General features: G+C 42.3%; 1 protein-coding gene across 2 annotated transcripts; it reads right to left on the reverse strand.

Annotated features, from left to right (window-relative positions):
• Window positions 1-8,936: 8,936 nt before the first annotated feature.
• Window positions 8,937-42,187, reverse strand: hdac11 (histone deacetylase 11). 2 transcript variants are annotated; one of them, XM_084030857.1, is made up of 11 exons: window positions 41,966-42,187; window positions 41,421-41,480; window positions 41,159-41,307; window positions 38,050-38,150; window positions 35,081-35,197; window positions 29,923-29,965; window positions 27,602-27,678; window positions 26,660-26,722; window positions 19,037-19,133; window positions 17,133-17,311; window positions 8,937-13,327 (listed from the first exon to the last, which is right to left on the reverse strand). In XM_084030857.1, exons 2-11 carry the CDS (start codon window positions 41,453-41,455, stop codon window positions 13,085-13,087), a joined length of 1,104 nt encoding a protein of 367 aa, XP_083886983.1. In that variant the 5' UTR covers window positions 41,456-41,480; window positions 41,966-42,187; the 3' UTR covers window positions 8,937-13,084. The 2 variants fall into 2 exon arrangements, with proteins under 2 accessions (XP_083886983.1, XP_083886982.1); XM_084030856.1 differs by having other exon boundaries at window positions 41,914-42,187.
• Window positions 42,188-72,089: the final 29,902 nt, after the last annotated feature.

Consider the following 72,089-nt stretch of genomic DNA (forward strand, 5'->3'; position numbering starts at 1 on the left):
TGAGGACAGTGGAGTTTTTGGCCAACTGCTTTTTTTATTGATTTACCTTCTGCTTTCAACATTCTTCAGAAATGTATGTCAGCCCTGCAATTATCAAGTGGTATCACTCATTTTTAACAAACAGAACAGAGCAGGTTAAGGTCAATAATAGTCTCTGTTAAAAGCTGAGCTCCTCTATGCCTTTTTACACAGTACACAAATCATCTCTCATCCAGGCACTCGCATAATAATAGAGCCTTTTGCAACTGATGTCATAATAAAAACATGTGTGACGTTTTGCCATCCAGACGATCTAGCAAACTTTAAACATTTAAAACTGTTACCAGCACCAAAATGTCCAGCTGTTGCAGCGGGTTCGATAGTCAGAATGGATATTCCAACAGCGACTCAAGTTCTACAGAACTCAGACAGGATCAGGACCGTCTCAGAGCAACAGGTGTTTCGGCTCAACGAGTGACCGTGTGACTTTCAGTTGAATGCGTGCTGTCACCACGAGCGATAACAGTCGGCGGTAAACGTGGTCACTCGTTACACCGATATGACTGTTTGTAGCAGTTGTTTTAAAACTCAGCAAAATCAAACCTCTGAGTCTAGTCCAGCAGATTACAGTTTGTGACTCTACCACGACCACCTCTGAGACTTTTATATCAGAAGTTGCACTAATGGTAACTGGTGGAAGTGGACCTCGGTGGCCTTCATGTTAACTGTGCCCCTGTAAATGACGTTTAGTGTAGTTATGTCTGCTTTAAAATGCAAAAGGAGCTAAGCAGGGAAGTGATGTGTTTATAATGTGTGCTGTAGGACTCTCCTGAAGCTGAGTTTGCTTACATGCAGTTTCTCCCTATAACTGTAAGCCCAGAAGGCACCATGAGAAACAGCATGTTTTACACACCCCGCTTATAGATTGATAGTCTCCACGTGCTTTAATAGAAAGAAATGATCCAATTAATGTATTCCAAGGACGCTGCTAAGTCTGATTACATTCAAACGCACTGGGAGTAACAGGAGTGTAATCAGAGTGTAGGCAGCCTTCTTGCAACATGAATCTAACAAGGTGCGTGAAACGACTTAATATTCCCGCTGCATTGCAGGGGAGAAATTGCATAATCTGTCATACATTACGTCGTAAACAATTCCACTGTGAAGCGTTTGCTGAATTGGAGGAAAAAATCCCAGTGGGTCACACCAGGAGGTCTGTCAGCATGCGTGCCAATATCTCACTGTCACTGGCTCAACACTCATCGGCAGAATCATACAGCACTTATCAACATGGAGGGCAAGGGCGGTATTATGGAAAACAACATATGTCTAGATTGTTGGCGGATTTTGATATCAGACATGTTATTTTGAAGCTGTGAAAACATCAAACTAGCCTCTCACAGCGTTGTGTGAGCGTTGTAACGTATTCTCATGAATTTTCGTATGGAAACGTACGAAAAGTTATGTGCATTTTTTCGTGTATTATCCTACGAATATCGAAATGACGCCAGTGAAAGTGAAAAATGGCTTCCATTCCTTTCATTCATAATGGAAAATGCAGCATAATGCAGCATTTTAAAGCTGTTTCGGCATTAAAGTACGTTTTGATGACATTCCTAGCGAAAAATATGCATTTTGTTCTCATATTAATCCTTCAGTGAATGTATATGATCTTTCGTTTGTTGGTTAGGGTTAGGGTAAAAGTTAAGGTTAGGGTTAGAATTGGAGGAGCCTGGTATCGAACCGGCAATCTTGCGGTCGCCAGCTAAGCCCCTCTACCTCCTGAGCTTAACCCCTGGAAGGTTATGGTCAGGTTTAGGTCTGATGGTCTCTAACTACCAGCATAAAGCGCATCGTTCTCGGATTGCCCCAGGGTCTCTTACCAGTTTGTCATGCCTGAACAGACTAAAAGGAGGCATCCAGGAGAATTCCTGGTTTGATGCCTGAACCACCTCAACAGGCCCCTTTTGAAGCAAAGGAGCAGTGGCTCTACTTCCCCCAGATGTCTCCTCATCCTATCTCTGAGGCCGTGTTCACATCAAATGCAAAGCCATTTGACTTGCACTAGTTTGACGGCAGGATCATTTGTGTTTATTTGTGTTGCTCACGCTGGATCTGCCTCCATGAAGACACCAACAGTGTTTCATTAATCATGGACCAAATAACACCGACTGAAGCTTTGTTTGTGTTGTGGATGATACATCAGGAAACCAACTGGGTTAATAACATCATTGCTCATGAATTCCACTGCTGCATTCAATTTATCTAGCAAGCTACACCTCGGCTGTTTTAAAAATCCTGATCTGTGCTAAGATATGCTAACATTGTAGCAACTCCATCAACATGCCAAGAAAACATAATCTAGGCATTCATACAGTCTCCTAAATGTAGCCTATTAATGTATAATATTCATTCAAGCTGTTATGCATACATTCCATCAAAGGTAAATTGAGCAATATTATAGTTTATTATTCAGGTAGATTATATTTTAAAAAGTAAGTATTATTCTCTACCTGCAAGGTAGCTCTCAATCTCAAAAAGGTTGCTGACCCCTATTCTGGTGTCTTATATCTTGCCAATAACACAAAAAGAGAAACTTCCATGCTGAATGTGTTCTCATTTATGTAGTGGCCCTGCTAGAAAATCCCTCTGATCTTAAGTTTTTGAATCAGTCATTAAAACTTCTTTGCTACTTTGCTGAGGCCTAAGGCATACTGAACCCTTCACGAATGAGGCACCGAGTCAATAGCATCAGCTCTGTGTTTTCTTTAAATATATGATTCCTGTGCGACTGGCAAGATCATGGAAAAAGGACTGACAACAGTATTTTGTATTTACTGATGATGGATAGGCATAAACAAGGGCACTTTGAAATATGAATCCATTTTCCATACAGCCTTCGATCCAGCACTCGCATTATGCAAGGCCCCCAGTAATTGCTGACCTAGTTTAAACACCTGAGCAAATTCTAATACGACTGTCTGATCACATTTCCATCCATATTAGATCACCTCCCCACTTGGCAGGTTTGGCCCATTTACTCTTACTCTGACAGCACGGCCAGTAACCCACTGTGTCACATGTTGCTTGGTAATGGTCTTTTTAATGATGTTGGGATCTTTGAGCTGGCAGATTCCACTGGATCCTGGAAGCCTTTTGTAATTGATTTTCAATATTTTCAATATTCATAGCCAGGCGAGATTTGAGGCTGTATTCTGCGGTGAACTAGTTTGGATATTTTTTATTGGAGAGAGATTTCTCAGCATCATGAATATTGATTGCACTGAGACTACAAGTAACCCAGGAAGATCAGTTTGGAGTGAATAGATACATAGGATGAATAGAATGATATATTACTTCATTAGTGGAAACAGTACCATTACAGAAGCATCACAACTATTACTTTGCAATTTAAAACCATAGTTTAAACTAGAGATGCCATCTTGCAATGGGCCACCAACCACAATGCCCAATCCAACCAGGGGCCTAAAGTTGGGGTGCCAATGACCCATCTACACACCAGAGATCCGTTACTCCAAATTGTCGGGGGCCGATGGCTGCTCTGCTGCCCTTTCTCCGACCACAGCCATCCTTAAACTCCACCTTCATTTTGATTTCAACTGCAAACCTGTGCTGTGACTGCATCTTACATGTTATCTAACACCAAGAAGATTCCCAGGGCTGTGTCCGAAATCACCCACTTCACGTTCTAGTGCTGTTCGAATGTATGGTAAGACTTATTATACCCTATATAGTGGACCTAACGTATCCCACAATTAATCTTGACAAGTTGTGTACAACCAACGATCACTGACCAAGCAATATATAGTATACCATCATGCATTGCGCTGATGGAAAAATGACAGCTGGATGAGAGCAGATAGAGCCGTAGGGCCGAGGCGGAGGCTGGCACAGCAGAGCAGAGGGTGATGATTGCGGACACCTGGAGAGAGAGCTCACAGTCACACTGCAGAGAAGAGTGGCAGGAAATGGAAGAGAGTGTTTTTGGGGCCAAATCCACCTGACGAGCTCAGCCAGCTTTGATCCATTTTGATTCTCATCTTTGAAAGTCATTACAAGCTAAGTGGGAGAGAAGAATCCCAGAGGTGCATCAGATTGTGTGACGGCCATTGCCAGCAAACACATGGAGCTTGTTTTATTGTTCTTTCTTACCTTTTACCTTTTTTTCAGTGTCAGTGATCGGAATTGCTAGATTACCAGAGAATCACATTATTGGATCCTCTTACAGGCTTAGTGACTCTCGGCTTCTAATGATGGATATGCCAACCAAGAACTACACCTTCATTTCCCTCATTAGCCATCTACTTAGACAATTGAGCCCACTTTGTCTCACAAACACCAAATTCACTGTTACTGCCTGCTCTGGACTGTGATGTTCCTCCAAGACCACATACACTCTCACACACTGTGGACTATGTTGAAGTGAGCACTGCCAGATATGAAGGGGCAATGGCATTTGTATTTAACAATTAGGCTGTGAAAGCTTTATTTAAGGCACCTGGAATTGCTTCAGGTTTTTGACATAGGAGAGCCATTTCCTCAGGTCAGGACTCAGCAGGCCATCTGCATCCTAAGGACAAGGGCCACTCCTTTGAGGACCAATGTTGGCATTCTGGCCAGGGAAGAGAGAGGGGTTAAAGAATCCATTTTTGTCAACCTGAAACGACCATCTCTCCACAGAGAAGGTGGTTTAAGACAGAACCGAGACCGAGTCTGGATGGACACATTTCACCCATCCTCCATCATCTCCATTCCTGCCCACTGGCACCAGATTCCCATTCATCAGAGTTCATGCTGATCCTCTTCTGAGCACCAACACAGTGTCCATTTCCTGCATTGAGGTTCCACATTTATTCGTATCTATTTGCACGAAACACAAACTACTGCTGAGTCTGAAGGGAATGTGATTCATTTTGCAGATATTTGGTATTAAACTAAAATATTGACTTGATGATGGTATTAAAGGAAAAGAGGATAAATAAATGCATCATCTTGAATAACTGGTCTGAATATCCACATGGAATGAATATCCATCCAATATCTTTTAAAACATTCTACCAAAACACAGATCTACAAAGGCAGTAGGATGCATCCTCTGGAGGCCACGAATGCCGGTACAAATTTCATGGCAACCCCTCAGATTATTTAAGAGGTTGTGTTTACTGAATAGTTTACTGTCTGTCATTGACTGAATTTTCTAAGGGAAAAATGTGAAGGCCAGCCGTCATGTTGACGGACTGGAAGCCTTGAAGCGCGTCTGTGACGACAACAGCTCAAGGAGCGCTGCAGAAGGAGCCCATGTTGTGGGTTTTCTCCCCACTGAAACGCTTTCAGGGTCAGGAAATCCCCCGATCAGAGAGTCTGGTAAGTCCAGTCTCCAGTGTGACAGCAGACTGCCGGATCAACCTTCAGAACAACATTTAAACAGCCATGAGAAGTTGCCTGCCCAAGGCAGACCAGCCGGGGAAAAATAATGAATCGGCTTTGTGTGTGTTGACATGAAAAGTTTCTTTAGCCCTGATAAATAAATGATCTATTAGCTTGTTCTGTTATTAACTATTAAAAAAATCACAAAAGCACAACATGTTTAAATATCCTGCATCCATATTTGTTGATGTTTTAAAAAAAGAAGGGACAGCTAGCGAATCATGAGGAGATATTTACGTGACATCAAATGCATTGGATTAGAATGACTGACTCCCTAGTTCGATACATCTTTGTCTTTCTATAATTAAAAACCTGAAAATTCAATACAGGTAATAATAGATTATGATCTGAACTTCTATAAATGACGGACAAAGACAAAGTCTAAAGGTACATTCACACCAAATGGGAGTTTGACCACAGGATAATTTGTGTTTATTTGCATGACACGTGCTAGATTCACCAGGGAGGCGGGGCTTACCTGCATGTACACAACAACAAGATTGTATCAATCATGACTGAAATAAACACTAATGCTGCACTAATGCTGCTTTGATGTCCAAGATTCACCTGGTAACCAAACGCCGTCCTGTCTGAGTTCACAACATCATCCAGAGGTGAACATCGGCTTGTTTACTACAGCGGTATGCACCTACAATAAACTGATTTGCTGTGATTTGATTGCAATAAAGGTATAAAAATATAATGCATAATGATGAAATTCGTAAAAAGTCTGGAGTCATGGTTTGTTAGGTCTGTCTGCAAGACGACAAGCAAACAACTTTTAAAATGCTTGTTTTCTGAATGCAGGTCGGATTGATCGGAGGAAGGCTACGCTAACATTGTAGCTGCTCCATCAACACTTAAAATAACACCATCCCGACGTAAACACAAACGTGTTTGTACCATGGACAGTCTCTGGTTTATTCACATATTTTGGATCAGGTTTTATGGTAGATCTCTGGGAGAACACAGACTAATATGCCTCGTCTCATTTCTGATTTACCGATGTCAGAAAGAGAATCTCAACGCTGATAGGCGTTCGCATCACACCGTCATGCAAATGTATTGCTCGAGATGAGCTGAGATATCGCTTTAAACTCCTTGTGACCGGTAAATCAAACCTTCCATGTAAACTCAGCAGTGCCCCTTTAATCTAGCCAAACACCCTGAAACTCATTATAAGAAAGTACAACATTCATTAACTTGTGAACCTCACTTGGTCATCTGGCCACTCCCATTGGAAGACGACGAGCACTTGGCTTCGGCCTCCGTCCAACTCGGTCCCACAGCAGTTCATTGTTAGGTGAGACGGCATCCAGGATCCAGGGCATCACGGTTAATGAAGCTTACTTCAAGGGACCTTCGTCCAGACACCACAGCACATGTTCTGCATGACATGTTGTCGTGATGCTTTCTGTCCGTCCACAGGAAGGGAATAAAATAGCAATCCAAGGTAACTTCACACATCTCTCCCGGATTACATTATGGAGCTTAATAACCTCCAGAGTTCACATAAAGGCCACCCATGTGTTATGTAAAGACAAGTATGTTACTTTAATATGTGCTGACTAGCGTTATTAATGAGCTCATTAGCATAATTGTTTGTGTCGTATATCTTGGTGCTTATGGGAGAACATTAGGTTGCCAAAGTGACTTGTTTTAAGCCCGTAACACCTCGGTGCATATGTTCAAGACCATTCATTGTTTTGTGTTTAGTAATTAGAATTCTGTTCGAGCAAACCAGTGGCACACCCGTGCATTATCACCCACTCGCAGTAAAATGAGAGCAGCGACCATATTTTGCCTGCACAGCTGCTTGTTATAATTGATTTTTTTACTTTTCTTTCTTCAATGAGGAGATGAACTCTCTGCTTCTGCACGGCTTTGTTCATAAATTATAGTTTGCTTGTCTGTTGGGAAGTGAAAACTGAAAAGTCCACCCACACAGGCGTTCCTTATTTTCCCGGATCTCGTCTCAGGACTGCGTTGGCTCGTACGGAGAGCGACGGCTGTCATCAACGACCCCCCCATTGGCCGTCACTACTTTTCATTTTGGAGCGTCATGAAATGTTAATCTAGTGAGTCATGTACATAAGCATGGATTCCTAATTTTTTTCGTGTCCGTCAGCACAAACATGATGCCTATGGAAAGTCAATTAAGGTCTTTTTTTAACAAATGAAACTCATCCATGCGACTATGCAAGACTAATATTGAGGTGGTTGGGTCATAGAACTTTTAAACTATGAGACCGGTGTTTAACACTACGTGTCCCACAGTGTTGTTAAATGCTTTTTTTTTTGCATTTTCCCTCTCCTTTAGTGTGGTATATTGTTTTTGTGCATGTAAAACGGCTCCAGAGTTGCAAAGCCTAAAGTTGCTCTACCCCACAGAATATCTGATGGCCATGAGCGAATGCTTTGAAAGTTTAAGGCACTTTGGAATTGGCTTTACTTTTGAAAACCGGAGGCTGAATGCAGATGTAATGGGGGACGAGAAGTGTGGCAACTAGTGGCTGAATGTTATCAATAGCACCTTTAATTTAGGTGAATGTCATGCAGGTTACTTTCACAGACATGGAAGACAAACACATTTAACAGCTGTTTTTGATTTTAATTTGTAATATACTTTAGTAAAGTAATTGAGTGAAAATATACTTTAAATCACTGTATTATCACCATGGATTGACAGCGGAAAAAAATGTATATAGGCAGCTGCTCGATTAAAGGACCAAACTATAGTGTTGTAAATAATTATGTTTGGTGCACTTAAGAAGTTATAGTTTAGCCAAGGAACTGACCTGAAAGACTTTGCATATTACATGCTTACTCTCTGCTGGCCAGGATGTGTCACCGTGGCTGGTGATTGGCTTGCCTGCAAGGTGTTAGAGGCTGGCTGATTGGGGAAAATCTCGCTCTCTTGCCTTGCTCACTGCAGTCCACCAGACTAGCAGTGCTGTCAGTCAGCCAGGAGGCAGCGTGAGGTATTATGTGTTTGATTCATGTTCATCTGATGGGTGCGGTAGTTCAGTTTTCGTGGCTTCATTTCAATTAGGTTTGGTTGTTTTGTTGGGCTAGCGTAGAGGGTTAACCCCCAGTTCCGACGGCCCTCGTGGGTTGGTCTGGGAGTCTGCTCTGCTTTTGTTTATTTTGGTCGGCCCATCAGTTTGCTTGTATTGTTTGATGATTGAGGAATAATAAAATGTACATTCCTTTAAATCATAACTTGTGCTGTCTTGTGTTAGGCTTCACTTGAAGGGGGTCGTAACAATGCATCAGGGAAACTAATATCATAAAGGTCAGTTTAGTCAGATGTTTCTTATTGAGTCATGAGAATACAAGTGCGGGATCATTACATCATATAAGGCAGGGCTTTAGGAACACCCATATGGGACAAGCACTTCTAAATGGAAAATTCGGAGAGAGGCTGAACTGCATAGCAGCAGCTAGGGTTTTTAGTACTGGCCTTCCAGTACAAAAAAAAAAAAAATGCAAAACAGACCTTTTGGTTGTCATGGATTTATTCAATATTAGTAAGAATGCATAGAAGTAGTGTTCAATGTCAGCACAAACCACACCCTCAAAAAAATACAGTACAGCTTTGAAGACTTGGTGTTTTTTTTGGCACGCAGCAATCGACTCCAACGAGTGAAATACTGGCCGACACAGAAAGGAAGAGGAATCTGAGATCACATCGGGTATTAAGGACAGGCCAGCGTACAACAAGCTCTATATTCTGAGTCCTAATTAAAGGTAGACGCATTCAAAAGCAGCACCCCACATCAAAGGCTTTAGCTAATTAGCACTGACAGCAAATCCCTCCCCCCTTCACAGTTTCATTATGAATGTGTCCAAACAGCTTCCTGGATAAGCACCCGAACATTGCTTTTCATGCTATTCAAATATAGGTATTTTAATCCTTTAAGTGATCACAAGTCTATTCTCCACTCTAAACTTTGGCAACTTTTTATTTCCAGCGGCAGCGTGAAGCAGTGGAAGTAAACAATTCATTTGAAAATACATCGGAAAATCGCTACGGCAGCACCCGCCAGCTGCCACCTCAGGTCCAGTCAGCTGCAAAAGACATTTAATGCAATGGCAGACAGAGTCCACCGAGTGTGTGGTTTCATTATTAAAACGTCCACAGCAACATTAAAGTCTTTGTAATCCTTCGCATCGTCCAATGCTTCACACCGAACTTTCCAAAGACTTATTCAGAGCTGTCAGGATGTTATTGTGAGGTCCACAGTTCTCTTTGCATTCCACAACTGAGCTACTCACAAGCCAACAGGAAACGTCTTGGTTGTACTTCATGGTGTGAACACGTGTGCAACCAACCAGGTCACACTCCCAACTCGTCAAACAAGGCAGCTGGGTCAGGGCCGCTCAGCGTTTGATACCGAGGCTCCCTTTAACATCTGCGTGAGTCCCAATGTCAATCTGTCCACATCAGAGCAACTGCCGTAGTATAGCAAGTAAACGGGTCAAACAAACACAGGACTTTCACCCAGGACACCATTGTTCATGCCCTGTGTGCCAACAAGTCAACTTTTACTTTTTGTTACGTGACTTAATCAAGCTAGTTATGTAACAAGCTTATTTTATGCAACAGATGTACTTATTTTAACCAAAAACCACCAACCTTTTCTTGAACTCGATCAAATAATTCAGTTGCCTCGACCAAACCAAGTAGTTATGTTGTTAGGGCTGGACAGGAGGGAATCACATTTGATCAAAAACCAATATCGACATCCCAAAGATATTGTAGGGTGGATAATTGGTGTTTTTAGAGTATTTAAGTATTGACACAATGAGATTTTTGGTAAATAATCATCAGTGATATTGATACAATGACTAAGTAGTTAAAGGCAAATAACAGAAGAGCTGGAATAGCCTGATAAGTACAGAAGGTTACATGATTGTACTTTAATGCAGCTTTTGAAATCAGGAAAAGACTATGTATGCCATATTACAACGTTCAGACAATATGTGTGTATAGAGTGACCCTGAACCTGCCTAACCATTAACATGTTGATGCAACCTTCCCTCTACTACTAGTCTACTCACTCAGGTCAATGTCTTGATGTCAATTAGCACGACTTGAGCTCTGTTAGACAAGAATATGAGGTCTACAATGGGGCCTTCATCACAGACATTAGTCAATAGTGTGCCTTTAAAAGGATTTTTTTCAAACATTCAATCCTGGAGTCAGAAATGGACATGACTGCACCAAAAATGTGAGGAACGCTGCATGAAGCACCAAGGGAAGCCCGATGCTTGGACAGGAGTTGTAATTTTGTATTTATCATTCCAATTAGTCATGATATGGCATTGTTGTGTTCACCTTTATTTTCTCTCTCAGCTAAGTTTGCTTCACGTCACGATTATCCCGGCCATAGTAATTATCAAGATATACTAAAAACTGATAAAATGGCACTTAATCATTTCATGGTATCATTTTACATTTTGTTAAACAAATATTGTTATTGCAAAAAGAGACATTTTTGGGCGAACATCCTTTTTAGTAAAAACAAAAAGAAAATCTTAATAAGATCATAAATCATAAGGACTCCCTGTATAAATAAAGGATAAATATAAACATTTATTTTTCTATTCTGCATCCTTTATTTTTCACTTCTCTACCATGATAAGGAGTCAGACAGCTTTTTCAAGTCACTTGTAATGACGTTTACGATGATCTCAATAATGGAAATTCACCAAAAACAACTTATTGTGTTTTTTTTATTATCGAGACCTCAGATAGAGATGGGATGATGAAGGCATTTGTTTCAGCCTGCTAATCAGACTCTTTGACGTCTCACCAACGTCATTTTCAGTCAACGATTTCCATTTAAAGAGCCAGTGTGTAGCATTTAGGGGGACCTATTGGCAGAAATGGAATATTATATGAATAAGTATGTTAACTTAAGTGTATATAAAATAATAATTGTTGTTCTGTTTAACCTTAGAATAAGCTCGTTATGGAGTCTGCCATGTTGCACTGCGATGTTTCTACAGGAGCCCAGAATGGACAAACACTGGCTCCAGAGAGGGCCATTCACGTTTTCACATTTTTTCACGCCGCCCATCGTAGTTCTCCTACACGTTGTGCACGTGGGAGAAGTTTCAGTTGGTTGCAATCTGTAACCTTGCCACTAGAGGGCGCCAAATGTTACATACTGCACCCATAAGAGTTGTTGTAAGTCAGTTTGCAGAAAGTAAATTGACAAAAAAATCTGTGTAGCTGCACCAAAATCAGGCATGTTTGTTGACATTATCCATGTTTCCGTGATGTACCTATAGCTCGCTAGCTATGTAGAAAGGTGTGACCCCCATTCTAATTGCTGCTCATATATAATATCATTATTAGCAAAACATGGTTGCCAAAATAACAAAAATAAGACCCAGGACCAAATCCTTTGAATGTCAGTAATCTCAGAATTTAATTTTTTAAGTAAAGGCAATAACAGTGCTTCATTTCCCAGTAAGCAAAGCATGCACTAATACTTCAAACTAATGATTCAAAGTTAAATGTCTTGGTTCTCTCTCTCTCTCTGTCTGTTTGATGGAGACTCCGTAGTGTCTTTTGGAAACTGGGATATTATTGCAGCAGTTGCATTAATCACACTGATCCAAAGTTCTTAAAGATCTATTTTGTCTCCATTTACTCAACTATTGGATGTGTAAACATCATTAGGAGCTTTCTGTGTGTCTGCCTGCAGCAGAGCAGTCACAAGTGAAGCTCCACTGTACAGGCCTGCTCATTATTTAGTGAACACGTTTCGGTTTTTGGACTGGGATCTGGATGTGAAAGGAACTGCAACAAGAACATTGATTTTTAAGATTTCATACAACAGATAAAAGGCTCAGAGTCACATGTTGTAGCTTATGCTTAAGAAACAAACCCCTTCGGTACCGGTGATGAATCATATTGGGTTCCATGTAAACATTAGCTGGAGCAGAGTGAATGGATTTAAAGCATTATGTATAAAAACTCTCCAGTGGCTGAACTGATTAATGAAACGCTATTATTACTCTATTATGATTACAATATTATTGAGAGACAACCACCAAAACAACCATTTATCCTAGAAGTAATAAAACAAAATGTTAATGAGGAATGAAGAAGACATTATCTTCTGCAGGAAGGTTAAACATCGTTATTAGATCGGTTTTATCTGCATGTTTTACCTCGAACAGCCATTAACTGAGAAGAAGAGGATAATTAATATACTTCCTAGTTGTAGAAACTTCAAACCCCTTTACAATTCTGTGGACGAGCAATATATCATATCTTCCACAAATTACATTTTCACATTTCCTGAGATGAAAGAATGCCTCTAAAACGCTGCCCAAACACACATTAAACATAAAACCCATCATTCTCCCACTTATGAAAATTTAAACAACTTTTATGGCAGAACTTGTGAAATTGGCTGTGGTCAGGAGAGCGCTGTTGTTTCAGTATGATTTTTCCTCTTTGAAAGATGATTCCCTTTGAGTAACTGCCAACATGTTCATGTGTGTTGGTCTATAGTGCAAACATCCCCCTCCCCATCATACATTTCAAATAAACACATACCTGCACACTATAAAGTTACTTCAGTGCCTTTAAATGTCACAGATGTCCATGACATGACACACGTGTGAGTGTTGCACCTCAGACAGCAGTGAACTTTGATCCAACAGCTCCAGAGCGGCCCACCATGCTGGTCACCAGTGATGAAGACCCCTCCCCCTCCAGGGCCTCCGGTCCAATGAGGCCCTGCTGGTGCAAGTTGAGGATGGAGTCGGCGATGATGCGGGCTGTTTTCTTCTGGTATCCCCCAGACGTCACCATGAGTATGGGGATGCCCCGTCGCCTCGCGGCCCTGAACACAATCTCATCTCTCTTCACGATGCCCTGGCAGAGAGGAGGAGAGGAGAGCTGGTCTGTCAATCTACCCAGGGCCTCGGGAAGGACAGCTGGGTCGATTTCTGGTTTTTCAGGCTGGACATTTCACACCTATCATTATGGCAACTTTAGTAAGTCCAATAGCCTAAGGGATGATCACACAGAGACACTTCTCCAAGCAAGCCGCCTGCAAAACCATTCTAATCCTATGGTACGCCAGGTGTGTGCTCCTCTCAGGTGTTGTGTACAAGTTGAAATATTCTCAACTTTTCAGCGCCAAGCATGTAGCGTCACTCGTCAATGTCACACTTGGCCCAGTCAGCCAATACAATTGAGCAAGAGGCGGGCTTTAAGCTCTTTCTTCCTGTTTTGATGCCGGTAGATGTGGTAGGAACGGAAAATGCAGACAAAAGTTTTTTATTACGATGAACTATATACTTTTTCAATACATCGTGAACCCAAAACCTCCTTTTTATGGCTTCCTCGTCCAACAGCAGAGCAACACTTCTGCTTGAATCCACATTTGATTGCCTGCATGATCACGAACCATCACAGGCTGATCAGCTGTTCTGCCTGACACACTTTTTCAAGCTAAAGCCTAAAAAAGCCACCTGAACCGATGGCATCATGTGACTGAATCCAACTCGTATTGCATTAGTTGTAAGAATTACGACAATAAGATTAACATAATATTTATTATTTATTTAGAGTTGGGTGGTCAGTTCTAGTAAAACTGTGTGTAGAGAGGGGAAGTCAGTTCCGGTGTTCCCCATGGAACCTTATTTTGGAAACAACTTGAACTTTTTTGATCTCGTGTGTGAGGTGGGACATGGTTTCACAAAAAAACTGACAAAAATGATCTATGTAATTCATCAACCAAACAGGATCAGAAACATATTTGTTTCTTGCGGTTCACTACTATACATATTGTTTCCAAAATAAGGAAACAATAAAAACCTCTCTACACAGGTCTGGTCCAGTGTTTGGCTCTATAAGAAACCGGTTTGGATGTGTTGACACCAGCTCAACCTATCAGATAATACGACTCATAACTTCTCTGAATTTGTCAGGGATTAAAAGTGGGAACAGCTTGTGTCCAAAATCATGGAGCAATTTGTAGCACGATGACACAATTTGTGAACAATTATCAGGCATAATAAACACATCTTCAACCACAACTTTAAATAGCAATTATTAGAGATGGTGCCGATCGATCGGTAACTGATCGGATCGGGCCGATATGGTAATAAAACGATCGATCGGAAATCCGATAAAAGGTTAAAATCACCGATCCGATCGCATTATATATATATATTATACATGTGCTTGTGTTTGTTACATTCCGGATCCAAAGGGGGCGGTAGTGCGCCAAACCGCTGCCGCTTCAAAACAAAGAAGAAGTGTTGTGTTGCGGTCACACTGCCTGCATGCACTGCTAACATGTCAGCTATATGGCAGTTTTTTGAAATATGTGAGACAGATATTACACACACTAGCTGTAACGCATGCAAGCGTTTAGTGCCTCGTGGGGGAAATAAAGCCAGTAGTTTTAATAATACAAATTTAATTCGGCACTTGAAGTCATTTCACGGCAGAGAACATAACGATTTCCTGCAACTGACAAGTGAAAAGAAAAAGACAACGCCGACCCCACGGGCACTGCTGCAAAAGACATTGGAGAGCACGCAGCCCTACAACCCTCGCAATGAAAAGGCCATGGGAATCACTAGAACAGTGATGGAATTCATCTGCCTGGACGACCAGCCTTTCAGCGCGGTGGAAGGTTTCGGATTTCAGAGACTAGTCGCTAAACTCGACCCCCGGTACGTTGTCCCAGGCCGCCAGTACTTTGCATGAATAACATAAATGAAAGACTATAGGCCTTTGCATGAGTGGATGAATTAATGGGGAAAAAGAGTAAAATAATATAAATATTAATAATATCGTTCCACGTGATCGATCGGTTCTGATCGGTAATCGGATCGGTGAGGCTTTAGGTGATCGGTATCGGTCCCAAAAAACCTGATCGGACCATCTCTAACAATTATTAAAGCTGCACCAAGAGGTTCCTTATTTAATTCCAGGCTGTATACCAGCCTAAAACACAAATTAGCTCTATATAACACATCAGTGTGGCATCCCCACTAACACATTCTGCAGATTCGCTTTATTTGCTCCAATTATTCTCTGGAATTTGAAGGATCACTGGCAGAATATATCTGCTTAGGAAATAATAAATCCAAATTTGACTCATGCGGATCAGCTCTCAGTATGCTTTTAAATGTCCTGCCAATATGAGCTACACAAAGTGCTCATGTGTCCTGCCCCACTGAGTCTGCCACTTCAACATTCACATATATCTCCTGCCATCACAGCACTGCAGATCAACGATCCATCCCTTAACCCTCGGAGTCCTGCATAAACCCGTCTTTGTCTTTTAAGGAGGAGACAGTAGGTCAACGGCAGAGGCCACATAGAAGTGGTCTACATCATCCGAAATCTGGGAACCTGAAGATTAATCTGAGATGCAGCTTAGCAGTGTGTGTCCAGTTGTTCAAGTCATGAATCTGAAATTAAAAATAAATTGTGAAAGTGTAAAAGGGCTTCGGACACGATGATGGAGTTAAATGATCCCCATGTTCTATTATGTGTCATAAGTCTTCTTGGCTTGATAGAATGTTACATGATACTAAATGTCACCATTTGTTCATAAGAGGATTTCTTCAGAGTAAACAGAGATGTAAACTGAGCTGAAGGTGTTCTTCACTTTCAATCTTCAACACCCATCTAATCAGTGCTTTTAACAGCTGCATTGCGACACATTGCTGTCACCTCCATCTCTGTATGTAATGCTATAGAAAATATAAAAATCAATACAATTTATAGTTCAGTTTCGGGTTAATTTGAAAGCACTTTTGCAGTATATTTACCTTTAAATGATGGTTCAGTGGTTCTCAAACAATCTCTCTGTATATTATGCTGATAGTGGATGTAGGAAATATGCAGAGAGAGCAAGAGAGAAAGCAGAGTTGCCAAACGGGAAGAGTTATTTCTACCATACAAGGTTCCCGATGTTAGAGAGGGCAAAGTGGATTGGAGAACTTCCAAGGCTTTGTGGGACATGAAACTCTCCCCGTTGATTCATCGGTACAACAGATGAGAAACTATGTTCGAAACAAAGTACAAGCCTGTTTTCCAAATATATGAGGAGAAGAACTCCAACTTCAAGACAGAATGTTGGTGAGAAACATCAAATCATTGAGAAAAAGCTAAAGATGATATTGTGTAGAAACCAGGGATGTAAATGACCAATGGATTATGGTTGCCCTCCATGGATAATGTAACTAATTTTATAATATGAAATGATAATGCAGAAGTCAGACAATGTTTATCGATTTACTGCAGTATGTGGAAGTACCACTAGGTGGAGCCTCTTCAGTTTTAATGAGATTTTGTTACAGGTGTGTTTGGTGACCGCCCTGCAGACTGCAGACAGACGCAGCGTGTCTCACTTTTCACGCAAGAAAGCACCGCAAAGCACCATGATTTTCGTAGAAATTGCGATCTTCAGCGACAGTTTTGGTGTCTGGTCTATTTTCTCTGCACATGTGGCAAGAAAATACACCGATAATCCACTATAAATGATAAAGATTATGTAAAATATATGGTACCCTGCTGCTCTCCAGGACTTTCAATTCCCCCAATTCAACTCCCACATGTCCATCCACTATATCGCAGTCCAAAGGCACATATGGCAATGAAACAATAGCTCTTGCAGCCCGCTGATGTTTTGTCACTGCCAGTGTGTCCTGACCTGTGGGGATATGGAGAGTCCTCCCAGGGGGTCCCCATCCAAGATGTCTGTCCCTGCGTTGTAGACCAGGATGTCCGGTCGGACTTCGTTCAGCGCTCCTTCAGAGTGGAGCTCAACTTTCTGGAGGTACTCTGAGTCTTCGGTGCCCCAGTCCAGCTCCACCTTCCTCTTTATGGCTCCTGGAGATACAGAGAGAGACGGAGACATTGTGGATCATCCACACTGATCATCAGCACGAAACACAGCTGCAGGAGCAAACCAACCAACCAACACACACACACATATATATAGTATACTGTATATATAATATATATAGCAGTATTCCATGCACCAGGCACAGTAAAGGCTTAAAAACTAATTTGTGCCCTGTCAATTGTGATGAAACGTTCAGGTAGCTTATTGTGTTTCTCTACATACAGAACACTCCGCTATGTAAATCTGCAGCCGTGCATCAATTACTTAGTGTGTACATTTCCAATAATTAATGGCAAATGATGAAAAGGTTAATTAGCACACCAAATGCTTCGAAATTCAAACAGAAGTAAGCCACAAACGCAGGAAAGAACAACGCAGTAGCATGTGAAACAGACTTCTTGGTAGATTTTCAAGGCTCGTCCTGCTAGGTTTTCAAGAAGACTTGAAAAAAAAAACCTTTAAGCTTTGGTCTTTGAAGGTACAGGGAAATGAATGTGTCTTGGAGGAAGAAAATATGAAGGAGAATGGAAATGTGAGGTCTTTTTTTTATCTTAAACAAGCCAGAATGTACATTTATTTCACTTTCTTATGGGTTAGAGACGAGATGTGTTGCAGAGAATAAGTTACCCGAAAGATGCGGGAGAATTTTAATAAGCAGGGCTGGGACTTTTCATGCCTAGAGAATTATTAATACTGAGACAAAATGGTAACATGTGGTTGCTGTCAGATTAGCTTTAATGTATAGACAGATTAGTGAGTGTAAAAGTTGTGATTGCATACGGTTGCATTGACTCCTGCATGACAGATTTCCTGCTGAGTGTTAATGGAGTGAGAGGGAGTGCAGAAAGAAATCACAGCGGAAAAATAATGGCCCTGAGTGACACCTAGGGGCTGCAAGTGGAGGAGGCAACCCCCCTCCTCTCCAACCTCAACCTCCAACCAGGCGTCCACAGCAGTGTGGGGCTTAGTTAAATGCCCGAATACATCAGAGTGCAGCATATATTTTAAAAGGGATAGTTCACCTCCAAAATCCAAAACCCATATTGGTCCTCTGTAGTGCTATTTATGAGTATAGATCCTTTAGATGGTAGGGCGGCTGTGGCTCAGAGGTAGAGCGGGTCTACCTCCAATCGGAGATCCCGGCTCTTCCAGCCTGCATCCTGAGGGCAAGATACTGAAGCCCAGATTGCCCCAGAAGGCTGAACCATTGGCTTTTGAATGTGTGTGAATGAGATTAGCTCCTGATGTGCAGGTGGCTCCTCTGCCATCAGTGTGTGAATGTGTGTGAATGTGTGTGAATGGGTAAATAGACTGAATGTACTGTAAAGCGCCTTGAGTAGCCAAAAAGTTAAGAAAAGCACGACAGAAAAGCAGGTCCATGTCGGTGTAAGACTCCGAGTGTTGGAGATATCAGCTGTCAGCCTCCTCTCCACTATAATGGAACTCGGCTTGTGGTGCTCAAAGCCCATAAAGTGTTCATTTGAAAAAAATGTTTCCAGAAATCGTGACCCGATAACTCAAGATTATCCACAGACCTTGTGAGCAGATTCATGTAGGATCCATTTTTCTTTCTACTGAACCAAACTAACTGTTCCACCGTGCAGCGTTTCTACTGGGCGAGTGGCTCGTGGCAACGCGAGATGTAAACATGAGGAATTAGAAGGTTAAAAAGAAAGTTTGAGAAAGAAATTAAAGTTGCTGTCACTCACGTTTGGCAAATCCGTCGCCAGGATATATGTAGCGATTATACACGTCCATGATGAACACTCGCCTGTCGTCCAAGAAATCACGCTCGTGTCCATTTCCCTACAACACAGCAGAACAACTGTCATTTAAAAACAAATAATGTCCTTCAAACATCAAGTCTTTGTTTTTTTTATCCTTGACGATAACTTGACAGTCGGACAAATCACTTCACTGAGCCGAGGTCCACACGGCTGTCACTCAGTAGTTTCCCTGACACACGCCGGGCTGACTGGCAGCACTAGATCAGGGATAAATAGTCCCGTTGACTGTAGATATTACATATTAGAAATGCATCCTTTTATTTAAAAATGGTTACGCTGTCATTTTCATTTCTCTTCCTCCACTTGTCACCCAAAGTGTCTGGCTGCTGTCAGGAGGAGACCAGCCATTGTGCCAAGAACAGTGTTGAGTATTTTAGGATGACTGTATGGGTCAAACAAACATCATGCCCAACTGACTGTATAATATATATGAACCTACACATGGCGATATGATCCTAAGCTCAGATATTAAATAACATTTTGTCTGCTTTCTTGCAGAGAGATCGATACCACCCCCATGTTTGTGTGTAAAGTGTAAAGCCAGGAGGAGATCAGCATTGTTTATTGTTCATTAATCAAAAACCTATTGTGTTGGTGTCCCTGGTTCTTACAGCCATCAACGGTGCAGTGAAGTGGAACTGTGGGGGAAGCAAACTGATCAGGGAGTCAACCCGCTCATCGGTTACATACCGCACATTTTACAAAATATATTTGTTGTAAGTAAAGCATTGTTTTTAATTGGCAGATGCAACGGTGAACTTACAAATAAATAAAACAGTGACTCCCACGCTTTATCGACGCTGTGGGCGGATATTCTGAATTCAAATATTAGTACATTTGAGATGTACAAAACATTCTGATACAAAGATCAATAATCGAATGTGGCCACGCTTACAGTAAAGGCATGGCATGATGGGGGTCACACAACATCACTTCTATTTATAATGAAATGTAACATTAGTTCAAGCTGAACAAGGAAAAGATCAACAACGAGCGTGCGATGGCAGAGAACTCGGTTGCAGAGACTGGATTGGATTTTAAAGTTGTGTCCCAACAGCAAGCGACATGTAAACCAGCGATGCGGGTTCTTTCACGAGTGACCCCAACTCGCCCCATGTCATTCAACCCCAGGCCACTGGAACTGCGAAAATGAATAAAGATGAAATGATACCCGACTGCTGCATAGCTAACAGCTGAGTGAAGATCAGACAGCCATCACTTAAACCGGTGATACGTCCCGTCTTCCAATAGAAAACAGAAAACGTGTTTCATACTGACATTTACTGAAAATGTCATACACTATGAATAGTAAGTAGGAAACTATCAGGTCTCCCTTCAGCCAGCTGCCCCCTTGGTTCTGTTTTTCTATAATGATAAAACGAGCAAACATGCCAAGTAAAAAAACTGTCGAACCCTTCCATTAAACTGATGGCTTGCAAGCTTTACACATGCATCTTGACGATAAGCTAATTGCACTTTGACTGATGTTGTTTCTTTTGTTGGCTTTGCAGAAACATTAATCTGCAAACAACTATTCAGGTCGCCTGTGTTCATTCAAGTCGCTCAGACAAAGTCGGCGAGAAGGCAACCATGCAAGTCCATTCACTGAGCACAGAACTGATCTTTTTTTCCCCAAACAAAATCATTTTTGCTGGCATAGAAAATTATTTTTTAGACTATATTAACAACAATATTAACAGCATAGCAGCTCACCACTTTTCATCAGTGTGAGAGACGCCGTTTTGACTTTCTAATGGTTGAGGAGGTTTGTGTCAAGATTAAAACAACAATGTTGTTTTTTTTTGTAATAATCTGAAAGCTTAGTTGGCAGCCGTTTCAGGTGATTCTGGGATTTGAATGCAAAAACACAGAAAAACAAGGTGTATTGTTAATGTAAAAAAACAACTTGGCTATGTATTCCTGCTGCAGTTGATAACATTAAACATATATTTTTGTCATATTTGCTTAAACTGTAACTATATCCCGACAGTAGCGCATGAGACAGATAATCTCTAAACAGATTACTCTGCTTCCTCTTAGAGCTCCTAATGACATTTGCAAGATTCCAAAAAGCGACCAATCAGTGGAGAGGAGTCTCGAACGCAGCTGTTGATCACAGTTTGTGACTCCAATCAAACTGTCAAGACTCTGTCACTGTACAGCCGATTTCTCAACTCAGATGTTTTCCTCTCTTGTATGGTTCAGCTGTAAAACTGTCCTGCTCAGGCCTCAGACATGCTGCTATGAACAGAGACTCATGTGGACACGCGGGTGGAGCTTGTAAAATGTAGTGCTCTCTGAATTTTGGCAATCAGTGAGTGGAAGTGACCATATTTGGACTGTGGAGGAGTGACGGGTGGATCTGATGAACACAAACATCAGAGCGGCAACCTTACTGGATCTGGATCCATCTGGATTCTGGTGTGAAGCCGTTAACAAAGTTAGCTTCATAATTCAAGGTCAAGTTTACAGCTAATTGCATTGACAGCATGGTAGCCACGGTAGCAAGGCCACGGTAGCCAATCATAAGGTAGCCCCGCCCTAAAGCATATTCTGCTTTATGGTCTATCTGACTCTAAACTGACCATCCTTTACTAAATGAACATCTTGCTGTATTGAAGAAGACTTGGAACTAGAGATTGAGACCATGAATGCATGTTTACTGAGATAATAAATAAAGTCCCATTGACTTCCATGCAATCAGAGTTCCTTTTGCAATCGGGAGTCGCCCCCTGATGGCCAGTCGAGACAATGCAAGTTTAAGGCACTTCAGCCTGGTTTCACAGTGTTGCAACACTGAGATAGATGACGCTTGTAGCGTGTAAACATGTTGTCTTAGAAACCCAAACATGTAGAATGAACAGTAAAATTAGCACAAGGTGCCACATTGTCATTAATCACGGTAATGACGGGGAAATACATTGTTGACAGCATCATTGTTGCCAGAATGCTTCACTGCTGTATATAGTAAAACCAATACACTGGTATCTCTCTAGTCCATACAAACGCTGTAAACCACTGGGAGCATTGTATTGTTTCAGTGTACTGGATGAACAAACATATATTCATATTGCACTGAAGGCTCATCCAGGCTTACAGGAGACGGTAACTAAATCAACATGTAAGTGAATGCTCTGCTCCACCTCTAAAACAGGCCGAGACTATAAATCAGCTCATATACTGTCTGAGCTCCTGCTGCCTACAGTCTTATTAGTCTTATCCTCTCTCCCACATACTGTACAGGGAAGATTGCTGTTTCACTGCCATTTGTTAGTGTCAGCCGCTGCTGGCTCTCAAGTTCACACATATGTAGGCTATTAAATGCTAGAACCATCCATCACTACTTAACAAAACAATAAAAGAAGGGCAAGAGGACTGGAGCAAACAAAAAATGGAACTTTTCCTTTTTCATCTAAAAAGAAGGAAAGTACAGTGTTTGTCATTAATGTCCATTATACCAGATGACAGGATGATGGATTGAAATTCTACACATAGTCAATTCAATGTCGATTTTACACAGAAATATATATTAAAAGATCATATGAGTAGAAAAATAGTTCATCACTACTGTTTGTACTGTACAGTTTAACTGGATTCCAACATATTGTGGAGCGTGTTTAATTATAGTGGTGGGGCCTGTGCTCATTACAACTCCACTCTGGATTCAACTGCGCCAGAGTTGCGGCAAGCAAGCCCGACCACGACATTACCAAAAATGTGTTTAGCATGTCCCCAACAGGTGGCGCCGCACACCAGCGGGCTCACGACAGGCTAAGTTATGTTTTACTACGAGCCTCGAAAACAAATCTTAGAATCTATTTTTGATTTAATGCAGTGAACTATATTAACAGTACCTCAGAGTGCACATAGAGGTGAGTCCACACACAGACATAGTCGTGGTGTGTGTTGTACAAGTAGGAAAGGTCAAGGATCAATTCAGTTTGTTTTTTAGGTGAAGTGCAACATTTACTGTTAAGGTGAAAATGTGTTTGACTCATAATCATCATGCTCTGGGTGCCTTTTCACTCACTGCTCATAATAAATAGATAATATGCCAGTGCAGTGGGTCCTGGGTTCCTCCTGGTGCAGTGGGTCCTGGGTTCCTCCTGGTGCAGTGGGTCCTGGGTTCCTCCTGGTACAGTGGGTCCTGGGTTCCTCCTGGTGCAGTGGGTCCTGGTTCCTCCTGGTGCAGTAGGTCCTGGGTTCCTCCTGGTGCAGTGGGTCCTGGGTTCCTCCTGGTGCAGTGGGTCCTGGGTTCCTCCTGGTGCAGTGGGTCCTGGGTTCCTGGTGCAGTGGGTCCTGGTTCCTCCTGGTGCAGTGGGTCCTGGGTTCCTCCTGGTGCAGTGGGTCCTGGGTTCCTCCTGGTGCAGTGGGTCCTGGGTTCCTCCTGGTGCAGTAGGTCCTGGGTTCCTCCTGGTGCAGTGGGTCCTGGGTTCCTCCTGGTGCAGTAGGTCCTGGGTTCCTCCTGGTGCAGTGGGTCCTGGGTTCCTCCTGGTGCAGTGGGTCCTGGGTTCCTCCTGGTGCAGTAGGTCCTGGGTTCCTCCTGGTGCAGTGGGTCCTGGGTTCCTCCTGGTGCAGTGGGTCCTGGGTTCCTCCAGTGTTCTTACTCCCAGGAGAAATCGACTGTCGGACAGACGTTTCGAAAATCTTCTTCTGCTACGTTTTAATCACTACTTTGAAGAGTAAAGGTAAGTGAATGATGGTAAAGTGAATTTAGGCCTGTGACACTTGAATAGTAGTTTAGTTCGGCTATTAGGCTATTTGTCATTTGCCTGTGTGCCAGTGAGCGATTTTATTCAGCCTGTTATCATTTTTGTTCGACATAGAGGCAGCTGTTAAAATGTCTGTTAGGTCGTTGACTGGTCGTTAATTTCTAAATGGATCTGAATCTGCTACCTGTTTACCTCAGATTGTGTTTACAAGTAAGCACACTTCATGCACTTTCATAACTGCATTCGGGTTAAAAAAAATCAGGAGTTAGCTAATCTTGTTTGGTGCTCATATATAGGCTACCTGGGCTGGGTAGGTGTGAATTTTGATTCATATGTTGTGTGATCAAAAAACAAAGAAATGAATAAAGCGCTATGTGGCATATTGCTAACTGTCTTTATTGTTATCCTGCAGAGTTAATTTGGTTGGATGACTGACGTTATTCATCATTGTCACAACTTCTCGGTGCGTTTAAAGGAGTGTGTGTGTGTGTTAGTCAAGTTGCAGAATGTGCGAGGCGCTGCAAACGGCTTTTAATTTTTGGTAACGCATGAGTACTCTAACGCGTTACTTTTATTCACAGGTAACGCTGTAACGTAACTGATTACTTTAATTGATGGTAACGTTGTAACCTAATTAACTACTTTCCAAAGTAACTATACCCAACACGGCTGGGTTCCTCCTGGTGCAGTAGGTCCTGGGCTCCTCCTGGTGCAGTGGGTCCTGGGTTCCTCCTGGTGCAGTGGGTCCTGGGCTCCTCCTGGTGCAGTGGGTCCTTGATTCCTCCTGGTGCAGTAGGCCCTGGGTTCTTCCTGGTCCAGGATTAGCTGGGCCTCATGAGTCCAGAGTGTGGAGGCAGTTTGTGAATACGTGTCATTTTTCAGGTCATTAAGTCAATTAAAAGGTTCCCACAGTATGATTGTTTATTGTGTCATGATGCATTTGCACTAGTCACCTTGAAGTGTGCTGTTGTCAAGTCCTGCCTCTACCATTAAGAATCATAACACGTGGTTAATTAAAACATACTTATAATCATGTACAAATCAAACAACATTATATACTTCAGAGTTAAAAGTAAACATGGAGAAGCAGCATTCAGTTTATAGGCTCTCAGAAAACTGCAGAACGGCTGCAACTCTCAAGTGTTTTAAATCAAGGCTGAAGACGTTTCTGCTTGCTGCTGCCTTTTATTAGATCATTTCTTACACTGCACTGTACGTTTTATCTTCAGTCTTATTCTGTGTTAGCTTGTTTTTATTTTCAGTAATCTTGGCTCTTAAATGACTGTTTTTAATTCTATTTAACTTTTTATATTGTGTTTCATTTGCACTTCCTCCTTTGGATTTTGATTTTTTATGTAAAGCACTTTGAATTTAACCTGACTCTCGCCAGATGAATTTCGTTCCGCCTAGCTCTCCTCACATCCATCTGGGATCGCTTCCGTTGGGAGTGATTTCGGCACCAGATTTTATGCATGAGCCAATCAGGACGCAGGGCGGGAGTTTCATAGATGTGACGTAGCGGAGAAGCGACTGTTTTGATTCAGACAACAATGGCGGCTCGCATCGAGCAAGCAAGCGTCAACATTGATGCTGCTATTTCATCCGTGTTGTTGTGTTGCTGATTGCACTGCTGCTATATCCAAGATGTCGGCTGTTCTGTTTTGATTTTCCCTGCGTCGCTCTCATCAGCGTCACGGGTTGGCTTCGATGTGAGTGGTTGAAGTAGCACGTCAATAAAGATGACGGACAAGTGTCTTATCCAATCATATGCAGGGATTTTTGATAAGGCCCAGCCTTCTGAAACACCTCTCCAATGGAGCGATCCCAGATGGTTGAGTGGAGCTAGGCGGAACGAAATTCATCTGGCGGGAGTCAGGTTACTTTGAATTGCCTTGTTGCCGACACTTGCTGTGTAAGTAAACTTGCCCAGCCTACACATCAGAAACATTAAAGTGCTGCATTAACTGGTGTCAGTCACCAGAATTGAATTTCCTCACGTAAGCCTGATGGTGCAAGATGACAATCATCAAGTCCAATCAACGAGTCACCTGTCAGTCTGTAACTTCATGTTTGCCTTCTTACCCTTATCTGATTGTGACACGCCCATTCACAACTTCTGCCAAAAAAGAAAAGGACTAATGCAACCCAAGATGAACGTATGAGGCAACAATAGTAGAGGATGAATTTCCTCAGTCCCCAGATCATCCCATGAATACACACAATGCAGATATCCAATAGGGCTGTGTGATGAATTGGTGATGTACAAGAAGGCAAATTGCAAATACTGTGATTAAAAGGTGCAATGTGTAAGATCTTGTCCATATGTTCCAAACAAATATAGTGCAGCATTTCACCTCCACTACTGAGTCTAATCTAAACACACAGCCATCAGTTACTATTCCTCGTCTACAGGCCATAATAAAACTGACTTATATAGCTAAAGTGGCAGTGCAGCCCCCTTTATGGCCCTGCTTTTGAAGAAGCTACAAACTGTCTCATACAAAAGCACAGAATGTGCTGTGTGTACTTGACATTTTGTTCAAACACACATCACATTACAGTGTTAACAAGCCCATACAAGTAGCTGACATGACTGCAGACTTGCCAGTGATCGTCCAATATTATCCAAAGCTGCTTTGCACTCAGTTGTTTGCCAGTGGAGACATTTTTAGATACATTCCACTGAATATGACAGTAAGGGCCAATTTGGCCCGCAGGGAGCCTCATTGATTGATGTGGTGATAAAAGGGGGGCTATCTTGTCATCAATGTCAGCTCCTAAGCAGTGCTGCACATTGACACATAGAGAGAGAGTGGTAATGGTATCGGCTCACCTGATGAGCATCCAGATCGATGATGGTAGCCCTGGAGATGCCTTCCACTCGCTCAAACAGAAACTGAGGGATGAATGGGAAATGCTTTACTTTCTCTCTGGAGATGACACATTCAAGGTTCAGAGTCTTTCTAAGGGGTCGCAAGGTCAAACCTATAACCTTGATATTAAAGAACATTTGTGCTGAAGTACAGAAACATCCACAATAACCTGGCTGGTTAAGCTCATATTCAGTTGAAAGTCTTTCTTACACTTACTTTTATTGAACGGAACCTGTTCAACAGCTGCAAGGAGACACTTTACTCCTTTCTGCCTTGATACTCACTGCCTGCATAAACCCAAACTTGCAAAGCTGAAGATCAGCTGATCATTTATATAAAAAGCTGTGAAGCAAATCTATGTAACGCTTGCTGAACAGTAGCCGATGAGAACCCCCCGATGAGCAGAGTGCACATAAGAAATATAAACGTCTTCCTTTACTTTTTGTTAAGAAAGCTGTGAAAGAGATTGAAATTTGTTCTTTGCGGTTTAGATGGTAACCACAGTTGGTTAAGTCAACAAAAGTCACCACACTGAGAAAAAAATACAATGACGGTGGGGGCGTTTCCACTTGAGGCGAGGCGCTCAGAGCAGAAAAAATGTGCAGCACTAAGCAACGCAAAAGCAGCACTCATTGAAAACATTTATAAAAAGCCCTCACAGACTGCAAAAACACACTCCGTCTGATCAGTTAGTAGTGATTCTGTTAACAGTAGTTGCTATTGAAAAAATGAAAAAACCCTAAGAAGATGTGACCTGTTCAAATCACCTTTTCAAGGATGGAACCACATGGCGACCATTAAAACATGTGAGGGAACTGAATGGACCTCTAAGTGAATTCTTCCTCCCTGCATGGGAACAGAGCCAGCGTTTAAACAAACATTGTTCACAACATCAGCCTCACCTTGATGGCCAGCGTGATGTCGGCGTAGGCACAGAAGCCCCCTCCCTTGTCGCTGTAGCAGTGGTGGAAGCCTCCTCCTGGGAAACAGAAAATCCACCGGCTCACTGTCAGGGCCATTAGACGAGCGGAGCAGGTCACCGCACACCCGAGAAGTCTATTATTCTAAACAACCATAATTGGTCCTGGGCCGTTATTGAGTTTATTGCAGCTTATGAAAATGACTGCTGCTCCCCTGTGGTACAACCATGAGTGTATTCACACCAGAATGGAACCGTTCAATTGCTACTTAAACGCTTAAAGAGCTGCAACGTATAGTACAAGGATGAAAAGAGACTTAGAAAAAAAAAGGGATAATAAGCATTCATTCAGGTTAAGAGTTATACTCCCCTCTGCCCTGATATGCTTATGTTCATTAAACTAGAGAACAGAGTAGAATAATAATAAAGGCCAGTAGGGCAACGGGTGAAATATGATTACCATTTATTGCCCGGCCTTACTCACTCTCAACCTCAACCCCCTCCTAGTGTTGACATACACAATATGCAGATGTCAGGTGGATTTGAATAGCCTTTGTATCTTTATAAAAATCCTGTTTATTGATGCAGTGCAATCTTTCTGCCTGATTCATCAACAGAAGGCGTGAAGTCGCTGACTAAGCACGAGGCACAAAGTAAAAGTCTGAGGCAGCTTTTTTTGTTCCCTGCTTGGCACAAACCGGAGGGCAGGAATAAAGGATGACCCGCGCTTTTTTTCCACGCCAAAGATGGCAGGGGGATGTAAAGGTTACCCTCCCACCCGTCCCCCTCCTCCCCAAGCAAAGATGGCATCGACATGAATTTAATCAACATTTTACTAACAAGACCTAAACGCACTGGAAGTGATAAATGACACGCCTTGTTAGACGCGTTAATTGATGCTCTCACGGCTCGCTGCAGGCATCGGACCCGAAATGCCAAAACCAAGCAACCAGCAGTATTTTAGGAAAAGCATGCTATTTAGGCAACACATTTCTATTTTACAGACATCTTTTAAACTATTGACATGATATAATGGAAAGTTTAGATAATGTGAAATTGGCTTCACATGATCCTCTCCTTTTCGCTCTCTCTCACTTCCTGTACAGTCTAGAAGAACCAATACTTTTGAGACTGAGGATCAGTTTAAAGGGGGAGATGCACCACAGCACAGATTAGACACTCAGATCTCAGATCTGCTTACTTCTGATGACTGAGAAACGGTTCTCAAACTCAAATGTGAAGTGGAGCGACATACGAGGATTTGGACAAAAAAAGGCAGGTTTACATGAGTGGGAGAGGACTGCCTTGGAGATCTGCTTGTGGAATAGCTTGTGTCTAAACGGTAGCCGTGGCAACCTTAACACATGTGGCGTATATCATGGCGCAAGTGTGCTCTGGTATGGTATGGAACAACTATGATGTGAACATTGAAGGGAGAGGCATTTGTACTAGATCTGGGTAATTGAAATGCCCCCTGTTCCCTTTATTTGTTATCAGGCAGACATTCTCAGAGATAACGTAGCGGTGGTGATGGTGAAGACCTGTGAAGGTCTATTTCCACACAGAAAATTGATCAGGGATCAATAAAGTAATCAATAAGGAATCAGACTGATGAGCAGAATCGATAATAGCATTGATATTAATTACATCTAATCAATTCCCATCCCAAGATTCCAACAGTGATAGTCCGGCTCATAGTTTTATTTCTATATGATATTGACACAGAAGAAGTAAGAACACTTTTGATTATTTTAATGGTGGAACATTTGGATTTTTTCTCATGAAAAACCTGACCCGTCACAAACGTCCAAAGACCAGGATGTAGTAACATTTGATTCAGCACATGCACTTTGTGGGTTGCTTGTTACTGTGTGATCAAATCACACACACACAATTAAGCAGATTCGTTTTTTACTTTTACATTTTTTATAAATGGGCTGTTGCAGACAACACACTGTTTTGTTTTGTTTTGTTTTGTGTCAACTCAACTTTTTGAGTTAATTCAAGAATTGGTTGAAATAACAAAGTTGTTCTTAGTTTTTTCCGATTTTGTTTTGAAATCAAAGAACAGGAACACGTTGCCGAGACCCGCCCTACTCTTCTGATTGGCTAGTAATTTGTTTTTAATATGTAAAGTTATGTTATTTTATTTAGATTTGTTACAGCTTCCTGCCGGAGAATACTTTAAGCCCTATATTGAAATTAAATAATATGAAATATAACACAAATATAATATTATACCGGTTGAGTGCAGAGGGATTCATTTCCTATCCATGTGTATGCGTAGACAAGAAACTTACTCACCAACATTCACAGCCCATCCTCGTTCAACAGCCAGTTTTCCTGCCTGTGGAAGACAAAATATTTCAGTTCCATTTCTGCAATCATGGGAAAGATACATTTATAAAAGCAAATAACCTTTTTCTCATGAACCACAAAATGCAGTGTATAATAGAGTGGTTTTTGCGTTTCACCAGAAATGATTAGTGTTTATTGAATAACAGAAAAGAAATACAATTTCTTTAGAAAATTAGAAATATGTCTCAAGGTGATGCATTTTTTACTCTAATCAGGCTAAAACCCTTCAAATGATGTATGTGTTTAGCACATCTAGTGCTTTTAATTCCTATTTGTAAATGTCTCCCCCTAGCCATGAAGGGAACATACAGAGCTTCTACTGAGACATTTTGAGTGCCAGTATCCCAGTAATCAGGTTTCTAATTACAAGCCAATGAGCTGTCTTAAAGACATTAAAAGTGGCTCCATGAAAGGAGACAGCATGGATTTCAGATGAAGAATTCAACAGTCAAATTAGCCAATCCCAGCCAGTTTGTCCATTTGTGCCCAGCTGCTGCTAAGTCACTGGTTGCTGTTATCAAAGACTTGAAATCCCACGGGCGCTGTCCGTAGTCCTGAAACAGAGCGGAGGAGGCTGATATGAATCGGGAGCAAAGGGAGTTACTCTTCCCAACAGAAACTCTGCTCCTGAAGTGCTTGAAACGTGTCCATGAGCATGTCAGTATCAAGTCCAACACGAAGCTAACCAGCATGCATTGTGTGGCGATCGCCGGTGATCGATTCTGCACAGGCCTGGCTCATCTGAGAATCAGGGATCAGTGAATCAAAATCATTAATGAAGATATTCCATTTCCATATAACTGAATACCAGCCTCTAATAAAGACCACATTTATTTTCAACATGCCGGGTCAAGTGTGCAAGTGTTAATGTCGAGCCGGGGTCATTTGCTTGAGATCATTTTTGGAAAAAATTAAAGGGAAAGTACGCTAAATTTGCATTAGATGTAAATGTCAGAAGAATAACAGTGTAGGGCAACACACATTTTCACCTTACTTTCACCTTACCTCAAACTACTCCCCTACAGACCCACTATAAGGGAAATGTACCCCGGAGAACATTCCTCCTGAGAGAAGAGAGACATGTGGTGTTTGTTTCACAGGTTGATCAACCTAATCCTCGTGTGCATGGCTACGCATGAGGAAGTGGGTATTTAGAGCTGGTTGCTCCACTGGCTCATCCTCTTAAGAAACGGCTTATCTACTGCACTTCACAAATAAAGGACAGTCTTTGGAATGCAGTTCTGTAACTTTCAGCCAAAATGTAATCAGATCTATCGTGAATAACTGAGACGTGAGCTCCCTTCAAAGATTTTTATTTTCACAGAGGAACGCTGTTCCATGCAGCAGCTCAAGACGGGTCAAGATTTAACTAAAGGGGGGAGAAATATATATCCAGCGCGTCTGATGGCTGAGGAGAGGAGATATGAGCTGGGTAGAATGTGTGTAAAGGTCAATATGGCTAGATGGATGGATGAGCATGAACACACTTCAGCATGTATGCACACAGTCTAGCCATGGCTCCGACACTCCTCTCTGTCTGGGGAAAACAAGCGCTCAGTGTAAGCAGTGATAGCAGGCAGATTTCACAACAGCCTTCTTATTGCATCTACACAAATCCATCAACCATCTTTGTCCTTGAACGCATCGCTGTGGTCGAAAAGACCTTTGGATATAATTTGCGATGCATCAAGTTCACCCAATGACAACCATACAATGCAGAACTATTTGCATAATACTGATCAGTTCATGTTCAGTCTGCGGCCAGCCACACTTCTATCGCATTAGCTTCTGATTCCTTTTTGCATAACAAGATTTGTAGAGATGGCTCCTATTCTCCTCAGGCACCGCTGAAAATAAAGTAAACGGCACAAAGAGGACAAAATCTATCAAGAGTCGGAGTTGGAAGGAATCTCACAAACAATCCCCAACAAACATTCAAGCCATGCAGATGACTTGAGGTATTACATGAGAGAGAGGCTCTGATCACAGAAATGAAGGCAACACAATCACTTTCAGGTTTCTACGGGAGATGAACTCAACATGCTGGGTTTGTGCCTCTTACGTAAATTGAAATTTTCATTTGCTACCATTTGGCATAATGACAGGGATAAAATCCACAACAGCTGCAATTTCACTATCTTTTATGTATCCCCCCTCCACTGGCAAACTTCAGGGCAGTGTCCTTGGCCAACTCCTGTTCTGCTCTGTAGCATTCTCTCTATGAATCATACATCTATGAACCATTGCAAGGCAGACGATCCTTGATTTAATTTTTCCTTCTCTTCTCTGACATAATGACATGAGGATCTTGTACATGTTTGATTCACCTCTCTGAGTGCATGTTGTCTCACCACGTAAGATCAATCTGGCTGCTTTTTTTCCTCTCTTGGAAATACTCGACAGATCATTAGCATTCATGATAAGCCAACAGATACCTGCCTGGGCATAAGACGATTGTTTCTCAATAAATAGAGTGATTCCAGTATGTTTTAGTGCCATTTTAAGAGTTGTATGCAAATTTTGATGAGTATCCAGAGAATATTGTAAATCTCAATATTTTTGACCAGGCTAATTGTGACATGAGGTTATCATATTGTGCCATGCCGATGCTTTTTTGTCAAAAAATACCTTGGTGCGATCCTTGTCTCACATTGACTCAACCTTGCTTTAAGATCAGATAGTGACTAGTCACAACAGCAGCCTGAGAAGGTCCTGCTCCTATTTAGGTCACTTCTGGAGCTCCAACAAAAGAACTATTGCTATTTTTCTATCAAATAGTTTTTCCATGGAAGTCATTCCCCCTCAGCAGGTGCTTCCTTCTCTTCACAGGTGTTCACTTCACACACTTGTCCAGTCTTCTTCTTTCAGCAAGGACAAAGTGATTAGGCTATGCAAAATTTGCATTCCCCCCAAACATTTGCATAAAACATCAAATTATATCCTATAAAACTGTTTGGCAGTACAACTTGTTGATAATGCTTCCTCATAAAATGCACAGCTTGAAGGAGATGTAAAGTTTCTAAAGGTTACTCAACAAGGTGAGTGTCTCTTTTACTGTGTACTAAATGTCATCTCTAGATATAAGCAACGCAATACATTTTTCATGAGAGATAAAGCAATGACACCAAGAGCAATGCTGCATATCTACACAACTACAGAATCTACTTATGAATCTCATTTACAGAGTCAAAGATATTATTATTATCTCTACCAGGAGGATCATGCATTTGGTCGTGCATGTGTCAGTGAGTGAGTGCAACTCTGTGTCTGTCCAATCTCACAGTCTGGTGACGCACACTTTCTCAAAACACATTTCATTGCCTGTTTTCTACTGCCATTGACTGCCTACTCACTACTCTTCACTGGCCCTCGGCCAGTAGGGGCCACATATCCGATCCGTCCCCATCTGCTACACTGCACCCACAGTGAGGGGGCTCCTACTTTGTGGTGTGTTTGGAGAACCGTTAAAAGGAACTTCCGGGACACACGCTTTTGGCTAATCGCTACCGCTAGTGAAACTATCAACTGGGAAAAAAAATGGGATTTTTGTCAGCAAGCAGCACTGTAAATTGTGGTGGAGGTTCAGGTTCTTCCCAGCCCGTACATTTGTGTAGCTAAGGACAGTCGAGGTTACACCTTTCTCTAAAAGGTTCAAACTTAATTTTCTGAAAATCTCTGGTATAAATAGATCAAGCTTCGTAAAATCATAGACAACATGAAGGTAATAGTCAGTGGGCCTCATTCACCAATATCTTCCTACGTTTTTTTTTTATTTGTTCTTAAGAAAGCTCAAACCTACGCCGGATTCACGACGTGTTCTAAAACCATTATCTTAAATGACCTAAATCTTTGTTATCTTCGTAAATTGAAAGCAGGTTAATTAGCATGTAAATGCCCATGAAAGGGGTGAATGCAGAATCTTTGTGAAAACTGCGTAAGTGGGGTTTAAGAACAAATTTCTTCTTAAGAACGCTTGGTGAATGAGGCCCAATGCTTCCACACTGCCTTATCTGAATTATGTCTCTTTTCTTAGCCACTTAATATTTAAGGTATCTTTAATTTCATATACAAACATTTATTTTCTTCGTCAATTTATTTTTATTTCCTTTATTTTGAAAATCTTTCCTTTCTCTTTGACATTTGATATCTGTGAACGCACATGAATATCATTTCAGAATTATTTCATATAAATGGAAATGAGCATTGACACAGCAATATAAGAATAAGGAGAAGAAGAAGTAGATCTCAAACACCATGAAGAGTGGCATAACGACAGTCACCTTTCTGTTGTCTCCCTTAAATGCCATGAGTGGGATGTAGCGCCGATGACAGTGACAGACAGCGAACAGATAGTAATCTACGGAGGGGAGGGACGTTTTGGATGACAAAGCAAACTGTGGCCACGGTGTTGGTGCAATGACATGGAAAAGATGGATGTACAAGCCCAACATTATTTAAAGAATATATTTGCTTCCCAACTGCTAAGCTGAAGTAACTATCAGATCTGAATAGCGTGTAAGAAAGTCACCAAAACAAAAAAAAGCCTTTCAACCTGAATAAAATACTGATTTGACATTTATTGTGACGTGAACATTTTTGACCATGTTGCCCAATTACAAATATATGAAATATGGATATATATTTGGTGCATGCATCCCACCCTCTCCCTGCTATTCTTACAGAGTTTAAATTCCCCTGACTCACATGATTAAATTTCAAATGTATTCGAAATACCCTAGTGAAGTAAAAGAGTAAGATGAGAAATTGAGTCAACGTTCATCTCTAAATATTTAAGAAATGAAAGGTCGCTTTTGTGGACATGCTTCAAATTGTGTATTAGTAAATGGGAAATGATCTGTCTGGCTGCTGGGAGCTGCTTGTGTTATCTGTGACGCACCTGCAGAAGCTTGTATTATGTGACAGCGCCAACAGAGACAGTCGTGGATCGCAACAATATTTTATCGTGGTACACTACACAACATCATCTCTTTATCTTCCTCTGACAAATGAGTGTAGGAAGAAGGAAGAAAGGCAAAACAGGTTAATACTCTCAGCTACAAACACGAGGACACATGAGGAGGAAATGAGCCTCTCAGAAACCTACCATTATCGTTCCTCCAGTCTGGGTCCGCAAAGGCCGCAACACTTTCCGCTGCACCAGGAAATTAGGCAGAAACACCAGAGGTGGGATCTCTGTGATCGTCGCCACCACCATAGACCACTACAGAGAAAATGAACACAATTCAAGTCAGAATATAGAGACCTTTCTCTGTGCTGTGACTCGATTATAAGCCAAACAAAACCACATATGGACCTCGGTTGACTGAAAGCACAAAAAGCCACACTCTAGATAAAAATGTTTTCAAAGAAGTTGAAGTTCTTTTCAGAAACTTTATCTGGAATAACAAGTCCCCTCGGGTCAGTATAAAAAACCTGTACGTGGACAGGGGATCAGGGGGCCTCGGCCTCCCAAATGTATACAAATACTATATAGCATTTAATGCTAGATATCCTTTGAAGTGGGGTTACGGAGCTGAATTTAGAGATACTAGCTGGGAAAGCATTGAACAGGAAGTATTGGATATACAAAAAGATAAGCTTTCATTACAAGGGTTGTGGTATGCTCCGATATGCAATAAAATCGACAACCCTCTGATTAACTTTTCTTGCTCTATGGTGAAAAAAATCCAAGAGATGATTAACTTTAAAGTCAATAACTCTCCAAAGATCCCCTTATGGAACAACTATAAATTTACCTTGAATGGCAAACCTCTCAAAAATGAACTTTGGGAAAGTAAGGGTATAAGAACTATTGGTGACTTGATAAATCCCAGGGACAGAAAACTGAAATCGTTTGCTGAACTTTTAAATTCATATCGAATTGACAACAAGGATTACTTATTTTATATGCAAATACGATCTCACTTGGCTTCTTACCTAGGTGAAGTGGTTAGAATACCCACAGTGACAGAGTCTGAAACTATACTTGAATCTATGGTCAAACAGAAACATAAGATTGCTTCTAAACAGAACAGCCCAACAGGAAATGAATGGAATATGGTTCAAAGAAATTGGGAAACTGACTTGGGCAGTTCATTAGGAATTGAAGAATGGGGACAGATTTGGAAAGAATTACACAAAGTATCAAAATCAGTTAAGAACAAAATGATAAACTTTAATTTTATGCATAGAACATATTTTACCCCTGTTCGACTTCATAGAATGAACCCCTCTGTTTCTGACCGATGTTGGCACTGTCAACTAGAAAAAGGTACATTTTTTCATATGGTATGGACCTGCCCAAAAATAAAATCCTTTTGGGAAAGTGTAACACAATCCCTGGGTGGAATGATTGGTCAATATGTTGTTTGTGACCCAGTACTTTGTTTATTGAATTATACGGCCTCTGGATCTTGGCCCAAAGATCACAAACAAATTATAATAACGGGATGTATGACGGCCAAAAGACTCATCGCTACCAATTGGAAAAATGCTGACCATCTGGTAATGGGAAGATGGTTGCAAACTTTCCTCGAGACAATCTCTTTGGAGGGAGCTGCTTCTAATCTTCTGGAAAAGCGTAATGAGGAACAGCTCTTATGGAGAGAGATAATTAATAAGATACGCAGGATACCCTCTTTCAAGAGAACTTAAGTGTCTTAAGGGTGAGTTTGAGCTCATACAGACTGTATACGCCTGGTCCTCAACTGCCTACAATCTGTTTCCCCCTTTCCCTCCTTCTGGACTACTGAGATTTACGACATCTGTACACCACCACTTTGTTTGTTTTTTATTGTGTTGTGTTTTGTTTTTGTTTGTTTGTTTTTCTTTTTTTTTCTCACACTTTTTAATCTATATAAATTGAAAAAATGTATTGGTAAATTATGATTAATTTGATTGTGATTCATTATTTTTGACTTCTTGGTTGCCAATAAAAAAATTTAAAGCAAAAAAAACAAAAAGCCACACAGGAGGTAAAACCTATGTTTCGATATGTGGCCATGTGGGTTTGGACTGAACAGATACCTCTACTGAGCCCTTAGATGTACCAAGATGCAGCCAACACTCCTTGATGAGAGATGTACAACCACGTCTCACTGTATTCCAACTGCCAAACAACTGAACTGCAGCCTCCCAATGAAAATGAAACCAGCATCCTGACCAACTCCTAGGCCCATTAATTAAAAGTAAAAAATGTATTATTGACTCAAAGGACCTAGAGAGGAGATCTTCTCAATATGCTTGGCATGATTGATTTGAATGGAGGACTAGTTCCTCTATGGGACAATCCACTGCATTTTGACTAGAGCCCCCTGCTCTGTTGTTTCATTGCAACACGAGATGGAAAAAGTCAAATAGAGGAGACGTTTATCAGAGAAACACCAAACTCTTTGGTTTGAATCACAACGACTATGTTTACTGGCAACAAATATTCAGCTTCTTGTGACATTTAGATATTCGCAGCAAAATATGTTTTTTTTTAAATTGCCAGCGGTGGTGAACTTGTTGGAGTGTGTGAACACAACTTCCCTCTGTCATCCCTTCATCACCGCCTGGCGTTGCGATATTGGTGAATATACCAAAAGCTGTTGATATCCAAGTCCATCATAATGTTTAAAAGTAGGTGTGTCTCTCCTTCTTTTCTTTTGGCCCGGCATCTCTGCTCCTGTAAACTGTTGGCTAGTTTGTTTGGGTCCAACACCCACAGCTGGACGTTAACAGGAAAGAGGTCGTATGTCACAAGGTGACGTAAAAACCCCAATTGTGGGCATACTCTGAATATGCTGTATACATGTCCAAAGAATGCTCCTAACACCACAATAATATAATAATCTCACATGTCTGAATCAGAAAATGCTCCTTTCAGAATAATGATGAATATCCAAACAGAATATGATGCTTTCATGACCCATATCAAATTCAGATTAATGACATATTTATAATAGTGGGATATGAGTGTGCATGTAAACGTAGTCGGTCATGCTATTATTAAATGAGAACATGCAGTAACGTTTCATTTTAATGATAAAACAAGAGATGCACTAAAGGGGGCGGTGCTGAGGCAAAATCTACCTTTAATCTGTTGAGGTAGCGTTTGGTGTGAACCACCAGCAGATCCTCCTCCGTAGCTTCACGGGCTTCCACGATGTCCCCATCACTGATGAACTCCTCCTCTGAGACAAACAGATTGTTTCATTAGAGTCAAGTACGACAATGAAATGAAAAGATGATGCTGTTAGTACATGAATAACTTGGACTGTGACAGAGGTTTTACAACGTTTGTACTAAACAACATAATTCAGAAAAAGTTGGAACATCTAAAATCAAACTCCCAGGTTAGCACCAAACTGTCCAGTCAACAACTAACATCACATTCACATCTACGGGAAATTTAGAGTCAAAATCTACCCAGCATGCATGTGTTTAGACTGTGGGAGGAAGTCTGAGGACCAGCAGAAAAATTGACTCGTCGATTTTGAACAGTATGAACAGCTTTTCAATTCTGATCCGGGCGACTTTCATGTGTGGTCCTAAATCAGACAGGTCTGCAGGAATGCATCACTCTAGATCAACATGCCTCCCGGCTCTGCCTCCACACACACATCTGTACAGAAGTAGCAGCCACTGATCCACAAAAAGGCTTCCACTGCAGGACTTTGAAATGAAACCGCAAATATGGCTTCAGCTGCCTCTGCGTTTACTTCCATACGACTTCGTGCTGCATGTCACAAATTGGTTCTTTTGCACATGTGGGTCAGTTCACACTGTATTCTGAGGCTGGCTATATTCAAAAAATAATGTCAACACACACACACAAAAAAGATCGAAAGGGGAATGTAGCCAATTAAAGGCAGAGTGGGTCATTTGGAAAAACCACAGAGATTTTGACTATGAATGCATCGCTGAACTTAAAAAGCCGGCGGGGCTTCGTTCAGACCTCTGTTCAAAGCCGCTCCCCCAGAACGCCAAACGGGTGCTCGAGGTCGGCAGAGTGTAATCAGGAAGTAAGCATTGACAGACAGGCAGACCGTCCAATTACATTCTCTGCCCCAATGATTTTTGAGTGGACGGGGTTTTTACAGTCCTGCCACGGCCACAGATGACATTTTGTATTTTTATGTCAGAGCAGTTTATTTATTCATTACTATAGGTATGTTACAAGGATTTCAAGTAATATAATATAAAGTGTTTCTGAATAGAATCACCAGCCTTAATGTAAACGACTCAGAAGTCCATCCATCCATTGTCTAACGCTTATCCTGTATTTAGGGTCACGGGGGGGTTGGAGCCGATTCCAGCTGTCATTGAGCGAAGGCAGGGTTCACCCTGGACAGGACGCCAGTCAATCACAGGGTTAACATTTAGGCCCCGTACACACGAAGCAAAACAAACTTTTTTTCTCCGTTTTGCCTTGGCGTCGTTTCAAGAAAATCTGTGTCCAGACGGATCCACTGAAAACTGAAGAGACGGAGCGTGACCGGATGTTTGCCGTTGCTGTGGCAACACGTGAGAGTTACGGCTAATCTCCGCCCGACCACCCGATCAATAAACAATGACAATTTGGCCCGTATAAATAAAACCAACAATAAGCACCAACAGCCGTCACCCTAAGGACCTTGACGAGGCGTTGTCACACGTTGGGATGGATTAATTAGACAAATAAATGCCTACATTCATGGGAAGTTAGCTAGCGGTTGTTTGTTAGCATCGTAATAAAGTAGCATATCTGCAACCTTTTCCCCGGAATATCGCCCCCCTCTCTCGGCTCCGTTTTTTTTCATACAGTGGCCCTGATACGCCGTCGTACAGAGGAGCAGAATATCTGCTACGAGCACAGAGGCCACCGTTGTTGTTGTTGTTACGAGACATCGCTGGGGAAGAAGTCAGGGTCGAGGAGCGGGGCGATGACGTCAGCGTTTTCGCCGTCCACACGAAAACGATCACGCAACGGAGGCGTGCCGTTTCTTTCTTTTCCACCCTGAGAGCTGGTTTCACACCGCGAAAACGCCGGATACGTATGGACGGCAGGGCGAAACGCACAAGACTTCTGCGTTTACGCACTGAAAACGTTTTCGTGTGGACAGGCCCTTAGAGACAGACAACCATTCACACTCACATTCACACCTACGGGCAATTTACAGTCATCAATGAACCTATCCCCATCCTGCATGTCTTTGGACTGTGGGAGGAAGGAACCCACGCTTACACGGGGAGAACATGCAAACTCCACACAGAAGGAACCCGAACCCAACCCGGGAATCGAACCCAGGACCCTGTGAAGCGAGTGCTATCCACTACACCACCGTGCAGCCCACAACTCAGGAGTATTATATATTATTTATTTTTAAGTGTGTTTTTTACTTACGTTACAGCTGTAGCTGTCAATATAAATCCTACATACTGTATATACAGTACAGAGACATATTTACATTTAAATACTGTATATAATCATCCACTATGCATTTCTGTTCAGGATTTTTTATAGCACTATTTATTTTGTTTACAACTTACAGAACACTTGAACTGTTTACAATCAATTTATTTCTCATGTTTTCACATTTCATTTTTGTTTTATCCTATCTTTTACTTCTATTTCTGTTGTGAGTGATACAAAAATCCCTTAGATTCCTTTAATAAATTTGAATTCTGCGTTGTGGGACCATTTTTTTATTCTTGGAGCGTGCACTTAAACACAAGAGAATTAATTGTGTCCTATTGTTTTTGTTTTTTGTTTTAATCTAGCCTCTGACTGTAACTGTAACATAGTCGAATAATTAAAATCCATCGCACAAAAAGTTCCATTGTATGATTTTGTATGAATATGCTGCTTACATCTGCAAAATCGGTTTCACCCTCTTCTTTCAAACCCATTCTATAGCAAAAACAATCTATGGTGCAAATTGAGGAGAGCCTGGTGTGAAGTCGTGCCAGTTACCTGGCGACTGTTTTCCCTCGGCCTTGACACCTGTGCTGGGTCTCGTCTACCATACCTGTACAGACTCCCACAGGGAGCCCTCTCTAATTATCTGTGCACAGTTGCTCTGCCTTTCTCCTCTCAAGCAACTCCATCTCACCTCCCCTCTTTGTTCTCCAACTCTCTGATTCACTCTTGAGTGATTCCATACACATCGGCTCGGGGGAGATGCTCTCCCCCCCATCTGCCACGTTCTCACTCTCTCACCTTTCAAGAAGCGGATGACTTTCCCCCACTTCCCCGCATCAAAAGGATGGAGCTTTTCAAGGCCCATGAAGGTAATGTTGTAGTCTGGGTGGTACACAATGGGCAGACATGTTCGAGGGATGCTGGTGTACAATTCGGTGCGGTGAGAGCTGAAAAAAAAGTGAAATGTAGTACTGCTGCATACAATTTTACATAGAGCGATTTCCCCGGTGGCATAATAAGTATTCTTTGAACTGTCATGCTGTTAGTTTGTGCTGCTCACCTCCTTTTCCCTTCATTATCTTCTTGGTGAGACATGTTTTTCAGTCATTGCTACTTTCATCTGAGGAAGAAAGGAAAGATTGCAGCAGATAATAAAATCAATTTACTGTTCAGAGAGTTGCTGTACTCTGAACATTCATAATTATTACTTAAAAAAGATATTATTCTCCAAATACTTTAATTCAACACATTTAAAACAACACACTTGTATAAACTGCATTCTATCAACGTGATGAGGGGCAAAAAACTACATGAATCAAAACAGTAGTCTCGCGCATGCGCAGTGCCATGTCTACATTTTCGAAGACGCAACGGCACAAGGAAGCTTGAGAACCGTGTTGTGAACCGACACGGACAGTCTCCGGACGTGTGCGGACATTTAATGATTTGGTCCAGCTCGTTTCACCGTCAGACCCCCCTAAAACGTCATCACAACTACTGTAGAGACAGTCTGGAACCGTTTCAGAGGAATAGACAGCAGCGATGTGACTCACCTGCTGCTGTCTGTGTAATGTCGCCGAGCGGCTGCTGGAGATGAGTATTTACCGGAGACCGTCGATGCGTGTTCTTCCCGACTTGCGTTAGCTTGGGTTATTTGTCTGCTGCTAGCTGACGGAAAGAAAACGATTTTTCTGGACGCTGTTTTCTTTAGACGGTTCCTTATATTCCGTCCTGCTCCGCAGTTGCGTAGAAGACGTACGTAGAATGCGCGCGAGCTCCGTTCGTTACGGTTTTTCCGCACACGTGCATTTAAAGCAGAAGAAACGTGAAGTCCAGCCAACTTTCTATCTTGTGCTGTTTACTCAGCACGTTGCTGTTGGACAGAAGGCTCAGTCCTGTCCTCAAAGGGGATGAGTGGACCTTCAAAAGGGAAATTACAACACCACAGCAGCCAGATATCTCAAAATACAATACATTGACAACAAATACATGAACACAGGCACTCCAATTAATAAGCACAACTGAGCACAAAGACTTTCAGTCATGTGTCAGAAGTAGTCAATATAATGGTATTACTGGTTATTATAGTGTCGGGCACAGCTAGAGAGACACCTGATACATGAGCTCATGTTTTCTTCTGAATTTGAGCAAATAAACAAAAGCGCCACCACATTTAAAATATGTACAGCAGGGAAACATTTATTTTTAAATCCAGTATACATTTTGCCATGAATTATGTATATTGTGTTTCTCAATTTAAAATATAATTGTATATGTTCATTTTGTCGTATAACTGTTGTGTGAGTGAATTCACATTGCACTGAATCCATCTTGTTTCACTGACATCCAAAATATATATTTTTGTTGTTATTGAGAAATATTACTATTTATTATATTTATTAACCGTTATGTTTTAAATCCCTATAAAAAATAACCTGTTAGCTGTTATTTTGTTTAAATGCTCATGTTATCTGTCATCAATACTGGCTTATTCTTGTTGTTAATCTTAGTTCTTTTCCTATGTCTTCGACTTCTCCACATTTGTAAATCATTAAATAAATGATTGTTAATTCTGCATTTTTAATTGCATGCGTTCTTTGTTAAAGAATCACATACAATAAATCAGGATTTTAGTATCCCTGGGAGTTAAAACATATCATGTGATGAAAGCATCAAACTCTAATAAGTAAAAGTATGAATAGAAATCAGTGTAAAAATACTGTACTATATGAGAAGTGTTACATTGTATCAATGTGATGGGACTGATTCAGACTGTTATATATTACACACATTGTTAGAGTGTTAGTATGCATTAGCATAAATGCAGCATATTCAATTTCCAATGTACTCTTATTTTACGTCTAGATCTATTATTGCTGTAATGTGACTTCACCCAAATGCACATACATATTTAATTGGATGTCTATAGGCCAATCACACATCAATGAATTGATTGAAGTATGCAGGTGGAGCCACGCCTTGTTTCTCAGCAAGAATAGCTGACGGAGAGGCAAGGTGGAAGAGCATTTTAAACTATATTAATCATGTATAAGTAGCCTACAGCTGTTTAAAGTAAACATGAGATGTATTAATTATACATGTCAAATTATTATATGAAAGATTTATAGCTTTAACTCTGTCCAACGTCCGTCCATTGAAATGGAATGGAAAGGCAGATGGGACATACTAGGGGAATACTGTTTAATTTATACTGACTGTTCTGATTGATTTTGTAATGATACAATCAGCTTGAAGTCAGGAGATGCTGAACGTACAGTTTTGGGACATTCTTCAGACATTGAAGATACTCTGAACTAATGACATGGCTGACTGATACTAAAACCTTTTCTCACATTGACAAACATTCTACAGTATGTGTAATTCATGGCACAATTCAAACACCAAAAAATATTTGTCTCCCACCTTTGTCCACTAGACATTTTTTTCCGAAATTAGGTTCCATGGGGAACCTTACGCCGGGTTCACACTGGCCGCGGAAGCCGCGCCGACGAAAATCACGCGCGGTCTGCTGCCCCCCTGTTCACACCAGACGCGTATTTCTCCACGACAGTTGACAAGCACTTCTGCTCAGCTGTTGTTCATTCAGAGCTATTTTTTCCATTAAACCCCATAAAATTAATACGCCATGTTTCTGTAACCAAGAAGTTTGTACACTTCTTGTATTTATCCGTTCTCTCTCTCTCTCTGAGAGAGAGAAAGAGAGCGAGAGAGAGAGAGAGAGAGAGAGGGACACACACACACAGACAGAGAGAGTGTGTATGGTAGTAGACAGTAGTAGTGCAAATATACCGTTGAAATACACATTTTTTTTTTCTACTCTTCACATTTATTAAATGTATTGTCTCTTCCTGTTTCCCAGTGCGAGTTTAGATACACAAATATGATCGCATTTGTCAATTGCGGTATTTTATTTTGAAAATTGCTTTTATTTTGAAAATTGACCGGATTGTCTCGTGTTTCTCTGTGTGATTTCCTGCCAGAATTGACACGTTCGCTCACGGCACGCGCAAAGAATAGAGCAGACGGCGAAACGATCGCTTCATGGCGCGGAAGGGCCGCACATATTCGCGGCGCTCCGCGTCTGGTGTGAACGACACTATCGCTTAACAGGGGCGCCGAATGGAAGCGGGCTCCGCTACGCGTCTATTCGCGGCGCTTCCGCGGTTGGTGTGAACCAGGCGTTTACCAGGCGTTAGGGGTGGGTTCTCTATACTAACTTTACGACTGAACTCTTCCTCATAACGCTTCGCTGCAGCATGACTGGGACCACCTCAAAGAGGCCACGCCCCCTGACAACCCTGGCACGCGGACATATTGGGCCCTAGTTTCGTAGACCAGGCGTAGTCAGCACTCAGCGCACCTGCGCCACGCCGACGGGGTGTGTCCGCCTGGACTTTGCAAGTTTCGTGCACCGCGCAGGCTCGCGCAGGCACACCTCCCGTCACTCCCACCCACGCAAGTGGGAAAGAGGGAGGAGAAGAAGGCGTGAGTGGGAGACGAGGAGGAGACAAGGCGTGGACTGGGATTAATACAGCCGATTCAGATCTTCACCAATCGAATGAGCTCCTCTCCTCTCCTTTAATGCGTTAGGGGAGGTTCAGTGCAAGATCCGTCACTTGACAACCCGATGACAGAAGCAGCGCCGCCGCTCCCACCACACTCATCACGCGCTGTGCGTGCGTATCATAATAATAACAATGCCGATATTATAAAAAACAGGAGAGAGAGAGGGAGATGTTTTGGTCCGAGAGGCTGAGTTTCCGTTACGCGTGCCATCCGCCTTTGATCTGACGTCAGATGTGACGGGACAATCTATATAGATATAAATTCACGTGTTGATTCAATTAGTTGCATTAAATAGTGTTTGTTGTGATTATTTATTACATTTAAATGTGCCTGGAACTGTGGAAACCTGCCTGTGAGGTCTTGGTGACGTGTGCGCACTGCGTGCCGCCGGTCAGCCAAACTGCCACTCCGCCAGCTGTAATTCGCCTTGAATGAATGGACTTTATTTGCGCCTTGCGCCTTGCACTGAGAGCAGTGGCGTCAATTCAGCCAAAGCTAAGGTATGGCAAGGTTACTAGTCACATGACTTAACTACAGTATCAATCAATATACATGCCCAGCAAATAATCATAACAAAAGTGACAAGTCTGCTCTGTAGCTTATCTCATCATTTTAAAGTTATATGTTTGGCCTTTTATTGCGGAAGGACATCGTAAGAGTTAAAGGGACGAGAGAGAGCGATGACATGATTTAAAAGAAGGCCGCAGGGCGGATTCGAACCGGGGCCACGGCAAGGAGTCTTGGTTCATAGGGTGGTAACTCCACCACTAAGCTATCAGCAAAGTTAAGGTTTCATTTAATCAGTCAGATCTACTAGTGCCCTTATGGTGGCCGTCATATTATATTATATATTACACCACTAGTAAGGACTTTCTGCCAGCTGTCCTTCCTGCATTTGGCAGATGAAACGGTTGCCTTTTGCCTGCATTATATGTTTAACTTCTTCGTATTTCTGTAAGATTATGGTTCGCTCTTTGTACGTGAAATACGCCGCTCCGCTGCCGTAGACTGATCCATGTATGTGATTGGTCAAATGCTGCAAACACCACCTCTTTCATGTTCACGTGCTCATAGCTGGACAGGTAAACCCTGGGTTGAGTTAACGAGTTGATAACCAGCTTCGTGTGACCGCTTATCTCCGATTGCCTTTGTTAGGGTTACTTAAGCTGGATCTCTGAAAGATACCCTGGGTATATTGAACTCGCTTTGTAGTACAGGCCCCAGCTCTGACCTCCGTCGTCTCGTCAGGGGGGGCTGGGAGATACCACATTTCAAGATATGGAGGGGGGATACAAGTGTTGGGAAAGATAATATCTAGAGAAATCGATTGTGTTGTTCTGATTTTCACTTGTAGTTCATTTATATGTATTAAATAATAGATAAATCAATACAAATTGACACAGAGTAATTCCATAAATGTAAATATATGTATAATATATATATGTAAATATTTACATTTTCCCCTGGAGCCAAGCTGCCATACCTTGCCATACCCAATTGACGCCCCTGGCTGAGAGTAGGCCAGGTTGGAGCTGGCGGGCTTTCGGCGCAGTCTCGGCGAGGCTTTTTGCCACGAAACATCCGCTACGCCAAGCTGAATCTGTGACGCCTCCCCCTGCTGCGCCGCCACACCCATCTTGGCGCAGGCGATCCACCAAACTGCCAAACTGAAGGTACGTGTCCACAGGCAGCGGTGTTTCCCCGCGTCCCATTCATTGGCTGCGTTTCGGATCGCATGCATTTGCGCCTATGCATGCACGAGACTTGAGAGGATCCGCCGGAACTCGTCATAAAAACGTCAAGTTCCCACCACGTCAAGTCGGACACAGGTGCACTTCACTGACTTTTTTTTATATATTTTTTTTATTTAAACTTTATTAATAATTATAACATAACAAAAACTGTCGAGCCAGGGGAAACTTCACGGACTTTGCACAAAGAATGTGGTCTACCCAGCGGGGCTGGCTTTCTTCGTCGCTGACGAATTCGAGCCGAGGCATTTGAACTCCCGTTGTTGACGGAGGCTGAGGAATTTTCTCACGTGGGAAATACCACGTGATAATTCTAACCAACTAGGGCAACGTTGAGGGGAGTGTCTTATGTCTGCACTTATTTGAGACCAACTGCACAGAAAAGCATGCGGAGGGAGGTACCCTGGAGATACCGCGAGTTTTTAAAGTCATGTGACACGTCGCAAAGGGAAGTTATCACCAGCATTTGTGACGTTTTTTTCCCAGAATGCCTGGTTTTGCGAGGCAAATGCATGCGCATGCATGATTCGAAACGCGCCTATTGTCTATGTGAAAAGCCGTGCAATGCATTCTGGTAGCGTCGCGGCGAATGTCGAGAGACGGCGCGCGAGTTGGCCGCTCCTCATTTGCATAAAGTTGAAGTCGAATCTACTCTATGCTAATCAGAGGCGCCGGGCTCGACTCGCCGGCTCGGGAACGCTCGCGAAAATCTTCTAAACTGAATGTTGTCGATCTAAAATAAAGACAGATTCAGCAACTGCATAGCTTATTTTTCGCTTAAAATGTTTTCAGAAACACCTTTCGGTGAACTATTTTCGTAGAATAAGAGAACGTTTCCAAACGAGCCGCCATGTTGGTCTGCGTGAACTCCGGAGCAGACAGGACAGCAGTGAAAGCGATCGTCCAATCAGGTGCAGCCATGAAGTGTGCGCATGATTGTATGAAGGAGAGCGTCTGTCAATCATCCTCTAGTGGCAGCCTGCCAAGCGTGCAATACTGGGAAGCGGCGCGTCCACTCGCGTTTAAAATCGCCCCTGTGGACACGCACCTACACGCCTTCTTCTCCTCCCTCTTTCCCACTTGCGCGGGTGGGCGAGACGGGAGGCGTGCCTGCGCGAGCCTGCGCGGTGCACGAAACTTGCAAAGTCCAGGCGGACACACCCCGTCGGCGCGGCGCAGGTGCGCTGAAAGCTGACTGCGCCTGGTCTACGAAACTAGGGCCCATTATCTGTATTAAATAAGCAATCATAGAGCTCATACTATTAATTTACTTGGCCACACTTTGCCCACCCATGCATATTTGCCTCTCATATTCTATTTAATTTTCTTTCTGTGCAAAGAAAAGCTAATCGAATCATTTTTCTCCAGTTGGATGAATGTAATGTGCAGCAAGGATTTAACAAGCAAAATAAGAAAAAAAATCATTTTTGCTTTAACTTCAGCAACACACCAAATGTTCCCACAAGGATCAATAAAGTTTAATCTTATCCGATCTCTGTATGCGCAATAATGTGGCCATTAAACTTTCCCAAATGCTGTTGATGTGTCTCTTTTCTAATGGAGCGATATGAAGTCACACAGCACTGCAGTGCAGCCACTGACAGGCAAAATGTTACTTGTAATTTCTGTGTATTGGATGGCTTTAATCCTGTCTATACTGGCAGCTAGAGAAGGAGACGGCTATAAATAGCTCGATGTTAATGCCTGTGTACACTAGGTGATCTCTCCACTGGGCTGGAAATATGTGATAACTTCAGAAAAACGTCTCATATTTTTGTGTCTAAATGACCTCACTGTGCCCTGTGGTGTATTTCTAGCTCATATTCATATTCACACTGTGCCTGAAGAATAAATCATTTATTACTGTTACTATCTTAAGAAAATGTTGTTTTCATCTTTCCATAATCGCCAAGTTTGGAGGATAAATAGTAACAATGTATCAATAACGTCTTGGTTTCAATGTATTTATCTGTTAAAATTAAAATAACTTATGACTGTATATTTGAAGAGAATCTGAGTGTTTTAAATATTGACAACAAATGATGACACAACTTTATGGATCATGTATTTATTCCATTTTAACCCATTGATCTTTATTGAATGGTATAGTGACCTGAAAAAAAAAACATCATAAGTGCTGTAACAGCCAATAATATAATAATGTCCTAAAATTTGCACTTAGGCTGATTGAAGATGTAATTAAACCCAATTATGTAAGAACTTGACCAGTAATGTAATAAAATGTCCTGGCTGATGTTGTAATAACATTTTTAACGATAATGTTATCCCTTTCAGGTCTGGGTTTTACATCCTATTCCCTGGTAAGGCAAAGTTAGTATGAGCGATGAATGTAGAATGGTACACAGCTTTGCAAACATTTTCTTTTGGCCCACCAGTTGTAGTTTTTTTTGGTTCAGTACAAGTGATTGGTACTCCCCTCTGACATGAATGAGATGGTCTTTTGGGGCAATAAACACCTCAACGACAATAGTGAGCGTCTGTTACCATAGCAACTTTCAAGGTAGATATGAGAGCCGTTCTCACCACAAACAAAATAAGAATGGCACTGCTGAAGCACAGCACCCGTCGGTATGAATGGAGCATGAATGAAACCTCTAAAGTAAAACTCACACCATGATGTGTTTTGATAAATCCATTGTACTGTATGAGGTGAGGTTGTGATGGCTCCATATGGGCAAACCAATCACCCCTGGCTGTTTTGTAGATGGATGAGAAACACTGTTTCCATCTGCACCACTAAAGCCAGAAGGAGCAATTATTAGCACACAAGGCTTGAATGTTTTCTTAATGCATGATTCATGGGACATCTCATATCTCATCTTCGACTGCTTATCCAGTGTCGGGTCCTGGGGGCAACAGCTTCAGCAGGGGACCCCAAACTTCCTTTTCCCCTCAACCATTTGAGGATTGTGGGGTAAGCTGATAAGGGGTCACAGTGAAGGAAGCAGTGTATGATGCAAATGCCGATGAATTGGAAATAATGGTGCATTTCATGTATTTATTGTAGATAAATGCTGCCAGTCCATGGTATTGATGCTTACGGTGTTGTTCTTTACGCTTAAGGATCTGGAACGGGCCGTGTGCTTGGTTCCTGGTTCTAGACGTGCTCTTGGGAAGTGAAGAAGAGTTTGGTTGTAATGGAATATATAAGATAAGATAAGATAAGATAGTCCTTTATTAGTCCCACAGTGTACATTGTTTCAGCAGCAAAGAGGATAGTGCAAGTAACAAAGCAGTGCAAAATACAATAAAAAAAATGAATGGACTATGTAGTGTGCATATGTATGGTCAGTGAGAGCAGTGCTGATTGTAGAGTCTGACTGCTGCAGGAAGGAAAGACCTGCAGTACCTCTCCTTCACACATCAACATCACTGACGGAGCTGCTCAGTGATGTTAGTGTCTCGTGAAGGGGGTGGAACGTGTTGTCCAACATGGATGATAGCTTCGCTACAGAGCAATATTCACTTGTATTCAAAATGTATTCATATTAAATGTGTTGCATGTCCAAATTGCATCACATTTGACAAAGCACTCCAGCAGTACGCACCAAGCAGGAAGTAGATTGGATGAAGAGTTCTCAATATGTGTAGAATACACTGACAGACAGAGCTTGCTTGTATACAAATTTGTGACTTTTTCTTTTTCTTTTTCTAAAAGTCGTCACTAAAAGTTGTTAGTTGAGAGGCATCACAACATCATTTGTTTTCTTTATGGCACTGCTTTATGTAATAAAGAGACGTCAGACAGGAAGACAATTGACAGGAGTTATATACGAGTCTTGGCAACATTTACTGTTTAATTTCGAGATCATCCATCATATCTATGATATCTAAACAATGGGTGTTTTGTTAAGCCAGTGAGTTTTAGGTTCCACCATGTAAACACCTCCAAACACGGACTACACTGTCACATTTAAACCTTGTTCTTCCTCCCCTAAGTTTAAATGTAGTCATTAAAAGCAAAAGTTCTATGTTTGTGATTTTGGTTCTGATGATGCTACCCCCCCCCCCCCCCCCCCCCCTGAATCATTGAAAAGAAGGAGAACTTTGTTTTTTTCTTTTTTAATTCTTTCAGCATATTTTATTAAATAGATGGACAATAGAACAGGGGATGGGATCTCAAAGGATAAAGATTTATTTTTTTTCAGCTTGACTTTAACTTACTTAAAGTGTAAGTTTGGCGGAAATTGAAAATAAAGCTATTTTCTGAATGAAAATACATCAACTAAGCCATGGAGGAAGTAATTTTCGCTCATCACACAGTTCAGAGCTAGCACGGGCGGGAGCTAGAGTCCAAAATCGCAAACAGTGGGTTAGCATGGGGCCTACAGCCACACGCTTTCAAAATTGCATTTTTAAACCACTAACATTGCTCAAAACAGCGCCAAACCTCGTCAGCAGCTTGCTCTGGGTGTCTACACATAAAACGAAGCACCAACAACTCAGTTCATGAACCCGAAGTTTATAACAGAAGACAGTTAAGAACACTCACCAATTCTACCCCTGCCAGCTCCTCGCCAAGGATAGTCCGTAAGTGTCGATTACCGAACGAGTTCCCGTGTGAGATCTCGCGTGACATGTATGTGGTTCAGATAAGGCTGCTGTCTTGAACTGATTGGAAGTGTATACAAACTATCCCGACGTTTTTACCCACCGTTATTAACTTATATTTGGCCAAACTGCCACTAATTTAAAAGTATACTCGTTTTATTCTGGGCAAAATCTTCAGTGGTCTCCCTCGTTTTGCATTGCGTTCGGTAATCGACACTTACGGACTATCCTTCGCGAGGAGCTGGCAGGGGTAGAATTGGTGAGTGTTCTTAACTGTCTTCTGTTATAAACTTCGGGTTCATGAACTGAGTTGTTGGTGCTTCGTTTTATGTGTAGACACCCAGAGCAAGCTGCTGACGAGGTTTGGCGCTGTTTTGAGCAATGTTAGTGGTTTAAAAATGCGATTTTGAAAGCGTGTGGCTGTAGGCCCCATGCTAACCCACTGTTTGCGATTTTGGACTCTAGCTCCCGCCCGTGCTAGCTCTGAACTGCGTGATGAGCGAAAATTACTTCCTCCACGGCTTAGTTGATGTATTTTCATTCAGAAAATAGCTTTATTTTCAATTTCCGCCAAACTTACACTTTAAGTTTTAATGCAGCAAACTTATTGACGTATCCATGGCTGAGCTTGGCTGACGATGGAGCCATATGTGTAGATCCTAAAGGGCTTCAGATTTTTGGACCGCTGGGCTGGAAGAGTCAGGAGAGACAGACTGCAATGTATTCCCACTCAAACAATGCCTCTCAGTACTCCATCTGCTCAGCCTGATGCAAACATCATCTGATTCCCAGAGCCAGGCAGTGATCTCATGAAACCCTGCCTATATGGTTGTTTGCCTCGCCATCCTGCCAGCCTCGCTGTGGCTCCTTCAAGTGCCAAACCAAACCTCATGCAGCCTGTCTATTGATGAGTCTCCTCTTTTCGCAGATGTAATCTGATGAAAAATACGTTTAAAGCAGTAAACTACTTAGATTCTGGATATATTAGGCAACTTGCTGGTCAGTATGGCACGTTGTCAACCTCCCAGCGTTAAATCGTGTGCCCAGCAGCACTGTGCCTCCCGTGGGAGCCTCGAACACTGCCACTCACAGCACAATGGCCCTGACAGTGTATATGGAGCTGTGGCATGGAGCAGTGGGCCCACAGCTTGGCTATCAATGGTCTGTCACAGCCTGCACCCGACCCCGCTTATCCAGCCACACATCTGACAGCTGCTCCCACGTCACCAGAACACTCACACACAAGAGTGTGTGGAAGTGGACTTGGATGAGACACCACTCTGTCGACTGTTATTTGAAGAGGAGGTAGGGAAGTGTGTATCATCATTGTTGCAGTCCTGAAGTGCATATACAGGGTCGCCCATGAAGTTGGAATAATTTGCAAATGTCTGGTCTTTTATAGCGACAAAGAAATTAAATGCATGAATTAATTTCCCCTGGGAAATTGGGACACGGTGTAATCATTGCACCAGGTGAAAAGTGATTACTGATGCATTTAAATAGGAATAAAAGGAGTTTTTTTGTCAACTTTATGGGCAACAGTGTACACGCACACACACTCACACACACACTTTGACCCACAGTAGAAATGTGTAATGCTGCTCTTTTTCACGTCCAAATATTCCCCATATTCCTTTAAATCCGACACACTGTACCTTAAAGTCCCAGTCGGCAAGTCCGGTGGATCTCTGTCAGATTTTGAATGTTTGGAAACGCGGGTCTGATGTTGACTCTGGTTTTATCACGGGCACCGTCGCCATCTTTCTTTTTTTCCTTCTTTTCCACTTGTGTTTTCTTTTCCTTGGTTGTTTTGGACCTCCTGGTTTCGTTTTTTACGAGGAATTGGAAGCTTGTTGCTACTTCCCTCCACCTCCCCCCTGTGATAGTGGAACGACCCGAGGGGGGAGGGGCTCTGTGTGTGCACGAACCCTGCGTGCTGATTGGACAGGTTGATCCGGGCGCTGTCGATTTTTTGCAAAACAAACAACAGGTTCTACGTGCACGTAGAGGTGCGCTTTTTTTTCTAAAACCGGATGATTTATGTTGTTCTATCGGAGCATAATGTCGGCTTTAGTGAATATGATCAAAAAATCAAAAATAATCATAAATGCCGACTGGGACTAATGCAGCTGTCAATATGAGAGCATTTGAAAGGGTTTTTCCCCATCTCCTCTCACGATCTGCCTCTGAGCCTGTGTGTGTGTGTTTGGTATGTGTGTGACAGAGAGAGAGAGAGAGTGTGTGTGTGTGTACTTTTTGTATTGTGCGTAACTATAATGTCATACGGAGTGTTGTAACTCTGACTAAACATCAAGTTAAACCGTAGCCAATGAAGACAGAGTCCTAGTAAGTTTGATCATTTACTGTCACATTTCTGATACGCTGTGAGCATGGTGAAAAGGCATTGCCTCTACGATGCTTCATTGAGGGAGCATGGCTTAGCTGCATTGTTTCAGTGGCCACGCAAAAACGGCCAAACCAGAAGTAGACCACAACCGGAAGTGACGTCATCATGTGAACCGACAACAATTTCTAACAGAGCTAATAGCCTTGTTCAGGATGGTCTTGGCTTGACTTGACTTGACTTACCACGCCGACGAGAGCTGCAGGTGTCTGAGGGGGCGGGCTCTAACAGAGACGGCAGCCAAACGCCGTCAAGTCGGACAACAAAGTCAACGTGACTATGGCACTCAAGCGATAGAACACAGCAGCTGGTTTGCTGCTGTGTTCTATCGCTTGAGTGCACGTCAAGTTCCCACCACGTCAAGTCGGACACAGGTGCACTTCACGGACTTTTATTTTTATTTTTTTTATTTAAACTTTATTAATAATTATATACATAACAAAAACTGTCGCTCCTGGGGAAACTTCACGGACTTTGCACAAAGAATATGTTCTACCCAGTGGTGCTGGCTTTCTTCGTCGCTGACGAATTCGAGCCGAGGCATTTGAACTCCCGTTGTTGACGGAGGCTGATGAATTTTTTCACGTTGGAAATACCACCTGGTAATTCTAACCAACTAGGGCAACGTTGAGGGGAGTGTCTTATGTCCGCACTTATTTGAGACCATCTGCACAGAAAAGCATGCGGAGGGAGGTACCCTGGAGATACCGCAAGTTTTTAAAGTCATGTGACATGTCGCAAAGGGAAGTTATCACCAGCATTTGTGACGTTTTTTTCCCAAAATGACCGGTTTTGCGAGGCAAATGCATGCTTATGCATGATTCGAAACGTATATATGGCGCTATTTCTGCTACAAAAATGCAGAAGAAGAGACAGAGCTTGACCGGATATTTGCCGTTGCTATGGCAACACGTGAGAGCTAGGCTAATCTCCACCCGACCACCCTATCAATAAACACCCATAAGATGACAATTTGTCCCGTATAAACATTAAGCATCAACAGCCGTTACCCTAAGGACCTTGACGAGGCGTTGTCACACGTTGGGATGGATAAATTAGACAAATAAATGCCAACATTCATGGGAAGTTAGCTAGCGGTTGTTTGTTAGCATCTTAAAAAAGTAGCATATCTGCGACTTTTTTCCTGGAATATTGCCCCCCTCTCTCGGCTCCGTTGTTTTTCATACAGTGGCCCTAATATGCCTTCGTACAGACGAGCAGAATATCTGCTACGAGCACGTAGGCCACCGTTGTTGTTGTTATTACGAGACGTTGCGGGGGAAGAAGTCAGACTCGAGGGGCGGGGCGATGACGTCATCGCATGAAAACGAACACGAAACGGAGGGGTGTCGTTTTTTTCTTTTTCACCCTGAGAGCTGGTTTCAAAAAAGTGCGTTTCAGGCAGCGAAAACGTCGGATCCATATGGACGGCCGGTCGAAACGCACAAGACTTGTGACTTGATGTTTACCCACAAAAAACGTCTTCCTATGGACAGGGCCAAGGCACACCTTATCCTGCTGTGTCCTGTCTCTCTCTCCTGTCTGATACAGCAGCACACAGCAGAGAGGCTCACAGGGGAAACAGAGAGGCACATAAAAACACAGTGATTTAACAACCGACTGTGGGGTTTTGTAGTTTTGGTTTTCGGTTTTATTTTGTAGTCCTTCTGTCTTGTGTTGTCACATGTTTTGCTTCCTGTCTTGTTTTCACTCACTCATTTTTTGTCTCCCAGCTGTGTCTCATTGTCTTGTCAGCCTTGCCTCTTGTTCTCCCCAATCACCATAGCCTGCCCTTTTGTTTCCACACCTGTCTGTCGTTGAACCTAATCAACCCTGGTGTAGGCCTACTTAGTCTGTGTGTTTCCTTTCTGTGTTTGCTTGGTCGTCTGTTGTACCACGGATGTATACCTGATCTGTCCTGCCTGTGTCTCCTGGTGTTTTTCTGGAGTAGTGTGCGTGAGTTCTGGTTACCTGTGGATTATCTTGTTCCCTTTCTTTGGAAGGTGTTTTTGCCCTTGTGGCCTCCCTGAGTTTGGACTTATTATTTAAATAACTCAACTACATTTTGTCTGAAGAAAGGAAGGAAGCTGCTTTGTATCTTGTTGGTAAGTCAGAAACTAATTGTAGATACTGGGCATTCTCTGAGTAGAGCTAGTTGTAATATTTAGTCTGGTCTAGATAGCTTGTTTAAATTATTGTGAAGCTGTTCATACTGAGTGGGCAATTACCTAGTTTTGGCAATCTCAGCTGTAGTGAATAGACTTGATTGGAGGGAGGGACTAACCCTGCATATAACTCCTTTTATTATTAGTATACCTGTGACAGGGGCTTTGTATCAGATACGTTGAGCCTCAGAACAGCAAGGGACAAAGCGGGTGTACTGCACATACTGCTGATTGCCGGAGGGGTTGCATCGGGTCCAAATAGAGAGGTCCCTTCTGGAGTTGCCCATGGGATCTCATTCCAGGAAAAGTACAGTACAAAATATATTTTTATCCTGTTTGAATTGTACCATGTACAAATATATTGTTTTATTAATACTAAAGATACATTTTCCAGGCTGGAAAACCCAATTTGTCATTGGTTTGTCTTTGTATCATTTAGTTTTGTGTGAACTACACCTCTTAGCCGTTAGCTTGTTAGCTAGCTAGCTAGCTTAGCTACTTTCCATCACTAATGTAACGTTATCTTAGCTGATGTGTTTTATCCAGCGACTCTTATCAGCCGGGAAGTGAAAGGAGAGAGACCTGTTGTTATAGTAACGTTGCATCCTGGTACTGAACACACAGACATCGTAGCTGCATAGAGAGATGACACTTATCACACTTGTGGATGTGATGTCTTTCTAATTATGGTAATAAGGTTCTTTGAGGAATACCGTATAGAGTTAGCATCTCTATGCTGTCTGTTGATGCCCAGCAGAGTCTTGAACAGGGAGAAAGAACAGGAAAAAAAGAGACTGCCAACAGAGGGGTCTCCTTAAATTCTAGTGGGAGGTGATGATTGAGAGTGATAGTATTAGAATCAATCTATACATTGTCTTTTTAAAGAAATTGTTGCATGTTACACCCTCAATCATAGTGCTACAGCTCCTTTGACCCAAACCAAAATGCCTTCTTGGAGGATGAACACCAAGACACCAATAAGACCATCAGGACAGACGTTGAACGATTCAGCAGCTGAAAAGCCAGGAGGGAGAGATGTCTCTCAGTTTGATGTTGCCTAAAGATGCACAGTGCAGTTTGAATTAAGGATCTCTGCTAGCCTAAAGATGTTTGTAGACTCCAATGCAACTAAAAAAAGCATGAATCTAGTTCCCTCCCCTGGAGCCCTCTGCAGATATTAACAAAATGTGGGTAAATGTTGAAAATTCATGCTGTGTCGAGCTGTGGCTGCTGGTGATTCAAGAAATCGGGGAGGAAAACCAACCAGTGGCATCATGTGTAGCACCTTCAATGTAGTTTTAAGTTATTATAATCCGTCATTGTATATGAGTAACCTCATCATGCGTAAATGGTTTCTTGAAACACCTCAAATATATTTGTAGTTTCCTTGGATATTCCAGGCACTTTTAGTTTTTACAGTCTTGTCATAACTGAGTCAATATGGCATATTATTTGACACAATTAATTCTACTTGTAACAATCTGAAAAAGGTATTTTAATTTGCCAGAATATATTTTGGATATTTAAAATGACACTATTGATATTTAGAATGCTTTTTAATTTTGAATATCTGAAAATCTAATTAAGACAACAGTTGGGTTAAAGATCTAAAATGGCAGTATTTCTTAAAGATATTATTGCAGATAACAAAAATGCAAATGTACATATTTTAAATCCCAATACACATCAATGGTGATATAGACTGCCTTTTCATAGTAACATACATAATATTTAATTTATATTAAATGCACATTCCGTCTGACAATTAAATGTTAAAAAGGCTTGCCATAGGTAGATGCTATGCTTGTTACTCCTATTATCAGCTGTCTGATAACAACACACACAGAGGGAGTGTGACTAGAAAAAACTAAATGAATGTTTGTTATATTAGAAGAATTACAGTTATTTATTCGTACAGCATTACTTTGGTGAAATCTGTCAAACATTTGATCACCAACCTAAATATAATACATCTGAATACCCTTAAATCCTTTGACATGAAGACTGTTAAATCGGGAGGTCGGCCTGCGATGTGTGAGTCCTGCAGCCGCGCCCGATGTTAGCCCAGTGGGACGCGGTTATGAAAAGGTACATGGTAAGTTTGATTCGGTGCGAGTGATCTGAAAAGGATCAGGGAGGTTTTGTGCTGAGATGTATGAACTAAGAATGCACCGAGCCTCGGGCGTGTCATAAACCCGAGGGATGTCTCACAATGAAAATCGATCACACGAAAAATAATCAAGCAGGCTGAAGCCCGCCACTGCTGCGAAGTGTTCGTGTTGTTTGAAACAATCCATAAAATGGCTCAGCTCCCTGCTAACCCCCCCCCCCCTCCATTCATCACTCACTGACCATTTTACACAGGACTGTGCCCGTGATTGATTGTGTTTATGTTTATAGTCCGCTGTGTGACTGGTGAAGTGAAATGTGAGTGTACTATTCTGTAGGCGAGCGTTGTTAGCTTCATGCTCGCTGCCATCCTCTCAGGAAGCTGTGCAGGTGGAGATGCACTAAGATCACACACACACACAAACACAGAGAGAGAGAGAGAGAGAGAGAGAGAGAGAGAGAGAGAGAGAGAGAGAGAGATTTTTGAAACCAACTTTTATTGTGGCAGGTTTTCTTAAAAAACTAGTTCACAATTTGGTTTTCCAAAAAAAAACACACAAAAAAGTTAGTTAAAAAAACCACATCTACACAAATAAATAATTAATAAAAGAATCACAACAGGTAATTGGCATAAAACATTTTTCCTATGGAGCACAGAGCACAGAGCGTTCTGCCAGCACCAGAGATCTTTAAAAGAGTCCAGGTCGCCTGCTGTTCTGTAGAAATTAAAATCAATTAGGAGTCTGGATTTAATAAGACCTGTACAGACAGGGACCGGCTCGATATGGAGGTCTTCTTCCACCTTCCTCTTTCGACTTATGTACACTGCCATTTTGGCCTGGCCTAAAACAAAGTTTAAAAGCTGGCTTTTGTGTTTTTGTTGGCGAGTGTATCTAAAACCACAAATAAAAACCTGTTTGTTAAAACTCTCTTTAAAACTGATAAAAACAGTTTGTAAAAAGAGAAACAGTGCTGACAGACGATGACACTCATAAAAGCAGTGAAAAATGTTTTCCCTCTCGTCACAAAATGGGCATTTGTCATCTAATGCCCTGTTTAAAACTGAAAGGAAAGAATTGACTGCTAAAATCCCATGCAGGACCCTCCACTGCAGGTCCCCGTGTCTTTTGCACAGTGGAGGTTTGTACAAGGACCTCCACTGTGGGCTGGATTCCGGGGCAAGACACAGGTAGCCCCTCCAGGGAGTGTCTGCCCGCTCATTTAGTTTTTTCCGGTTCAGCGTTTTCACCATTAGTTTGTAAAGAGCCTTGCCAGGGGCCCCCTCCAGGGGGACTAGGTGTCCTGGCTCTAACAGGGGACCAGAGCAGTCTTTAAAATCCACAGTCAGAAAAATGGCAGGAAAGGGGTCCTCAGGGTCGGGGGAGATGGATCCTTCTGAGAAGTCTGTTAAAAGCTGGATGTTGTGCCCGGTCAGCTGCTGCTTCCAGTAATCCAAGATCTTTTCTGTAGTTCTGGTAGATGTTATCCCCAGTCTTTTTGCCAGCTCAGCAGGGTTGTCCAATTTGGGTCCGACCAACTCCACCACTTGGCCCAGTGTGGAGATCCCTGCAGTCTGCAGCAACCTGGACAGGGTGGCCGATGCCCAACTGGGATGGTTGATCCGGGTCCCGTACAGGATGGGCTCTCGCAGCAGCCAGTGCAGGGAGTCCCCCTGCTGTTTCCGCTCCCTGTTTAAAATGCTCCAAACAATAAAAACACTTTTGTAAAAACTAGGAAGAGAGGGTGCCATTACCGTGTTGTTTTTCATTAAGAACAAATTAAAATCCAGACCCAGGCTGTTAAAATGTTTCAGGATGCACTGCGATAGGGGTCTCCACAGAGTGTCCTTTGGCCCAGTCAGCATCCTTTGGAGGAACTGGAGGCGGAAGGCGGCGCCCCTGCTAGCCAGATGGATAAGGCCCTGCCCCCCCTGCTCCCTGGGAAGGAACAGGACACTCTGTGGTATCCAGTGCATCCTGTCCCAAAAGAAATCTACTAAAACCCGTTGTACCTCTGTTAGGAGAGAAACTGGAGGATTGACACAGGCCAGCCGGTGCCACAGGGTGGATGAGACCAGGTTGTTCAGGATCAGGGTGCGACCTCTGTAGGACATTTTAGGCAAAATCCATTTCCATCTACAGAGGCGCCCCTTCACCTTCTCAACCACATTTTCCCAGTTTTTACCTTTATAGGTCTCATCCCCCAGAAAGACCCCTAGGTACTTGAGCCCTTCCTTCCTCCAGACCAGTCCACCAGGCAGCCTGAGCCGATCCCCCAGCTCCTCTCCGACCATCAGAGCCTCGCTCTTCCCCCAGTTCACCTTTGCAGAGGAGATAAAACCAAAATCTTTTACAGTTTGTGTTAAAACGTCTATGTCACTTTGTGTTCTTACCATCACAATGAGGTCATCTGCATAGACAGATAGTTTAAAAGGGCCATCACACTGGGGGAAGTACACACCATTTAATTTTCCTCTTAATTTGTGAAGCAGAGGCTCGATGGCCAGAGAGTACAACATACCAGAGAGAGAGCAGCCCTGCCTCACCCCCCTCTGGACGTCAAAAGGAGCACTCAGCCCGCCATTTATTTTAAGGATACTCGCAATGTCAGTATAGAGGGCCCGGATCATGGCTATAAAGCCTGGGTTGAACCCAAAAGCAGACAGAGTCTGCCATAAGTACTGGTGTTCAACCCGGTCAAAAGCCTTTTCCTGGTCTATGGAAATAAGCCCGGTCTCTATACCCAATGAACTGGAGAGGTCCAAAACATCTCGAATCAAAGTGACATTGTCACTGATGAGCCTGCGGGGCACACAGTAGGTCTGGTCAGGGTGGATAATGGACGCCATCACCTCTCTCAGTCTCAGGGCCAGAGTTTTGGACAGGATTTTATAATCCGTGCACAGCAGGGAGACCGGCCTCCAGTTCTTCAGGTCTTGTAGGTCTCCCTTCTTCGGCAGCAGGGTGATGACGGCCCTCCTGCAGCTCAGAGGGAGTCTTCCATCCTGGAGACTTGCGTTGATGACCTCGAGCAGGTCTGGTCCTATGATGGACCAGAAGGACTTATAGAATTCGGCAGGAAGGCCGTCTATCCCTGGAGCTCTGCCACTCTCCAAGCTGTTTACTGCAGAGAGCAGCTCCTGTGGGGTCAACCCTGCTGCCAGCTGCGAGTTGGCCTCTGTGCTGACCTGAGGGAGACCACTGAGGAAACTGCTGTGCACATCTGGATTATCTGACCATTCACTCTTAAAGAGGTTTCTGTAGAAACCGGCAGCAAACTTCCTGATCCCAGACAAGTCTGAGACTTCAGAGCCGCTACCCGTTCGTAAAGAGTGAATGATCTTCCTTTGTCCATTTTTCTGCTCCAACCCGAAGAAGAACTGGGAGGGGGCGTCCATCTGTGATATATTCAGGAACCTCGACCTGACCAGCGCCCCCTGTGCTGAAAAACCCAGCAGATTGGCAATGGCCGACTGTTTGGACTTGAGGGAGTTTAAATGCCCTCGATCTCCTGTAGAAGCTGCTAGAGACTGTAGTTCTTCTACCTGACTCTCCAGATCCTTCATAGACTGGGTTAAGTCCCTCGTGACATTGCGAGTGGACTGCATGCAGAGCTGCTTGGTTTGGGTCTTTCCGAAGTCCCACCACTGCTGAATGTTGGTGAAGGCAGGTCTGCTCTCCCTGTGTGAAAACCAAAAATACTTAAAAGCAGTTCTAAAAGCCTGGTCTTTTAAAAGAGCCGTGTTAAAATGCCAATAGGCGCTTTTTACACGAACATTTTTTATAAAAACAGAGCAGGAGACGAGACAATGGTCAGTGAAACCCACAGGCTGAATAAAACACCCCTTAAAAATATTTAAATGGTGTTTAAAACAATAGATGCGGTCCAGTCTGGCCAGAGATAAAAGGTTCCCCCTTGTGTGGCTCCAGGTGTACTGCCGGTGGTCTCTGTTAAAAAATCTCCACAGGTCAGACAGCTCGTGGTTTTCTATTAGCTGTCTGATCCTGTGGGATGAAGCAGCATGTGGCTCTGGATGGTTCCTGTCCAGGTTTGGATCAACTGTGCAGATAAAATCCCCCCCTAAAAACAGAAAGTCATCCCCTCCACAGTCTCTAACAGTATCACTTAAAATGTTTAAAAATGCCACCCTATCCACCCCACTGGTGGGCGCGTAGACATTTAAAAACACAAGCTTTATGTTCTCATATTGTGCCTGAACTTTCAATAAAACACCTGGGATTATTTCCTCAGTGATAAAGGAAATGGATAAAAAGTTTTTGGTGAATAAAATCCCCACCCCTCCGCTCAGACTGGATTTGTGGCTTAAAACGACCTCCCCATTAAAAGCCCTCCTCCAGTCACTCTCATTGTCTGCTGTGCTGTGGGTCTCCTGCACCATCATCACGTCTATCCTCCTCAACTCCATCAACTTAAAAAGAGATGCTCTTTTAAAATCAGCTCTGGCTCCGTTCAAGTTTAAAATGCTGATGTTAAAATCACACATTGATGGAGAGGAGCTTAAAAAGGGGATGACAGTGATAAAACATGTCAGTAAATAAAAACACAGGGTGTTGTGATTAACACTCTTGTCCTTCATTACTGATTTGTGCTTTTATCTTAGAAACAGGTCCGAGAGCCCGGGAGGACCGTCTTTGGACTGGCCAGACTTCCTGGTGAGAGGGCGAGCTGACTGAATGAACAGTTTCAGGTCGGAAAAGTGCTCCTCTACAACAGGAAGTCTGGCTCCTTTTGTAATCCCTAAAAACGTTTTAATTTTTTCCATAGAGTATGGAGTCTGCTGCTCCTCCTGAGTCAGGCAGAAATCACTCTCCGACTCGGCTGTTCTTTTAGATGCTGACTCCAGGCTCCCTGATTCAGATGTTTTTCTTTTTTCTGAAACTCTTAACAGATCATCATCAGACATGTCATCATCCATCAGTTCCACAAGATACACACACATTGAAACATGCTCATTTGCGTTTGTGTCAATAGTTTCATTTTCGTCATTATTTTGAAACGGTGCAACTTTTTCGGCCACGACCACCGGTACTGACACCGCGATTTATTCACGGAGCAGCCGGATCACCCAGCGCCACAACCGGTAAGTCGAGCTGCACTCTCCCTGCTGTGTTGCGAAACGCCCCCTCTCGGATATCTCCTATCATCGTGCAGAGGAGTTCGGCCTATACAAATGACTCCCTTCGTTATGTAACAACAGGAGCTGAATCTGAACAGCCTATAGAGGCGCCGTTGTACCAGAGACCATGCAGGAGTCGCTTGTTTTCCTCATCCTTGTAGTTGACAGGCTCAGGGAGGACCAGTTGATAGGTGTAGAGACCAGAGAAAACGTGTTTTTCATAATATGGGACCTTTAATGTCAAGGTTAGGCTCGCCCCCTTTGATTATTTTACACCCTAAGTCAAACAACTCAAAAATGTTTTTCAAGTTTCCAACCACAGCGGATTGAGAGAGCGAACAGAAGAAGAGAAGAATTTTTTTTTTATTTAACCTTTATTTAACAAGATAAAAAACCCATTGAGATCAGGATCTCTGTCACAAGGGTGACCTGGCCAAGAAGGCAGCAACACACGTCATAGCAGCATTACATGATAAAGTGACAGTTTACAAACAATTAGTTAAAAGAGAACAATGATTTACAATGTGCAAATTGATTTACAGATAAAGTGAAGGAGACACTGGTGTGGAAAGTTTTCATTTTTGTAAAGCCTACTGCCAGCGATGCTTTCATCACTGGCATGAAAAACGGGAAACGTGTCCAACAACGTATAGAGGAGCATGAGAAGATGGTGCTGAAGCGTATGCTTTAAGGGCCTCTGAAGCAGACATGGAGAGCTTGTTAAGTGGCAGTAAGATGGCAGGCGACAGGTGCTGGAGTGTGTAATAAACGTAGTTGAAGTCATCGGCAAGAGGGGCTTAGCAACAACTTACCAGGGTCACTTTTTAGTCCTAGTCCATCCCAGGGATAAGGTCTACATATTGTCCTTTCTCATCCCTTTTGCTGCAAGTGTTTAAGTGCAAAAGTCTTTTTTCTCTGTGGCATTACTGCCTCTTTTTTTTAGCTGGACAGAGGACGGTGTAGAAAAGGAGGAGAGAGAGAAAAAGGGGTTTGACATGCAACAAAGGTTCTGATACCACATTCAAACCCAGGACGGTCTGGTTATGTCCTGTAACCACGGGGCTACCAAGGCTCTCAAATGGTCATGTCTCGCTGCAATTGGGGCCATAAACATACAAAGTGTGCTGAAGGAATTTTAATGCGGTGAAATGTAACCAAGCAGTCCTGCTGTTTGGTTAAGGTGAGATAAAATGTTGCAGTAGCAAGTGGTGATCTTTAGGGGGTTTTTAAGGATTGATATTAGAGGTGTAACGGTTCAGTCCTATAGATTCTACTAAATCGATCTACTAAAATAAATAAATAGAATGAATCATTTTGGCTTCACCAATAATCGATATAAATGCATTTAATCGGATGAATCGTGATTCTTACTTATTCTATGATTAATGTTTTAATAGGTTTAAGACAAACTCTCCCCTGCCAGCATGTAGTCTATTGAAAAATTTTAAAAATAACTGAGCAGTGTTTAATTACATTTTTGTATTCGGCATACAATATTATGCAGGACTACTTTTTCTAGAATAAATATGTTATTCTTCACCTTTAAGTAGAATACAGATAGTCTCACTCGCATTATTGCATGTTTATTTAATGGATATAGAATTTTGGTTACAAGTTACTGAATCGAATCGTGGTTTACAGAATCGAATCGTTACAAAAAAAAAACTACTGTATCATTAATCGAATCGAATCACTGTGAAGCCAAAGATTCACACCCCTAATTGAGATGTAACATCACATCACACCTGCATTTTCTCATGCAGAGAAAAACTGATTTTTTTTCTATATAATCATCATGTTGTAGAATAAAGTTTCTGTTGCCGTCACAAATATAAATGATCACAAATACAGTGAGTTAGCGGGTTCAACTTGTTATGTGAATGCAGGGTGATTAATGAGAATCATTTAGGCTGTGATGTCTGGATTTTGACAAGTCTGCTGATCAACCATGCTTATTCATCACTCACTACGTTTACATGCATACTCACATTCCACTATTATTGAGAACGTAGAAATATTCCAAATATATTATATTTGGGGCTGTCAAAATCAACACGGGATGATTCATTTGTGGAATCAACACATATTTTAACACATTAAAGCTGTTGGATCTCTGGACAGGACATCGACGTATAAAAAACAAAGATGGAACATTCAATAAACACTTTTCATCTCTAAATGCTTTAAAATTATAAACACGGCTGCTGAACATTTTGAACAAAATTCCTGCGGGTTGAGGATTGATGACCCCCATGTCTACGGTGGGTAATGTCTAAGGAGGCCTGTGCTCATAAATGCAACAGCCTTGCCAATAAAACATCAGACTCCAAACTAAGTTGGAAAGTTGGCAGCTCAGGATTCATGGTTGAACTACAAGTTGCTGTATTGGTTACAAATGAGGATACAGTACTTTCAAAGATGTCACACAGCTGTTGTATTAAAACATATTCAACCTTAAGCTCTGTATTTCACCATAGACCTTCTACACAAACCTTCCCTGATCCAAGTAGATGCTCATTGGAGAGATAGTCTGTTAGAGAATAGGCCAACGAATCAATCTGGACATTTGTATAATTTAGAGAACCAGTGCCTAGTTAGCCCTGACAATGCTGTTCTTTCTCTCTTTTCTTGTCCTATTTCCTTCCCTGATTCAACATACTGAACCCGAGGTGGCCAACATGGCGACCTGGTCACCCTCAGGGGGCCAATAAGTCACTTTCCTAAAATAGCACAAGTCATTGGTAAAAATCAGTCAGTGTCTTTTGCCTCTAGGCAGGCAGTTTTGAATTGATAGTGCCATGTATTTGCTGACACACTCCATCACAAACCATAATCTTGTCATTTTCATGTTTGTCTGTTTTATTCTGTTATTTACCTGTCCTCTTGGGTCAGATGTTCCACTTCCTGCCAGTTTCCAGCGGCAACCTCCAGTTCAGAAACACAAAGCCAAAACTGAAGTGCCTTAAACTTGTCCATAATGGCCACCAGGGGGCGACTCCTCTGGTTGTAAAAAGAAGCCGATGAGAAAATAACTTTACTTCTCAATTGATATATTGTTGTGTCAAATCCCAATTCATTCACAAGAGGACATTCACACTCTGATGCACTCCAAGCCTGTAGGGGGCGACCTCATGCAAAATAAGTTGGTGTAACTCTTGGAAAGTGCCCTTACAGGGACCATATTCGCCTGCGCACCCACTGGAAAAGCATGGCATGAGATGTTTGGAGGTAGCTCAGTTAGCCTCTCACCTGCCCCTGAACCCAGGGCATGACCGCAGCACCTGATCAACCAGAAGATGCAACTGGTAGGAAAAACAACTTTGAATGTGGATGATGTGTTGAGGTCATGCTTCTCCATGACTATTTGGTTAAAGTAATAAGTAAGATGCAGTTTAAGATGGATCATTTTTGTTATGCCAATTTAAGTTTATGTATTTTATTGAAACTTAATGTGAACTTAATGATTAAGTATGTATATTGTTACTTTAATCATTATATTGGTTTGAGATCCTAGGCCAAACGTGAATGACTTTGTTCATTTGAGAATTAAGTAACGGTAACATTTATTCTTTAGGAAAACTTTGAGGGAAAATGTTTATTGGAATTAATTTGAGATTAATGCATGTTTTTTCTTTTTATCTTGAAGGTTATCAACCTATTCCATTCCCTCATATTCCATCGTTCTGTTTATGTCTCTTGAAACCATCAAACCCAAAGCCATCTTCAAGAAAATAAAAATCAAAGAAGAAGAATTGAGTTGTCCTTTGCATCCTTCGACAGTTGATCAAGCAGTTTTTCAAGTTGGGGCAGAGTTGTGGTCACAAACACACAGAACTTGACATTTATTATCTCTTGATTTACAGTTTATGGTCTCAAATGTTAGTTTCAAATCTTCGTCAAAACAGCATAATGTCCATTTAGTTAATTTAGAGTCAAACTGTTAACAGTTTCTCACCTGGAGCCAGATGGAGCAGGTGCAGTAAGGCTGCCGCTTTTCCATAAACCAATAGGTGACGTCATAATGACAGAGTCCACGTACAGCCTATGGTCGGCCCTGCCGCTATGTTTTACCTGTCTCCAATTAACCCCTGCTCTCTGTGTATGCAAACCCTGTGTATCCTGTCTCTCGTTGCCAGTTCGTCTTAGTTCCTCCATGTCGAGCATACTTCCTCGTGCCAATTACCCAGAATTAGTGAACTTTGCTTGATTTCCCGTGGACCATGATTTTTCTTCGCACTTTTTCACCTCACGCCTGTTTTGTTTGCGATCTCCTGTGTACCAAACTTCTGCCAAGTAAAGCTTTTCTGTCTCACGTTTTCATCACAGAGAGTTGAAAAATGTTCAACTTTCTGTAAAACGTTGAGCTCATCACTATCACTATTTACCTAGCTGGCCAATCACAGTGGAGGAGGGGCGGGAGAAATGCCTTGGAAGCAGGTCTGGACATTCAACCAAACAATGGTAGGCCCTACTCTCCAAGATGTGTCCAACTTCTTGAGCCCATAGGTCTTTCCCTCCCTACGTGCTTCATCCAAAGCAAGTTCTGATGCTGTGAGTTTTACTTCTGTGGATGTTCCATAGCAACCAGGTGCAACCAAAGCTGTCAACTGGGTGTTTTCAAAAAAACGCACACCATTTTCAGCTGGGAAAGATATGCATTGGGAGACACAAAACTTTGTAACAATGTGAGACAAAATTATATATTGCATTACTATCAAATGTATCAGATTGTCGAGATTCCATCCATCCATTTTCTACCGCTTATCCTGTATTCAGGGTCACGGGGGGGGGGGGGCTGGAGCTGATCCCAGCTATCATTGGGCGAAGGCGGGGTTCACCCTGGACAGGACGCCAGTCTATCACAGGGCCGACATGTAGAGACAGACAACCATTCACACTCACATTCACACCTACGGGCAATTTAGAGTCACCAATGAACCCATCCTGCATGTCTTTGGACTGTGGGAGGAAGCCGGAGAACCCGGAGAGAACCCACGCTTACACGGGGAGAACATGCAAACTCCACACAGAAGGAACCCGGGCCGACCCAGGAATCGAACCCAGGACCCTCTTGCTGTGAGGCGAGAGTGCTACCCACTGCACCACCATGCAGCCCATTTAATTGTCGAGATTAACAGAGAAAAACTGGGTTTAGTCAGCATGTCGAAGTGTCCTTGGGCAAGCATAATATTCATATTTTTAAGGGAAACTGAGCAAACATATATTACTTTGGGATATTACACCAAACAAGTAGCCCTTTATAAAAGTCCTTAGCCTTCAGGTAGCTGTCTCAGAAAGCTTGGTGGCCCTCGCTGTATATGATCACATCAATGACATAATACTGTCGGGTATTGTCTCTGAACTTTGGCAAAACTTTTTTCTTCCCCACAAAAATGTTTGCGTCACCGTGCATAGATTTCTGTTGCCTCCAGGCCGCAACTTCTGGTTCTGAAAAGTGAAGTCAAGGCAAAAGTGCCTTAAGCTTGCATTATCTCTAAAGACCATCAGGGGGCGGCAACTCTGGTTACAAAAAGAAGTCTGATAATAAAGAAGTGTGGATGAAAGTCTATGAGAAAATGACCCTACTTTTCACTTGATTTATTATCTCATTAAACAGCATCAGCAGCAGTCAGGTGAGAGAGCGAGGTTAACTAACTGCTGATTGTCTCTTAGCTTTTCTCTGCATATTGCGAGGTAGTACAAACTAATTTCTGAAAATAAATTACCACCTTGATCTTTCAGGGGCTTTGTAGACAACGACTAAGGTTTTCCAGCTGCAAAAAAAATCATTACTAATCCATGACTGCCCAAAAAATACAAAACTTTCTGGGAAATGCATTTTGCATTCGTGGAAGTAAGTCCCCTGTGTTCAACCTAGTGTCTTCTTTACAGTAGGCTATGTGTGGAAAAAAGTGTTCTCTCGAGCATCCATATTGTGATAAACAGTGTACAGTACCTGCCGTGGGGGATCTTCCTGCTCCATTCACATGTTGTTTTAGTGCACACTCACTGAAATACTCCTAAAATTCGGTCAGCAACACCTCCCGGCTTGCTGAAGCGCAACACTACCTCGCTTGATAGAGTACCATACCGGATGATCAGCGAGCTCAGTCTCATTCCCAGTGGGACGCATGCAGACGTGTCCCGGCCCTCGGCGTCTGATACCAACGTGCGAGGCATCCTTAGTGTCTGGATGAGACACTGGAATGACTCACTCAAGAGCACAATTTCAGAAGCAATACAATGACCGAAGTCATTTTAATCAGTCAATCAAAAAAAGAAGCAGGAGTCACAAACCAGACAGACGTGTTACCAAGCAAGGTGTTAGTCAGGCAGGACGCGACAGGAAGTGGAATGCTGGATATTCTGGGAGAGGGTTAGGGGATCTGGACTGGTATATGAACCAGTGGTTGAAGAGGGAGATGAGGACCAGGTGTGGAAGTTCAGGTGAGGTGAAGGAGCTGATTTTTGGGCAGATGAGGGGAACGGCGTCTGTAATGACAGGAGAGTTAAGGTACGTTCACACCAAACGCAAAGCCAATATTACGCACCGCGCCATTGCATATGAAGTCAATGCAAAGACGCAAATATGACACAAATGTGATACAAATGTGACACAATTTTTTTCTTTGATCAAGTTTAAATATTTCAACTTAAGCGAATTATTGACTTGATGCTGTGACACGAAAGCTTATCAGCATTGAGATTCTTCTCCTGTCGTCAATCAGAAAGGAGACAAATCATATTGCAGAGCTCTCTGGCTGGATCCGCTGGAGAGGAGGCGGGGCTTACCTCTATGAAGACACCAACATCATGTTTCATCATGGCTGAAATAACCACTACTGCTGCTTTTTACATGTGGAAGTCCCAAAAAATATCATCATGTGTGAGATCATAACATCATTCACAGGTGCTCTGTGTATTTAATTGAGCAGCAATTACAGCAGTATGAACCCAAAACTAACACTTTTGTATATAAATATATATATTTTGTTTTAAATTGCACTTACATCCTGCACTTATATGTAGCACTCTGTAGTTTGGCATATTTTAAGCTAATGTACTTACATGATTCTTGCCGTTCTGAGTTTCCTCAATGTTGAATGCACTTACTGGAAGTCACTTTGGATAAAAGCATCCATCAACACTTAAAATAACATCATCTAGACATAAATATGGCAGCGAGTGTCTGGTTTCTACACAAATTCCTATTTGGTGTGAATGTACCTTTAGGCCCAATCCCAGTGTCCCCACTAAGACCTGAAACCCTAAACAACCCTCAGGGTTATCGTTGGGAAAATAAAGTGTTTGTTTGGAGATCACTGTTGGGTTACACATTAAATAATATGTCTAATGGATATTATGGGCCCTAGTTTCGTAGACCAGGCGCAGTCAGCACTCAGCGCACGTGCGCCACGCCGACGGGGTGTGTCCGCCTGGACTTTGCAAGTTTCGTGCACCGCGCAGGCTCGCGCAGGCGCGCAGGCTCGCCCGTCACTCCCACCCGCGCAAGTGGGAAAGAGGGAGGAGAAGAAGGCGTGAGTGGGAGACGAGGAGGAGACAAGGCGTGGACTGGGATTAATACAGCCGATTCAGATCTTCACCAATCAAATGAGCTCCTCTCCTCTCCTTTAATGCGTTAGGGGAGGTCCAGTGCAAGTTCCGTCACTTGACAAACCCAATGACAGAAGCAGCGCCGCCGCTCCCACCACGCGCATCTCGCGCTGTGCGTGCGTATCATAATAATAACAATGCTGATATTATAAAAAACAGGAGAGAGAGGGAGATGTTTTGGTCCGAGAGGCTGAGTTTCCGTTACGCGTGCCATCCGCCTTTGATCTGCGTCATGAAACTAGGGCCCTATATGTTTACTGTATATAGTATACAGGTTATCCTTCATTTTATATGATAATTGTACTAGTTTATATGTATTGTGTATTTATACTGTTCATGTTATGTATTCTTTTGATATAGTGTTGATATGTATATTTACTGTTTGTTTACTGTTTTTAGATAACCAGCAGATGTTAACACAATCATTTCTTAATTTGGGAAATCCATGAATCCATGCACCCATTAATAACGACTAATTTGCTCGACATAGGTTTAAGAGCATTGTACATGAACACATCCATCTGAGTTATCACACTAGACATCGTTTGTGCTTTACCTAAGGAAGGACTAAGGACTACACAGAGGACTACATAGAGGACTATGTATAGATTAAGGACTAAATAGAGGACTACGGAGAGGACCATGTATTGGACTGTGGACTACATAGAGGACTACACAAAGGACTACATAGAGGACTACAGAGAGAACCATGTATAGAACTAAGGACTACACAAAGGACTACATAGAGGACTATGTATAGGAATAAGGAGAGGACTATGTATAGGACTATTATAGGAATAAGGACTACATAGAGGACTATGGAGAGGACTATGTATAGGACTAAGGACCACATAGAAGACTACATAGAGGAATAGGACAAAGGACTACATAGAGGACTATGTAGAGGACTATGTAGAGGACTATAAAGTGAGCTCAGTTGACTTCTCAGGTCTTTTTCAGTGCACTGTTTAATATGTCGCTGCTGTAGTATAATTAAAATGTGTCAGGCTGGTCAACCAGCCGTAATAAATAGACATAGATTTTTGTCATGGATACATATTGAAAGCTAATTTATTGTAATTTAAGTTCCCCTCATAACCAGTGATGATCAACTAATTTGACACAGTGACCAAACAATAAAAATACACATCATAAATATCATGTAGTCTGAACGTTAGTAGCTCCGTGTCTCATGTTCCAGCACTGTAGTTTTTTTGTGCGTTACCTCTTGTCTCGTCTGCCTGCTCCCACTGGCTTCCTGTGTACTGAACCTGACTGCACGTAAACATTGTGTTTTATTGCAACAGTTTTGTTTTGGAGTCTGGATGTTGAAACATGTTTTCATCCTTTTGAGCGTGCACAGGGATGATACACTGATGTCTTTGTTTGA

The sequence above is a fragment of the Eutrigla gurnardus genome (genome assembly GCF_963514095.1).
Source record: "Eutrigla gurnardus genome assembly, chromosome: 2".
Classification (NCBI taxonomy): Eukaryota; Metazoa; Chordata; class Actinopteri; order Perciformes; family Triglidae; genus Eutrigla; species Eutrigla gurnardus.

What these genes read in the sequence shown, in the direction of transcription:
- hdac11 (XM_084030857.1), bottom strand. Translation starts at nt 41,455, where the DNA reads ATGTCTCACCAAGAAGATAATGAAGGGAAAAGGAG. An exon ending in AGTCATCCGCTTCTTGAAAG is followed by an intron (nt 38,151 to 41,158) that starts GTGAGAGAGTGA and finishes TGTTTGTCTCAG; the next exon opens with AGGAGGAGTTCATCAGTGAT. An exon ending in GACTCTCCATATCCCCACAG is followed by an intron (nt 13,328 to 17,132) that starts GTCAGGACACAC and finishes CCTCTCTGCCAG; the next exon opens with GGCATCGTGAAGAGAGATGA.